The sequence below is a fragment of the Monodon monoceros genome, unplaced genomic scaffold (assembly GCF_005190385.1).
Source record: "Monodon monoceros isolate NGI ecotype Baffin Bay Population unplaced genomic scaffold, NGI_Narwhal_1 Super_Scaffold_1, whole genome shotgun sequence".
In the NCBI taxonomy this organism is placed as follows: Eukaryota; Metazoa; Chordata; class Mammalia; order Artiodactyla; family Monodontidae; genus Monodon; species Monodon monoceros.
Window position 1 is genome coordinate 51,452,311 of NW_021703765.1, and position 72,089 is coordinate 51,524,399.

The 72,089-nt window shown below is 36.6% G+C and overlaps 1 pseudogene; it reads right to left on the bottom strand.

The window, feature by feature from the left end:
• Window positions 1-36,116: 36,116 nt before the first annotated feature.
• Window positions 36,117-37,417, bottom strand: LOC114892757 (annotated as a pseudogene).
• Window positions 37,418-72,089: the final 34,672 nt, after the last annotated feature.

A 72,089-nucleotide genomic window follows, 5' to 3' on the forward strand; every position in this document is an offset into this window, starting at 1 on the left:
CTTCTGCCTGTCTTCTTAGAAACTCTCATGTTCTGTTTTTGTATCGCATGTTGTGGGTGTCTGTAAGATTTGAGGACTCCATGTCACTTGTATTCTCCATGTTTAGACAGAAAAAGTAGCACCTGGACCTACTCTCTTCAAACTCTTCTGCCTGCAATTAATGTGAATACGTTCACTTCTTGAATGAAGGAGAAAGAAGCCCAGGTCCAAACCATTTGATAAGGTAGACAAAGGAAACAAAAGGGGATTGCTTTATTGCTTAAAGTACACTGACCCACAGTTAGGTGGGATTGGGAAACTTGACTTGGTTAGTTGGGGGAAAATTGTGGTAATTTTCCTTATTCAAACACTCCAAAACTTTCCCTTTTGGTACATTTTCTATCTTTTGTTCCTCATCATATTCAGTAATCTCAACTTCTCTTCATTTGAAGAGCACCAAGGTTCTCTTCCTTTAAAACTATTAGAGTCCCTTTTGACTTACATATTGAGGGTATGTGTAAGAAAAATTTTCTTGAATGAAGTTTAAAAACAGGGAAAGAAACATTCTAGTTGGGTTAGTCTAAAATATAAGAACACACAAAAGAAAAAAGATTGACTCAAACAATTGAAATAATGCAATGATATCAGGAGGAGGGCTGTGCATGTAGCTGTATCTAAAATGGTAAAACAAGAAAATCACTGGGGGTTTAGTCCTTAATTAAGTTAAATTAAAAATTAAGTTCAGCTGTATACACAATAATGCCCATCTGGCAAAGTCCTCCAAGAAAAGTGGTAGCTACCTCAGAGTTCTACAGAGTTCAACCTAGACATCCCCTTAGGAAGAATGCAATAGAAATAGTATACTACAAATTGACAAGTTATTTAACAAATGATATACTTACGAGTACTTTTCCTAAATGATAAAAAATTACCCACTCTGTACCCTTTAAAAAACAGTTTCAGAAATTTCCATGGAATTATTGCTAATCTTACCATTTTAATCTATTTGGGATGTATGCTTTCTCTGTTCAACCATCTAGATAACCTTTGTCTGGTTTAATTCCTGGGCCTCCCCTATATTCTATGATTTCAGATATTTCTTGTAATGATTTACTATATGCAACTATTCTTTGATTAACTTTGGAACATAATTGGTCCAGTTCAGGAGAGAAAGTTGATTATGGGCTCCATGAGGTCAGCTGTGCTTTTTTGTGATTATTAGTGCAACTGCCCATTGCAGGCACTCAATCTATTTTGAATCTTTCCTCAGATACATGTCATTCTAAAATATTTGACATATGCCTTTTGAGATTTGACTAGAGATAGAAACTATTTCCATTTTAGATGATAAGCATAGGACATGAAACTGAAAATAAAAGATCTTTATTTTTAATATTTAAATTAGTTATAGAATAAAAATATTGGCCATCATATAGAAGTTCAGTTAGTGAAAATATAAGGAAGTTTTATTTCGTCTATATTCTTAGCTATTGTTGACATTTTAGAGACAGCAGAGAGTAGCCTTATTTGTACCCGGGGGCCAAAGGCAAAGCATGATAATTAGAGATAATGAGGATGATGGTGTAGTGTATAATTTTTCCCAGCTTTCCAGAAGCTAAAATCTTTTATTTGACATTGTCTTAAAAATAATAGAGCTTTAAAAAGTATACTCAAATGGCACAATATAAATCACTGTTTTATTTGTTCAGCTATAGTTTAAAAATTATAAATTTTCTTTGAAAATTATTAAGGAATTTCGACTTGAAATTCAATGTTCAAAATATCAAATCAACAAACATCAAAAAAAGTAAGTGATGGCGTTTGGTATGTATAATCAATCATGTTATTTTAATAGTGTCATTTCTACCTGACTTATATTCTAACAAATGTTGATACATATGGTTCTGCACATATGATTAATAAAAAAATATCAGTTTAATAAAAATAGGTGGCAGGATATATAATGTATGTGAAATTTATCATTGACTATATACATATTCACAGTGTAGAGTGCATGATAAATTTATTCTGTGATTATGCATTTATGAGTTTTCTCATGTTGTTAGAAATCACAGATTAAGCTAAAATTAAAGGGCACACTTCAATTTCTGAGTTTATAATCGATTCCTATAAATGATTGAAAATTCAGAAGTCAATCATTGGAATAATGAGGAACTGAATGTTGCAGAATCTGGTGATTGTTACCAGTGTTTCCTCATGAAATTCATATAAGATGCCTTCAGAATATACACAAGTCTGTTTTAATAAAAAGGATTTTAAAATTTCATTGCTATTAATGAGATGATCAGGGCCAATTTGCAAAGAGTTGAAATAAATTCAGTGTCAAAAATTGAATTTGATTCTAATAAAAGTCTGCATTAAAATAGCACTGCAAAAAAATATATAAAACATATATGGCAAAGTTTAAGGCGACTTAGCCAGAGCTTTTAATATACATTGTCAGCGTATCTTTTGGACATAGTGATGATGAAGATTAATGATGAAAAATTAGAACCCTGAAACACTTAAAACACTTTCAATACTGTCAGTTCTTCATGAGCTACTAAACGTGCAGATTTTAAATACTGGAAAATGTTCCAGGTATTTTTAAATAAAAGGGAGGTTTAATAATAGGAATGCTATGTGTTTTATTAAAAAGCACATAGAACTATGCTGTGCACTATCATTTGTTTTAAGGAATTTCTGGAGATGTCTCATATATTGAAAGTTGTATCAAATGATTCTTTAAATATGTATATGGTAGTGAGTGGAACTTTTTTTTAACGTTTTTATTGGAGTATAATTGCTTTACAGTGGTGTGTTACTTTCTGCTTTACAATGAAGTGAATCAGTTATACATATACATATATCCCCATATCTCTTCCCTCTTGTGTCTCCCTCCCTCCCACCCTCCCTATCCATCCCTTCTAGCGGGTCACAAAGCACCGAGCTCATCTCCCTGTGCTATGCGAATGGTTCCCACTAGCTATCTTTTTACCTTTGGTAGTGTATATATGTTCATGCCACTCTCTCACTTTGTCCCAGCTCACCCTTCCCCCTCCCCATATCCTCAAGTCCATTCTCTAGTAGGTCTGCATCTTTATTCCCATCTTGCCCTTAGGTTCTTCTGACAATTTTATTTTTTCTTTTTTTTTAGATTCCATATATATGTGTTAGCATACAGTATTTGTTTTTCTCTTTCTGACTTACCTCACTCTGTATGACAGTCTCTAAGTCCATACACCTCACTACAAATAACTCAGTTTCATTCCTTTTTATGACTGAGTAATATTCCATTGTATGTATGTGCCACATCTTCTTTATCCATTCATCTGTTGATGGACACTTAGGGTGCTTCCATGTCCTGGTTATTGTAAGTAGAGCTGCAGTGAACATTTTGGTACATGACTCTTTTTGAATTATGGTTTTCTCAGGGTATATGCCCAGTAGTGGGATTCCTGGGTCGTATGTTAGTTCTATTTTTAGTTTTTTAAGGAGCCTCCATACTGTTCTCCATAGTGGCTGTATCAATTTACATTCCCACCAACAGAGCAAGAGGGTTCCCATTTCTCCAAACCCTCTCCAGCATTTATTGTTTGTAGATTTTTTTGTGATGGCCATTCTGACCGGTGTGAGATGATATCTCATTGTAGTTTTGATTTGCATTTCTCTAATGATTAATGATGTTGAGCATTCTTTCATGTGTTTGTTGGCAGTCTGTATATCTTCTTTGGAGACATGTCTAGGTCTTTGGCCCATGTTTGGATTGGGTTGTTTGTTGTTTTGTTATTGAGCTGCATGAGCTGCTTATATATTTTGGAGATTAATCCTTTGTCAGTTGCTTCATTTGCAAATATTTTCTCCCATTCTGAGGGTTGTCTTTTGGTCTTGTTTATGGTTTTCTTTGCTGTGCAAAAGCTTTGAAGTTTCATTAGGTCCCATTTGTTTATTTTTGTTTTTATTTCCATTTCTCTCGGAGGTGGGTCAAAAAGGATCTTGCTGTGATTTATGTCATAGAGTGTTCTGCCTATGTTTTCCTCTAAGGGTTTGATAGTGTCTGGCCTTACATTTAGGTCTTTAATCCATTTTGAGTTTATTTTTGTGTATGGTGTTAGGGAGTGTTCTAATTTCATTCTTTCACATGTAGCTGTCCAGTTTTCCCAGCACCAGTTATTGAAGAGTCAGTCTTTTCTCCACTGTATATTCTTGCCTCGTTTATCAAAGATAAGCTGACCATATGTGCGTGGGTTTATCTCTGACCATGTGTGCGTGGGTTTATCTCTGGGCTTTCTATCCTGTTCCATTGATCTATCTTTCTGTTTTTGTGCCAGTACCATACTGTCTTGATTACTGTAGCTTTGGAGTATAGTCTAAAGTCAGGGAGCTTGATTCCTCTAGATCCATTTTTCTTTCTCAAGATTGCTTTGGCTATTCGGGGTCTTTTGTATTTCCATACAAATTGTGAAATTTTTTGTTCTAGTTCTGTGAAAAATGCCAGTGGTAGTTTGATAGGAATTGCATTGAATCTGTAGATTGCTTTGGGTAGTAGAGTCATTTTCACAGTGTTGATTCTTCCAATCCAAGAACATGATATATCTCTACATCTATTTGTATCATCTTTAATTTATTTCCTCAGTGTCTTCTAATTTTCTGCATACAGGTCTTTTGTCTCCTTAGGTAGGTTTATTCCTAGGTATTTTATTCTTTTTGTTGCAGTGGTAAATGGGAGTGTGTTCTTAATTTCACTTTCAGTTTTTTCATCATTAGTGTATAGGAATGCAAGAGATTTTTGTGCATTAATTTTGTATCCTGCTACTTTACCAAATTCATTGATTAGCTCTTGTAGTCTTCTGGTAGCATCTTTAGGATTCTCTAAGTATAGTATCATGTCATCTGCAAACAGTGACAGCTTTAGTTCTTCTTTTCTGATTTGGATTCCTTTTATTTCTTTTTCTTCTCTGATTGCTGTGGCTAAAACTTCCAAGACTGTGTTGAATAATAGTGGTGAGAGTGGGCAACCTTGTCTTTTTCCTGATCTTAGTGGAAATGGTTTCAGTTTTTCACCATTGAGGATGATGTTGGCTGTGTGTTTGTCATATATGGCCTTTATTATGTTGAGGAAAGTTCCCTCTTTGCCTACTTTCTGGTGGGTTTTTATCATAAATGTGTGTTGAAATTTGTCAAAATGATCTTAATGTTTTTCTCCTTCAATTTGTTAATATGGTGTATCACATTGATTGATTTGCATGTATTGAAGAATCCTTGCATTCCTGGGATAAACCCCACTTGATAATGGTGTATGATCCTTTTAATGTGCTGTTGGATTCTGTTTGCTAGTATTTTGTTGAGGATTTTTGCATCTATGTTCATCAGTGATACTGGTCTGTAGTTTTCTTTTTTTGTGACATCTTTGTCTGGTTTTGGTATCAGGGTGGTGGTGGCCTCGTGGAATGCGTTTGGGAGTGTTCCTCCCTCTGCTATATTTTGGAAGAGTTTAAGAAGGATAGGTGTTAGTTCTTTAAATGTTTGATAGAATTCGCCTGTGAAGCCATCTGGTCCTGGTATTTTGTTTGTTCGAAGATTTTTAATCACCGTTTCAATTTCAGTGCTTGTGATTGGTCTGTTCATATTTTCTATTTCTTCCTGGTTCCGTCTCAGAAGGTTGTGCATTTCTACGAATTTGTCCCTTTTTTCCAGGTTGTCCATTTTATTGGCATATAGTTGCTTGTAGTAATCTCTCATGATCCTTTGTATTTCTGCAGTGTCAGTTGTTACTTCTCCTTTTTCATTTCTAATTCTATTGACTTGAGTCTTCTCCCTTTTTTCCTTGATGAGTCTGGGTAATGGTTTATCAATTTTGTTTATCTTCTCAAAGAACCAGGTTTTAGTTTTATTGATCTTTGCTATCATTTCCTTCATTTCTTTTTCATTTATTTCTGATCTGATCTTTATGATTTCTTCCCTTCTGCTAACTTCAGGGTTTTTTGTTGTTGTTCTTTCTCTTATTGCTTTAGGTGTAAGCTTAGGTTGTTTATTTGAGATGTTTCTTAAGGTAGGATTGTATTGCTATAAACTTCCCTCTTAGAACTGCTTTTGCTGCGTCCCATATGTTTTGGGTCATCATGTTTTCCTTGTCATTTGTTTCTAGGTATTGTTTGATTTCCTCTTTGATTTCTTCAGTTATCTCTTGGTTATTAAGTAGTGTATTGTTTAGCCTCTGTGTGTTTGTATTTTTTACAGATATTTTTCCTGTAATATCTACTCTCATAGCATTGTGGTCAGAAAAGATAGTTGATATGATTTCAGTTTTCTTAAATTTACCAAGGCTTGACTTGTGACCCAAGATATGGTCTATCTTGGAGAATGGTGAGTGGAACATTTATTGATATGATTTTCTAAGTTGAAGGTTTGCTTGAAATTTCTTTACTGTTTTCCATTTGTTAGGTGAATTCTTTCTAAAGACCTTAAATGTCATAACTATAGAGCTGTGGTTTTCACCTTTTATGAATCATAATCTTTATGAGCATCAGTTAAAAGTCATAGACTTCACCTTAAGAAGTCCACTTAACCATATATATAAAAAATTTAGCATACAGTATATTTTATTCTACTGAAAACTTATTTCACCAGGACAATATGTAGTGAAACTTTGTTCTTTGTAAAAAATTGTTTCTTTTATTTTTTTCTAAGAAAAAATTCATGGCAAAAAATAAAAACATAAATTTAAATTCTGCAGATAGAATAATGCAAAATTTAACTTTGCTTCTAGGTAATGTTCAATAAGAAAATTGTTGAGTTTTGGCTTGAATAGGTGGTGAAAATTGAAAAGTCATCTTTGATATGGCAAAGTGCATGTTATTTTTGACACCCAGATGATTTGGGATAGTTAATTTGCATGATACTAAGCACAGTACCTGAAACATGAAAGTGGCACAAAAATATATGCAGAATGAATTAATCTATGAGTGTCAAAGACCGTAACACTGTTGCACAATTGAATTTGTTATCAGGTGCCATTACAGACATAGAGGGTGATATATATAGGGCAGCATCAATCAGGACTCTTTCCACTTTACAACATTTCTGAGAAGTGCTGAAACATGGAAACCAAACTTTAAGGAACAACAACAAAAATATGGTTAAACTGTGATGTTTTAGGTAATCACACTCTCTGACATTCTAAGCTGCATAGTTGGTAATAGAATCAGATTTTCATAGTTTTCTTGGGCAAAGAAGTCAGCCCAGATGAGTTAAAGGGCACCATTGGAGGCAAATAAATTGTTGCTCTTTCAAAGCAGTATTACTTAAATATTTATTCAATATCTGACTTTTCTCACAAGCAGTGATTGACTTTCTTTTAGTAAAATTCCTAGTCTTCAAACTAGAACATAACTTATATGTAGTTTTCCTAACTAGACAAGTTCTTGAGAAGCATTAAACCCTTTAAAATTTGGATAATTTTAAATTAAATTTTTAAATAATTTAAAATTAATCTAATTTTCCCAGCAGTCACTGTTGTGCCATGCATTATGACAACGCAGAATCTCTGCTGACTCTGACGAGCCATCTCTTGGGACCGGGCTCAGTACTGGAGGCAAGGCAGATATGCCATGTACCTTGAATCTATGTGTTACAGAAATATCAACAGAGGTATTTTAAAGGAGTGCTTTTGTTTTTAAAATTAGTGTCAGTAAAAATGGGATCATTTTCTATTTTTCCAATCACTTCAGGAATTACACGGGAAAACTGAATAATTGGTAGCAGCTTCTTGCTTTAGTTCAGTATTATTTTTGTCCCCCTGAGAAATTGAGATCGAGATGTCCGTGGCAGCTGTCACTTTTGGTCTGCCTCTTAATCTGCAAACACAGGTAGGTTGGGTCAGGTAGAAAACAGAATTTTGCAAGACATACTGTGCTGAATTCATGTGCAATCTTTTCCTTTACTCAAGTCAACAAGACCATCTTCTTCAGGGTCTGCATATTCAATTTTAAGCTCTGACCTTAAACTGCCAGAGTTCAGTGTTTTGAAGTATCTGCAGATCATGCTGTGGAGAAATTGAGAAGGCTGTGTTAAATTTGACTCCACCTTGCAGAGACAATAACATTAGAAAGTTCAGAGATTTTCTCCTGCAGTTTCCTTCTGCAGAGGGAAAAGCTTGGTTTAAAAAAAAAAAAAAACGTAATTTTTTTTTAGAACAACCATAATCAAAATCTACAGAGTTCAGTGCAAAGATTTACTTCATGAATAATGTCAAAAATATATAGTGAAGGAGTTAAGCTGTGAAAGATCTCCTTCTTGTCAGTGTTTCTGTGATTGAAATTTACCTTTTTTTTTTCAAAACAAAAGAAACATCTTTCATGGAGGCTAATCATGAACGTGAGGGAAACACTCCAGTGATCCAGTGGGTGTCAGGAGTAGAGAAGGACTTTATATTCTGTTCCAATTTCTAGTCCAAAGCTCTTGAAAGGCCCAGATTTCAGGGTTGATGCCATTCATGTCATGAACGAGAGGAATTTATTGATTGTTGAAAGAGAGCTGGAATGTTCTGGTTAAGTGAGCAGAGGTGAACAGCTGTGGAGTTTGTTCAAATGAGTATCAAGGCAAGCTAAGTTGCCAAGTACGGAAAATGCTTCACCTGTATGTAACAAGAATAACATTTTCTTTGTGGCCACAGTTTTGCTTAGCATTTTGGTGTCTTCCCATAGTGGCTACTTTGGTATCAAGGTGCATTTAAAAAATGTAGCCCAGGGGCTGCTAGTACCAGGGTCAGAAGTAGTTGCAACAAAGTATTAAAAAAAAAAGTTTTTGAGACCCAGGCATTTTTTGATGAGGCATTTCTTCAATTTTTTCTTTCCCAAGTAATCCTTTCAAGAATATGTTGTTTCTCCAAGTTATTTCCCTTCAAATCATTCATACACATTTTCTTTAGTTAATTACAAGGTTATGAAAACATCAGGACTTAAAGACAAGACTTTTATATGGGAGAAAAGTTTAAGTTTTAGTGAATTCTTAGCCTTTTCAATTCAAACACACTTTCTTATGAAAACAGTTCATACTTTCCATTGTATTTTTATAACTGACAGATGTAAAGAGTTCCTTCAGATTTGTTTTGTTCTCACTTCCTTGGAAGGGCTTTGCAACATAAGAAGCACCTTGCCTTTCATTTCTTCCCATTTCCAGCGATGAAAGTAGAACCCAAGAATGCATGTGCTCTGTGGTACTCAATATTCGAGATTTTTCCCATTAAGCTAGGACTCATAGAAACAAAGATAGAGACCCATAATCATAATGTGAATGTTTATTTTCTTCATTTCCTATCCTCTCATTTATTATTAATTCAGCCAGTATTTTAAAGCACTTACTACATATTAAGAGATGTGCTAATCCCAGGCTACCTCTGCAGTCAGACAGACGTAGAGACTTCCTGTCCCTGAAGTAGGAGATAAAAAGGAGTGAATAAACCATATTGCTACAGTTCTGTACAAGGTGTAATGTGGCTGCACTTGACCTAGCCTGCCACACAGCCCAGTCTTAGAGGACCCAGGGGAGACTTCTTGGAGAAGTGACATCTAATTTGTGTTCTAAATTATCTCAAGGGGTTAGCCAGGTAAAGAAGAGAGGGGACAGTTTACATGGTAGAGGGAATAACATATGTGAGGCAAGGACAGGCAGTGGGTGTTTTGGTGAAACAGAGCAGTGAAGCACTCTGAGGTGGGGAATGAAAGTGGGATAGTGCAGAGGGGTGTGTGGGAACATATCCTGCAGGCTTCGTGAGCCATGTTGAGTTGTTTAGATTTTGTCTGTAAACAATGCTAAGCCATTTAATGTTGAAAACATAGGTACCACATGTTGGACTTGCATCTGAAGATGTGTATCATAGCGGTTCAGGGTACAGATTCTAGAGATCAGGAGCCTAGGTTCCCATCCTGGCTCTACCACTTAATAATTTCAGGGTCAACTAGCAGCGGGCCTGGAGGTAGGGAAAGAGGAGAGGAAAGAGGAGGAAACGATAGCTCTGTGTTGTAGATAAGCTAGACTTTCTACTGTGTGTCTGGATTTCGGGCAGACCACAGCTGGCTGTAAACTCCATGGAGAGGTATAGATTATCCTCTCAACTGGAAAGAAACAGAACAGACTTCCTGCTATCCAAACTTCTTACTAGAGAACACGAGTGATTATATCTGTCTAATTTCATTGGTACTAGTGATCTGGGCCCTTTTACTAGTGTTGTTTTCACTGTGCTTTTTATTCACGTCTTCTGGTTGTCCATATGCAATGGTTTTTCTAGAGTGTATAAGCAAGAGTAGAATTTCAGTATTGTGGGTGCGCATAAGTTACTCTGATTATTAATTGCTAAACTGTTACCCAAATATTATATGTAGCAGTTTATATCCCCATCAGCTCTGTGATCTTGTTCACATGGCTTCACATTCCTACCAACATTTGCTGGTTTTAGACTTTAAATATTTTATTCTCTGATAGGTGTATGTTAATAACAGCTTTTCACATGTTTATGGGCCATTCATGTTTCCATTAATTTGAAAGACCTATTTGTGTCCTTTGCCATTTTTTTCTATTATGTCATTTATATTTGCCTTATTTATTCTTAGGAAGTCTTTGTATAGTCTGGGTACTTTATTATAAGTCATATGTGTTGCATAGATATATTCTATAGAAGTTTTGGGATCAGATTCTCATGTTTATGACTCCAATTGATATTTTGATTAGAACTATATTAAGTAAGTAGACAAATTTGAAAGTAATTGATATCTAAATGAATTTGAATTTTTCTATCCACAGACATGACATGTCTCTGTATTCTTTAAGTTCTCTCTAAGGATTTTCAATCAAGTTTTATCTATATTTCCATAAAAATCTTGTGCATAGTTTGAAGATAATTCTCTTCGGTGACATAATTTTTTGCTTATTATAAATGGTGTCTTTTAATAAAATAAGTATTTCCTTTCCTGGTATGTAGAAATGTGATTAGTTTTGGATATAGATTTTCAAACTAAAATACTAAACTCTAAAAAAATTAAAAATAAAAATAATAAAATACTAAACTCTTTAAATCTATCAATATAGATGAAAGTTCTTTTGGGATCTGCACATAGACAATTATAACATCTATAAAAAAGAGAATTTTGTTTCTTCCTTTTTGATCCTTATACTTTTAATTCTTTTTCTTCTCTTATTATAGTGATCAGTACTTCCAGTAGAATGTTCAATAGTAATGTTGGTATCCTTGATTTGTTAGAGATTTTAAAGGAATTTAAAAAATATTTCTCATTTTATAAATGGGTGATCCACTTTATGGATATTGCATATTCTGTTTACTGTTTGCTTAATGTTGATGGACATTGGCTTATTTTTAGTATTCCTTTTTTACAAATAAACCTGTTATTAAAATTCACATACAGCTCTTTAGTGGACATGTTTTCATTTCTCTTGGATAAATACTTAGGAATGGAATGTCTGAGTTGCCACTTTTACATTCCCATTAGCAGCATGTAAGTGTTTGGTCTGGTTCACAACACTTGATGTTCTCTTATTTTAGTTTTAGAGTGTATAAGCAAGAGTAGAATTTCAGTATTGTGGGTGCGCATAAGTTACACTGATTATTCATTGCTAAACTGTTCCCCATACATTACTATTTCTGGGAAGAAGTCATTGTAGTGAATATGTAGTAGTATCTCATTGAGGTATTAAGTGGTGTTTCCCTGATATCTAAAATTAGTTTTGAGCACTTCACTTTACTAATTTTCTCTTCATCTGTGTTTAATCTGCTATGAAAGTCATCTTTTGAATCAGTTCATTTTTGGTGTAAGTCCTGATCTGAATCTGAAAGTCTGAGAACCAAGAGCTTTGATGTCCCAGGGCAGGAGAAACTTCACATCGAAGCTCAAGCAGAGAGAGTAAATTTGTCCCTCCTTCACCTTTTTGTTCTATTCTGACCCTGAACAAACTGGATGATGCCAATTCATATTAAGGAAGGCATTTTGATTTACTCAGTTTGATTTCGTATGCTAATCTCTTCCAGAAACACCTTCACAGACACACCCAGAAATAATGGTTTACCAGCTAACTGGGCATCCCTTCATCCAGTAAGCTGACACATAAAATTAACCATTACATCATCTGACCTGCCTCCCAATCTGCTTGGACCCAGGCTTGTTATTTGCAAAAAATCAAAGCTCCACATCAGTAGGAATTGGCAGATATCTTCAAGGAAAATGGTGTCATTTACTCTGGAGTTTAGTTACCCCTTTTGAAGGGTCTTTCATTTTGACTGTAGCCTTTTATAGTTTTCCTCAACAGCCAGCTAGGCTTTAAAATATATTATGAATATATTTTCTCTGTGTGTTCTATATCAAAAGGTAGTTCTCTGCACATTTTTTGCCATATTGCCAGAAAATGAAATTCCTACTAATTTACTTAAAGATTTATTTTCGCAAAGATGAAAATGTACACATGAGGAAGACTTTATACACATTAAAATGCTATGAAAATATTTAGTATTATAACTTTATATCTTTGCAGAACATAATAGAAGAGATTGGTATGGTAGATATATGTATTGCAGTGGCCAAGTTAGAGATCTGTTTTTTTGCTATAGTTACACATTCCTCTATTCAATTAAAATACATTTACTGAATTCCTAGTATGTACCATATACATTAGGATTTTGAGTTGTATATTTACCATGACATACTGAGAATGCATCCATTTTTGGAAACCCTGAATAGCAGATTTATACTGAGTTAGTTGTTTCTGGTTGTTTCCCAGGGAGCCACCTGATTTTTTCAGTGACTAAAGAAATTGCTTTTTAAATCTTGCACATTCTTGCCTAGAGTTTATAATTCTTTAATGTTAAAACTCTACATTCTCTGTTCTATTCAGATTTATCAAAAGTTATTTTAAAGAGACTGTATTGAAACCTAAACATGACCAGAAGTTCTGTAGAGTTTTTTTTTTACTACTTTGTTAACCTCAATTTGTTTCATTTTTAAAAACGTTTTTCAAAGGCAGTATAAATAATTTTTGTCAAATAAAATGTGACTTTATTTTTCCTTATAAAATGTATACCAAATTTTATGTAACTTTGAAACTCAAACCATAGTGATTTTTTTTTGTAGTGAAAAAGCTAATAAATAAGCAGTGTTTTGGTATGAAGCTATGTCAAGCTATCTGTGGTAATGTAGTGATAATGACGAAAAGATTTACAGAATCTGAGTCAGTGAGTCACATTAGTTCTTTCCTGAATGATTGTTAGGATGGTGGAAATTTACTATTGACCTCCACATTCAAGTCATTCAACCACCGGCAATGACTTTACCTAAGTACAATGAAAGGGAATAAAAGCTGCATCACAAAGGATAATTCTTTGAATTAAAGATAGATGTGACAGCCACTACACTACAAATGAAAAGTAAATATTTCATTGAGAAGATATGAGTCTATGGAGCCTGAAGGATGGAGGATATCAGATCTCAGGTCACACTGATGCACACAGCTCTTAGAGGAGTGAAGCCACTAAACATCACATCCTACTTAATGACAACAATTGGACTGCAAAGACCACTATAATTGACCTCCATGGCTATCTTCTTTCTATTTTTCCTGGCTCCAGGCCTGGTCACTATTTGCCCTGTCCATATTTTCATTAAGCCACCCTGCCCAAAAGGCAGGGGCAGAGTCAATTCTATTTTAATGACTGTCAAAAATAAACTTTGTTGTAGTTCAGTATCCTTCTTATTTTGGTGTTTTTGTTTGTTTGTTTGTTTTGTTTTTGTTTTTTTGCCACCAGTTTGACTCACTTTAAGGAATTCTTCCTCATATCCAAGATTCAGTAATCTCTTTAGGACACTCTAATCACATCAGTCAAAAGCCTCTTATGGTGCTCAGACAACATATTTCAAGTGCCCCAGCTGGATATTAAAGGTCCTCTGTAGTCTTGTTCCTCAGACTCTTCTGACCTCCAGCACACCCCTCCATGTACCCAGTGTTCCAGCTGAATATGTTGTCTGTTCTCTTGGCATATGCTTTGCACTTTTCTGATAAATAAGGCTGTTGCGTGCAGTGTAAGGAACTCCTGTCCATTTAAAACTGTCTACTTATGTCAAACTATTTAACAGAGAAACCAAGCTCTCTTAAATGATAATCCAACGAAGAGAAATTCATCCTTCTCTGTATAGCTCATCACAGAGATTGCTTTCTTTGCTCTAGAATAACATGTTCTTGTTTTGTTTTTTTTTAAATCACAAACACATTGGATAAGCTTACTGTTATGTATTGTTGTGAATTATGTTAATGCAATTGTCAGGCCAGAGAAAATAGGCACATAAACAAATGAATAAAAGTGAATAAGTAAAACTTCTGCATATTTTGATGGTTTTACTTACATACGCATTTATTGGTCTTTATGGAGGACAATGAAAGACACAGTGGTCCTGTTTATAATATTTTACAATCTTTTCTCTCTAGTCTATTCCTGATCACATTTCTATAAACAACAAAAATTAAAGTATTTAAATCAAAAGAATAAAGGGACAGGCAAAGGAAAACCTTGAGATTTTATTGCATAGTCTGTGGGGCCTATTAAAAGTTTAAAGCAGGACTTTTTTGTGTGTGGCTTAAACAATAGGATAGTTTTTATATGTGTTTTTAAATATCATTTATTAAGAAGGCTGGAGGAAAAAAAAAAGATGCCTGGAGATAGGCAGCTTCCAAGATTGGCTTAGCATTTAAGGATATCTGAAAGAACCCTGGCTTCTCTCCATCTTTCCGTTCTGGTATCCTAGGGGTATGGCCAACAGTAACCCCCGCCCCATCATGGCCACAGGATGGCTCGTGGAGCTCCAGGCAGGATGTCCTCACACAGCACTGACCCTGCAGATTGCTTTATTTATTTATTTGTTTATTTATTTCTTATTGGAGTATAGTTGCTTTACAATGTTGTGTTAGATTCTGCTGTACAACAAAGTGAATCAGCTCTATGTATACATATATCCCCTTTTTTTTTGGATTTCCTTCCCGTTTAGGTCACCACAGAGCACTGAATAGATTTCCCTGTGCTACACAGTAGGTTCTCATTAATTATCTATTTTATATACAGTATCCATAGTGTATATATGTCAATCCCAATCTCCCAATTCATCCCACCCCCCCTTTCCCCCCTTGGTATCCATACGTTTGTTTTCTACGTCTGTGCCTCTATTTCTGCTTTGTAAATAAGATCATCTATACCAATTTTTTTTTTTTTTTTTTTTTTTGCGTTACGCGTGCCTCTCTCTGTTTTGCCCTTTTCCCTTTCGGCGCTCCGGGGCCCGGGGCCCCGGCCCCCGCGCCCCTGCCTCATGGGCCCAGCTGCTCCGTGGCATGTGGGATCTTCCCAGACCGGGGCACGAACCTGTGTCCCCTGCATCGGCAGGCGGACTCTCAACCACTGCGCCACCAGGGAAGCCCTATACCAATTTTTAAAATAATTGTTTCTGCTTAGATGAAGAACTGGTTCAACAGTGAAGAAGATGGACTAGAGATAAACAAGACTTGGGAGTATAGACACCAACTCATCCATAAGTAAATGATTTGATGTGAACAAAGAAAATGCAAGAGCAAACATAGAATGGGGGAGAGGGTTTAGTGCTAATTAGAAAGTATAATTGATGGGATCAGTTTATTGATTGAATGTGAAGGGATATGGGAAATTTAGTTACTTGAAACTTATAGGTTGGGTGGCTGGGTGGTTCAAGTTGACAACAAATTAGACAAATGTGTTGATCACATATTATGTGTAGGTACTATCTAACACATGAGGGGTGGTTAAAATAAACAAAGCACGCTTCTTGTCCTGAAGCGGCTTACAGTCTAGTGGGAGTGTTGCCTGGCTGTAGCATAAGACAAGATGTGAAAAGCCTGAGGCCAGGGTGTGTGTGCCTTGTTCAGTTATGATTTGACACTTCATAGATGCTTAGTAAATATTTGTTGGGCGACCTAAGCCTGGGAGGGAGAGAGGGAGGATTAAGCCCTCTTCATTTGTCTTACTCAATATGTGATTTTCTCTGTTATAGTCCTCTTGACATGAGACACACCTTTGAGACAGTGCCTCACTTTTCACAGAGAATCTGTCAGATGTTGGGCTTTATATATAATTTTCAGCAGTTCTTTTCAACTGCTTTCTGCTTATTTCATGATTGACTTGAAGGCTTCTTTAGACACTTTTTCTTTAGACAGTGAACTCAGTAACACAAAAGCTGCCCTCAAGCCTAAAGCAAACTCTTGATTTAACAATAAACCCTGAATTACTAGTTTTTCCAACCACTGAATGCCAGTGGATCTTTTGAAGTTTCTTATAAGAATCACAAAAAGATGAAAGCCATGTATATCTGTGTGCACACACACACACACACACACACACACACCTGTGAGGGAACAGATGCTCAATTGGTGATGTTGAAAGATTTTAGAAAATATGTTATTTCTTTCTTTGAATAAACTTCCAGTCAAAGAAAGTAAAACTCACAGGCAATAGAAATTAGGAAATGTGTTTAAAAGTTGGGAAATTTACTCCAGTAAAATATCCTTTCAAAAATAGAAGTTTTATAAAGGCTGCATTTAATAAAGTATTTTAGCCTCTTTCCATAAATTGGTTTATCATTTATTTTCTTGTAAATTTTAATGCCTCTAGCATTCTAAACTAAAATCAGTCATTTACTAATCCAGGTTAGAGTCTTATATATAGATATGTATGTTTCTGGGTCTGCCATTACTATTGATAAAATATTCTCATAAACCCCTTGTGAAGCAATGGAAAAACACCGAAAACAGTTGTATCCACTGCCTGGAGAAATGAGATTCAACCACAAGCATATGAACAAAATGGACATATAAGTAGGACAATAATAGTGTCTTAATTGCTTTGCTAATGAACTTTTCCATTTCCTTAAAACAAGAGGATTGCTGCTTCACTTTAATGTGGCATTTCTGATGCTTATTAAGTATTATGTGCTTTTAGAAGAAAAAAATTCTTAAGATATAGATATGTGCGATGCCCCACTTTTTCTTATGTTTTCTATTTCTAAATCTCAAAGAGAGAGTAGACAGGTTGAAAATTGCCTGAAAAACATATACAACATATGGATTAGACATACAGCAAATGTGTAACACTCACAATTAATAAATGGTCTACATAGATTAAAGTACTAGCTTTATTTTAGTTAGTACTGAGTCTTGCTAAGTTTCCTTCTAAATGGTTTCAGCTGTACAAGACTATTATAAGCTTCTGATTAGAAATCTCCATATTATAATGAACTAATTAATAAATGTAAAGAATAATTGCATTTTGAAATAGCTGGAATTAATGGAATAATAATGGGAAATGGCATTAGTTATTTCTTTTACTATAAAACCTGCTTGTGGAATGTGGAGCGTAGATAAACTTACAGTGAGGTGAATTCTACCAGTTAGAACTCTGAAATCTATAGCTGTAATTGAACCTACCGATTGAGCACCCAACCAGGATATAATGTAGTTGTTCTTGATTGGAACTTGACAAAAATCTGTGTGTGTGTGTCTGTGTGTACTTTAACAATCTCTTAGGGAATGAATGAGGACAGCCAGTTACAGAACAACTGTATTAGGCCATCTGTCAGTTTCTTAAGTTGTATTCTGTTTATCACAGAGTCTATGAAAGAAGTATTTATTTAGTGTGGCATTTTCCAAAAGCATTTGACTATACAATCGTCTGTGCCTGTGAAACTCCCAGCAACTCAGATTTAGTTTTCAGCACTAACAACTCATTGTTAAATGCTGATGTAGCCATGGTTCCAGACTGCTGGAAATGGTCCATAAATGAAAGAAAAAAGTGTTTCCACTTAGTATATAGCCTGGTGATTCAGAGCACAGTCTCTGGAAACAGACTGCCTGGCTTCAACTACTGGCTCTACCATTTGTTAGCTGTGTGATCTCTGACAAATTACCAAACTTCTTCCTGTCTTAGTTTTCTCTTCTTGAGGTTAGAATAGCAAATATAATGACATCATAGGATGGTTGTAAGGGTCAGATGAGTTAATACATAAAAAGCACTTAGAGCAGTGCCTGGCAAATTGTATACACATAGAAGAACTTGCTAATATTATCAGTAGTAGCAGTGGTAGTATGGTATCACCTCGTCATTTAAGGATGACAGTACAGAATTCTAATATTGTTCTGTTGATGGCAATATATTGTTGGAATCTCAACTTCTTTCTGAAATTTTGTTTTAAAAATGAATAAAATACTTCATAATGTTATTTTCTACCAAGTGTTCATTGTATAGCCATCAAGTGCATGACAATATTCTGGCTTTTTTACAGAAAAATTATCAAAGATATTTATTAATAAGTCTTAAAGAACTTGTAACCTGAACTAAGGTCAATTTTCCATGCAATCAGATTAAAATCTGCCACAGAAATTCATATACTTTCATAGGCTTGTCAACAATATCAACAAAACAGTCTCAAATCTTTCATGTAGTCATGAAAAAACATGGCAGGAATTTCAATCCATTGTTTGGAGAAACCAAGATACCATATGCTCAGAAAAAATTATGATACAATGTCCTCTGATTAATACTATAAAAGTAAAAGAACCAAAACTATAAGAGCTGAAGGATTTCAGAGGGATGAGAGCTCACATTTAGGTAGAATGAGTGAGGAAATCTTCATGGAGGGAGTGGTATTAGAGCTAGATCTTGAAGAATATTTTTAATTTCAGTAGCTCTAGAGGTGGAAAGTAGATGGGGTAAGGAAAAGTGGTGGAGACACTGTGCATGTTAGAAGAAGGAATGATGCAGACACGTGTAGTGTGTGGGGAATACCAGCAGAGCTATGGAGAGTAGTGAAAGCTATTACGTTCTATGCGAGTCAAATCCGAATGACCCAGATCTCAGCATTACTAAATAAAATTGTGTCAATCTTTTTTATCCAGTCTTTCAAAAATACATTTAACCTTTAAAAATTTCACAAAAATTGAACAAAAAGATTTTTACAGCCCATTAAAATCAGATAGATAAAAACAGTCAATGGTGAAAAAGGAATTATTAATATTTATATTAAAGTATTTAAAATGACATGTTCTAATATTCAGTTAATGTAAGGTGAACATATCCATAAGTGCCTGGTTCATATGAATAAATACTGGAGAACTAAAATTACAGTTAATAGCACTGCGTAGTTTTGAGACTAAGTTGAACTGTGCCATACAGTAGAAAAAAGTCTAGAGGGGAAAACGATTTCATCAGGAATGGCCCCCTTCTTTGACTGAGCTTTATAGGAATTCCTGCAGAACGGGAGTAATGAACCCTCTTGAAGACATCTTTCCAGAAATAGTAAACCCTAAAATGTGGTGTGAATAAATATTACTTATAAATTTACATTGTCTGCTTAGATGGTATCAGGAAAAAGCCAAGCTAAAATACAATGTAATCAATGAAAAAACGCTCTACTTTGGGGAATTGAGATATTTTAGGACAGTATCGTGAAATGAGGAAGACAGTAATTGAATGACAAGAATAAAGAGAAGAGGGCTGGGCATCCCAAGGGTGAGAAAAGAGAGTTGCTGAATAAGAATGTGTCAGACTGTCACCCAGTACTACTGAGGGAGGAAGCTCCAGGGCTTCAGTAAACCCTGGTAGCACTGCTTTCTCTGGGCACTGCCAAGACAGAGCTTGGCAGGTAGAGCACTGGCTAGATTCCAGCCCCTCAGCTGGGCATTTGTGCAGGGCACAACCTGCACAAATGTACCTAGTTGCCCTGACAGGCTCACAGTGGTTTGTAGTAGCCTTCATAGGAATAACCTTATAATATACAAAGGTATTTCATCAGACTACTATAGCTCACTGATAATATCCCTGAAGACTCTCCAACTCTTACGTGTAGCAAGATCATACATTTTTCTCAGCAAACCTCTGATTTTTAGTATCTCCTAAGAAACAGGATAGCTCTGAGCTTCTCAGGCAAATGCCACAGTGAAAGTTAGAAAATGAACAATCTAGCCAGCAAAATAATAAAGTATGGGCAATGTGGTAGGCAGAATGATGCCCCCCCAACCCACCAATGTCGATGCCCTAATTGCCAATGTAATTAAGGTTAAGGACCTCAAAATAGAGAAATCCTGGATTATCTGGTTGGGCCCAATATAATCACATGAGATTTTATAGCACAGAATTTTTTCTGAATGGAGTCAGAGAGATGCAGTGGAAGAGGAAGCAGAAGAGAGATGTGGGGAAAAGGGAAGTCGGAGAGGTGCCAAGCGTGAGAAGGATTCCACACTCTGTTTCTGGTTCTGCAATGGAGGGCCAGCCTTGTGTGAGGACTAGAGAGAGGCCCCAAAACGAAAAGTAGGCGCCAGCAGACAGCCAGAAAGGAAGCAGAAACCTTAGTCCTACAACAAACAGCAGGGCACTGGGTTCTACCAACAAGCCGAATGAGCTAGGATTCTTCCCAGAACCTAATACCTTGGTTTTAGCCTTATGAAACCCAGAGCAGAGGGACCTGTCAAGCCCACTCAGACATTTGATGTACAAAACTATGAGATAACAAACTTGTGCTGTTTTAAGTGTAAAATTTGTGATAAATTGTTATAGGAGCAATAGGAAACTAATACAGGCATCATATGTTAGCAATAAATATGACTGTAAATACGACTGCCTCATGGAAACCAGGTTGCAGTTGTAGACAAAGTGTATTTAAGCCTTCATAATCTCTGAGAGAAAGCCATGTGTTATCTACTCAACTTTACAAAGGACCCTTCCGATGCCCCTTTCAGTTTTAACCTTCCTTTAAAGTTCCCTTACCCAAATGAATCTGGTTTCATGCTTGGCACTTACATTTTACTTACTCTTGACTTTAACTTTTCTGTTGGTAATTTGTCTACCTTGACTCTGTCTTCCTTGTTGCCTACCATTCAACACTGCTATTGTTTATTAACCCAAGATGACTTGATTTGACCCTTTGTCCCAGTCAGCCTAGCACTCACGCCTTGAGGCATCAATTTGGCATCTTATCCAGTGTCTGGCTCATGGCTAATTCTCTGTAGGTTGGGGACACATTCACTAAAATTTGACCATTCCTGGGTGAACTGATGCCGCTGAGTTTCTGAACAGGCAAAACTGAGATTTCAGTGGCAAAGCTGAGTTTCCAGCTTGGCAAGGCTGACAGGCTATTCACCTTGTCAGCCACTTGGCCTCTTCTTTTGCTAGGACTTGTCCTTGCACATTTTACATAATTTAATAGTTTCCCAACCTGCTTATGACTCTTCTCATATCTGCTTTTCCTTTTATATTTCACTGTGTATTAGTTACTTGCTTGAAGAAAGACTGTAGGTAAGATTGAGAAATGGATGGAAGCAGAACACTAAAAGCTTAAGAAAAGCATCACACAGCTGTCTGCTGGAGCTTCAGTCAAAAAAGTAGCTTCAACCATGGAGGAAATAACTCTAACCCACAACATTTAGAAAAATGCAAAAGCAGTGGTGCTTTCATTTTGTCTATCATTGTGTTGCAGAAGTGATGCTCCCTCCCCTTTTATTTTCTTTAAAATGTGGTATAGGTCGGAGGATAGTTATGTCTCCTTCTTTATTGTTCTTTATAGAATTATCCAGTGGGAGAAACAATCTGGATTTGGACTTTATAAGATCATTTTCTAGACTATTTAGAGCTTTATAAAGTTTACCAAGCAAGTCTTTTCAGAGTACATATTATGCTAAAGCAATATATATAGTGTTTACAAGAGTAAATTAAAGTCATTTTTATAACTTCCTAGAATTGGAGTGGCTTCATAAAAAACTGGACTATCGTTAGTAGACATTACCTGAATTTCTTCTGTGAAAATGTGAAAAGCCCTTATAGAGGTCAAATAAGGTAGCTATTGCCCTCAAAGGATTTGAATTTATATTCTAAAAGATATAGTAAGATTATAATAGGATATATCTCTCTCTAGCTATTCTGTCTATTCTATCTATCTATCTATCTATCTATCTCTCTATCTCTCTCTCTATCTATCTACATATCTACCGAGAGAGGGAGGGAGAGGGAGGTTGATGGATTAAAATAATGGGCTCACATAATGATTGTGGGGCTGGCAAGTCTGAAACCTGTAGGGCAGGCTGGCAGCCTGGAAATACAAGTAAGAGCTGATGTTGCAATCTTGAGTTCAAGTTTTGCAGGACAGGCCAGCAGCCTGGAAACTTAGGCAGAATTTCTATGTTTCATTCTTGAGGCAGAATTCCTTTTCTTTGGGGAATCTCAGTTTTTGCTCTAAAAGCTTTCAACCGATTAGACGAGGCCCATCCATATTATGGAGGATAATCTGCTTTACTTATAGTGAACTGCTTATAAATTTTAGTCACATCTAAAGAATACCTTCACAGCAATATCTAGACTAGTGTTTGACTGCAGAACTGGGCACTATTGCCTAGCTAACTTGACATAAAATTAATCATCACAGACAACTGGTTGTCAACTTGGCCTCCATACACATCTCCATAACCATATTTAATCTCCAAATAAAATCAAATAACAAAGTAATTCTTCTACCAAACATGATACAACGATTCTGTATACAACTGAAAAGGTACTTAGCTTTTCCCTAAAAAAGGATGCAAAGTTGTTGGGATGTTCTCCTTGACATTGTGTTTAAATACTATAACATAAAGTTAACAATACTTAAATATCATAATGTAAAGTTAATACATCTTATATTGTATGAAGAAGGGAGAAGAGATGGAAGAAAAATATATTTGCTATATATGTGTGTGTTTCTGTGTTGTGTGTATATACACAAACATATTAATAACATATAAGGGATAATTATAGTCCTCATTTCTGCAACTGATCTTGTAGTTATAGCTGGTATTTATAACTGCCTTCTTCTACTACCCATTCTGTATTCCCTTTGTTCTTATTAAGCACCTCAGCTGGTCGTGGTTCTTTATCTGGTGGGATGATCCCACCTTCATTTCTGATGGATCTGGGACATTACTAGCTCTGCTGGAATTGGGTCATCGTAGTTTGCCGTTGACTTTCACCATAGGGCATGCCAGTCGGCTTAGTCCATGTGGGCTACTATAACAAAATACCTTAGACTGGATGGCTTATAAACAAGAAACATTTATTCCTCACAGTTCTGGAGCCTAGGAAGACCAAGATTATGATGCCAGCAGATTTGGTGTCTGGTGAGGAACTGCTTCCTCATAGCTGGCACCTTCTAGCTGTAAACGTGGGGGAAGAGGAGCTAGGAGCTCTGTGGGGTCTCTTTTATAAAGGCACTAATCCCATATAAGGGATGTAATCACCTCACAAAGGCCCCACGTCCGAATACCATCATGTTGGGTGTTAGGTGGGGTGCTGGACGGCACAAACATTCAGATAATAGCACAGTACTAGGAGACTGGGTGGCTGCTTCATGACTGTGAACCTCCTTAAGGATGAGGCAGTGCACGAAATGCTCAGGCAATGGCAGTGAAGGCAGGAGCTTGCTCTTAAATTTTCAAAACATTGTAGAAAACTTTTGATTTCAATAATAGTTAGATGCCACTTAGAAGGCAAATCATATTTGTTTCCTAATTTATGTTTCAATTATGATGGAGTGAAACAATTCAGATGTATTATAAAGAATATATGTTACTCCTACAACTCTTCTATTTTTTCAAAAGGTATTTATGATCAAGTTGCAAAAAATAAAAGGATATATTGCCTTCTCTGATTAAAATATTTAGTTATTATACAAATCCAAAATAAGGATTGCAACTCTGCTATAAAAATGCCGTGAAATATAATGCTACTGTAGCTGAAGTCCTGTTTTGCATATAGTAGAACCTTTTGATTATTTTTCAATAATCAAAAGATCTTTTAAGCAAGCTCTCATTTATTTAATATGTCCTATGAGGAAATGGCATTCCTATGAAGGGTAGAATCTGGGGGAATGGGGTTTATGAAGTCTAGATTACCTTAGGAATATGAATTGTTTCCTTGAAACAGAGGGAGAAGAAACCTATGGCTTGCTTCGATTCCCCATTTTGGGATAAGGAGTTCTCTTGGAGAACTAGGCCTCTCCTTAAGGTAAGATCAGAAAGTGCACTGAGAGTTACTAAGTGCCAAGCTCAGGAACAAAAACAAAGGGATGAAATCCATCAGAATGCCCATCTGCCAGCCTAGAAGAAAATGAGGACTGTAGACTGTTTTTAAGATTTGGAGTTACTGTTAAAAATATGTAAAATTCTGTAATCTTTTTAGTGTTCCCATATTTGTTAGTTTTGTATGCCAGTTTCTTACTTTCTAACAGAAGCAAAATCTTAGAGTCAGTAGGTCGGTGAATTTTATTTTATTTCATTATTTTATTTTTGAAAGAGTGAAAGACAGGTAAGCTGAAAAAACATTTCTATAGCTAGGCTTGAGGAACATAGAATCCCAAGGGAGAGTGTTGGTAGTAACAGTTCTCAAGAAGAGAAAAACATTTTGTATGCTATGGAGACTGCTACAAAGGAGAAAAAGAATTTCCAGATTATTTTCAAAGCATAGAGATAACAGGCTAACAATTTTCCAAGATCTAGAGTATCTCTTTTTGTTTTTTTTTTTTTCGGTACGCGGGCCTCCCACTGCTGTGGCTTCCCCCGTCGCGGAGCACAAGCTCCGGATGCGCAGGCTCAGTGGCCACGGCCCACGGGCCCAGCCGCTCCGCGGCACGTGGGATCCTCCCAGACAAGGGCACGAACCCGTGCCCCCCGCATTGGCAGGCGGACTCTCAACCACTGCGCCACCAGGGAAGCCCTAGAGTATCTCTTTTTATCAGATAAATACATAAACTAAACATTAGCAAATTTAGGTCATGTGGTACTGATATTCCAACCATGAATGAAGCAATGTCATTAGCTCACTTGTGGTTGGCCACTTAGAAAAACCTACGGTTTATTAGTTAGATCTTTGAATTAGACAACAAGGGTTTCTGATGTCAAACTTTCCTTATGCGTTCAGTATACTTAAATTTATGCCAAGTGTAATTACATGATTACATGTTTTATATCTCCAAATATTATCAACTTTATTTTTGTTGGTAGTGTTACATACAGTCATGGATAATCATCCCACATACAGGTGATGAAAAATACCTAAAATATATTCAAAGTACTTAATTTGCCATTAAGGATTAATTTGATTGTGATCATTACCTGGTTGAAACACTATTGCAAATCTAAATCAATTTCTGATAGTTTATGGGTCATTTAAAATAATTGTCCACAGCAAAAAGTATATAAATTAGTTAATAAAAGTAGTTCTATCTCTTTAAGGGAAATCAAACATTTATTATCCATCCAAATTAAATTTAAGTTTAATCTGGACTGTGGGAAACCTGCAAATGACTCTGTTAATTATCAGATAAGCCTAACCTAATCCATACCTAGTCAATAAAAAACTCTCTAAGAGAAGCCCTGGTAAATGTGAGTGGAGACTGCCAATTTTATAGGGCAAATATTATTTTTGAAAAAGTTTTGAGAAGTCATAAAAAGTGCCCAATAACCACTTTATTTGTTGTGCAGCTGTCTTGTCCATCATGAAGCTGCATTAGTGTTTGGGGTCAACGTCACATACTCCTGGAGATGAAAGGAGAATATTTCCTGTCTGTTTTTCAGTACATATAGTTGGGGAGTAGTGGCTGCAGAGGGACAGAATTGGGTATCTTAAATTCTAGATTCACTCTGCATTCATTCATTCATTCACTCATAAATTCTCTTGCACCCTGTGCCTCCTTATCAGCCCTTTTTATTACTGCTTACACTATGCTTGACAGGTCAAGAGATTCCTGCAAAATGTATCTGTGAACTTTGATTGCTGTGGGCATGGAAATTAACAAATGGTCTTAAAAGGCTGCAGTGCTAAAAACAAAACAAAATGAAACTCACAGGCCATACTGTGAAAATGAATTGCATCATTGCTTCTGAGTTCTGTTATCTTTTCTATTGACTTCACTTCTATTGCATTTTCTATTTCTTCCATCAGGTTATGCTGTCTAGCAACTTCCATGGCCCATTTTAACACAACACATCTAATTACATATAGGTATTATTAGGACTTTTGAATGGCACAGAAATAAATGGAAATGTTTGTATTGTATATCAGAGTATAAGCTAGTTATTTACAGAAATTGGATATTACCTTTTTATTTTTCTTCTAAAGCTTTAATACGCATTATTTTTAAAAATTAAGAACTACACCAGTCTTCTGGAGTCCCTAAAAATGTTTGCCTGAACTTTCACCCTATTTAACCACTTTGCACCTTCAAGCAGATTTTAACCCAACTAGGCTCTTTTTATTCTTCAAACTCACCGGTACTCTTGCTCTTTCCTGATTAACATGGAATCATCACTACTCTATGTGACACACCCAAAGCTTTCCTACCTTCTTTAAATTTCTGTATGTGTTTATCTCAGCTTAGAACATTTACTATTAATGACCCTCTAGGGGGAAGGGAGGAGGCCTTTCAGGTAGCACAGTGAGTAAGAGCTTAGATATAGGAGGCAGGCAGCCTGGGCTTAAACGTGGCGCTTCCTAATGCTGTGATGTCCGTAATTCCATAACCTTCCTACAACTTCTCTTTACAGATCCTTAAACTTGGAAAAAGAAAAGTAAATGAATTGTCACTGTAGACAATATTTCTTTTCACTCTCAAAATGTTCTGGTTTGGGCAATACATTATATAGCCACACAACTGGTATTGCAAGTTGTACATGTTAGTGGTACTTGCTAGTAACCTTGGCCAGAGCAACCATAAGATATAAAATGGCCTAGTTTGAGTGTCATATCTTGTATTAAGCAGTAACTGCGAGAAGGTTATAGTAACAACCAGGAGGGTAAAGGAGAGCAAAGAAGAGATAAAACACGCAAATTCAGAGTAATCTTCTGAATACTTCAGACATGATTGTGTTATTTTGCTGTCATGCAAACAGGTATGTCATAAATCTGATTATTCATTCCATAATTCCTGTGCCTGGTTGTTATTATAATGATTTTTTTCTCTTTCCTGTCATTGTGTTCATATTTACAGTCACTTGCTTCTTTATAATTTGATTGGTATATTACATTATTCTTATAGAAATAGTCATACCAAAGATTCCATTTGCTCCTCTACATTTTTTCAGTCACTTTACATACAAGTAGGTAGGGTCATGGACACCAGTTCTGGTCAGAAAATTATGGGAGGGGTGCTCTGTGTCCTTTCTAGGCTGAGGCTGTGTAAAGGCTTGCTGCTTTTCCAACTAGTGGAAATCCCAGAGAGTGGGTCTCCATTGGGCTGTCTAGACCACACCTCCTGTCCATCTGCAGGAGACATGTGCTGTGATGTGGAAACACCCTTTGGTATATGAAGCCACAGAGAGTTGGAGGCTATTGGTTATGTCAGCATCACCTAACCTGTCCTGACTAATACAGAAACTGCTACCAGGAGAGATGTGCTGCTGTAACAAACGAGCCAGAATCCTCAAGTGCGTGGCCCTGGGTTTGGTGGCTACTGAGTAAATGACTATCAAGCTAGAAAGGTAGCAATCATTTTTTTTCAATAAACTTTTTAAAAGTTTAGAACTGTTTTAGATTTACAGTAGCAATCTGTTTTTGCAGGGGCGAAATATTTTATAAAACTGGAACCTGTGATAATTTGGGAAGCAGATCTTGTAGTCTACCTGATGTAGCTCTCTGAGAAGAGGTTGGAAGATAGAACAGGAATAGTGTGTGCTGGTTGCTTTGGGGTTGTATTTCACAGGGTATTAGCAGAAAGAGGTGATTTCAGAATAGAAATTGTCAATTTGCAGCTTAATGAAAGGGAATGAGGACATTTAGACGTTTTACTGTTAAAAGAGTCAACTGCTTTGACATCTAGTAGTAAGAGGCTTGAGAAAGACTTTTTGAGAAGCCTACTCAGTACCATCTTTCAGCTAATTAAAATGCTTAAGGGAACAATTAAACTAAGTATCAGAGCCCAGAAAAAAACATTTTTTCTCCACTGAAGCCCAAGGGATTCTAGATGCCACCGTTAAGTTTAGAGAAAGTGAGAGTTACCAGGATGAGAAAGCAAACAACTATTTTCTCTATGAGAACTATGTCTCAAAGAGAACGTTAGATACATTTACTGGCACATCGGGCTAACTGGAGTGGACTGGATAAGAAACTCTTGAAATTTTTGATATTATTATATTGCCAAAGAAACCACTGAACTAAAAGAGATGGAGCCTTAAAATGACCCTAGTCAGTTTTAGGATAAGTTTAAGTTATGCCGTGGCAACAAACAACTGAAAATACTAGTGGCTTACAACAGGCAAAGCTTATTTCTCCTTTGCACAGATGACCATCATAGTTGGCTGTGCTCTGTATGTTCTCTTTATGCTGGGTCCCATCTGAAACAACCACTGTCTGGTACGTTGCAAATCAGAGTGGCAGAGGGTAAAGAGAGCATGGAAGCAGGTCCTACCGTAGAGGTAACACATGCCACTTCCCATAGGATCTTGGCTGAAACAATGAGAAAGCCAGAGATTAACTGAGGGGACATGTGATCTCCTTGCCTGGAGAGGCAGTGAATATTCATGAGCAGCGATGGAGACAACCATGTGATACTGACGTCTTGTGGGCAGGAAGTGGGCTCAGAAAACTGCATAGCCACAATGAAGGTGAAATTCCCCAAGGGTCAACTCAGATGTGAACAAGAGTCAAGATAAAGGACTCAAGGATTATTTTCCACCCCAGTCGAGGGTGCTCGCCACAATGTGTACTCAGTGGGATTTGGGGATTGGTACAAAAAGTCATTATTGTGCCTTTCCTATTTTTCTCTCCAGATGAAGTTTTCTGTTGTTGTTTTTTGTTAGGGCGGTAAGAGGTCTTTTTTATCCATAAGTCTCTGGACCTAGAAGAGCCATATATGAGCTAATGTAGAGATGACTGTGCATCACCCAGAGACCCTGGGCTTTCGCCTGAGTCTTTGGCTGGAAGTTTTATGTGATCTCCCTTGGGAGGTGGTTAAATGTGGCCCATCTGTTGGAAGAAGAGAGCAGAAGGATATGCGGTGACTAGATGGGTAAACTGGAGCATAGATGGTAATGCTCACCAAATACTCCATTTTCCCCTCCATTTCCACTCATGTGACCATGATGGCCAATGACCTATGAGTGGAAGCAAAGTGTCCTTTCAAGGCTGAGATGATGAGAAGCTCACACATGATCTGCAGCCTCTCCTTCCTGGTGTGGAGCCTGAGCAAGCCTTGCAGGGAGCACACTCACAAGAGGAGAAGCCTCTGTGGGATCCACCTCTGAGGGGCAGTGTGGGGCAGAGCCTCCTGCTATCCCGCATGAGGCATGAGCCTGAGTGGTCAACCGACAAAGACCTACTGTATAGCACAGGGAACTCTGCTCAATATTATACAACAACCTAAATGGGAAAAAAAATCTGAAAAAGAATAGATACAGGTATATGTATAACTGAATCACTTTGCTGTACACCTGAAACTAACACAACCTTGTTAATCAACTATACTCCAATATAAAATAAAAAGTTAAAAAAAAATCAACCATTCTTATGTCAAGTGCCTGCACTTTGGGAGTGGTTTGTTCCTCAAGCCTAATCTAGTCTATCGAGTTATGCTGGGTAAAGCTGAAAACTCTGTATAAAGCAGACTTTTTAAAAAAGGTCATTTTAGTTTCCCTTCACATTTATGAGGACACTTTGTGTGGCTTATCCCCCTTATTCACCCATCTCCCTGCTCCTGGGGGAAAAATAAGTATCACAAGAATAACTGTGAAGAGGCAGAGAGCCTGATCTAACCATAAAGGCTCTGTTTCAAATGCAGCAAAATGTGGTTAGAGAGTTTGTTTTTCCCTCTCCACCTAATGGTGCATCAGAGGTTAGACACACTCAGGAAAAGGTTACTGAGAATATCCTTTGGGAATTCCATAATGGGCGTTGGCTCTTTGTACATCGCTTCTAATCAATGCAAAATAGCAGATTGTGGGTTCCATAAGGAAAAACGCAGACATTTAGTCACATGAACGCACACAAATCCAAAAGAAGAATGAATTATTAATGATTCTGTGGTTAGGCTCAACTTCAATTAATAAATAATTTAGAATGCTGTAGACAAGGAAACCACATTATAATAAAAAATAAGGTAGAGTCTTAACCAGAAACCTCCAAATCAACATTTAAGAGGTCATTTCTCAACATTGATAATTCCTAACAGTGTAGCACTGTGCTCAGTCCACTCCTGCTTATTCATAGCAACACCCATAGACCAGCATGAGGTTTTTATTAGTATTTACATACTTCTTTTCATAAGTATATGATGGTATATTGTAAAAAGGACATAATTCAAGATGTAATCTGGCCTGATACAATGAAAATAGATACACCCAAAGCAGCTTTCACTAACACATATCAAGGCAACAAACAAACTTATTTCTGCTTGCAGTAATGCCTAGACAGTGCCAGAGTCTTTCAAATCCCAGAACTACTTTAACACAAATTAACAACCATCTTAAAAAGTCGTGCTATAGCAGGTACTCTTCTCATTTAATGGTCCATCTGCTGCTTGTGGCTAATGTATGGGCCAGTCACTTATTCTAGAATCTACCAGCATTTAGGCTTCAAGATGAAATGAGAACAACACCATGAGATGCTGTTTTCTTTTGATATGCACTTGGTAAGCACTCCTTGTGTTCTCTGAGCTTCAGAGTTAAAACTACTTCAATAGGATGTAGACATAGGAAGAAATTAATCTGGGAAGTCCAATTTGAGAATTATTTTCAAGAACCTCTCATCCCCCCTCACTCCTCTCCCTCCCTCCCAGGACAGTAATAGAAAAAGGGAAAAATGAGTTCAAAGTTCCTTTTCAAGCTGCTTTTGGCAACGATTGCATATCTAAAAACCAAGATATTTTGGGTGGCTTCACGTTCAGTAAACTCTGTGTGATGTTTCCTGTCACTCCCTGTGCAGCTAATTTTTGGAGAGTGTGACATTAGAGACAGATAAAACTGTCTCTAAGCATAATTTAGTTTTCATAATTTATGGTCTTTCAAAACCTAGAATTTATTCTAGGCCAGACGAAGTATTAATCGTGTGGACTGTCTGGAGCTTTTGTCTGAGATGATAGAATTAGAAAATAAAGATGTTGATATAATGCTCCATTTTGTGCTACTGGCTTATTTTCATTCTTATTTCATGTTAAAAGTAATAGCCTTTAAAAAATTGCTTATACAAAGTTAACAAATGTAATAAAAGGAAATAAGAGCCCTGTGAAAGCCTCTGGTTCTACATTTTATTACCCAGTGTTTAGCTTTTTTTGTTTTCTTCTCAGTCCATTAAATAGATACAATAGTAGAAATGCCTCAGAATTAAAAGAATATTTGCAAATTTGATCATATACATTGAGTTCTTATGAAATAGGTATTCTATAATATAAAGTGGGTTAAATTTTTAGAGATGTACATCATTTATATATAACTGTACGATAGGCAATTAAAATTAAACTGTATTGGTGTATTTGCTAAAATAAAGATGAATGAGAAGAATTTTTAGAAGAATTTGTTTTCTAAGGAAAAAAAGAGGAGTCCTCATGCTGACATTTATTCAATGGCTGTCTAGTGTTTTAGTGCCTGAGTCTCATGGCAAGGGACTCTTTCAAGTGATAGATTCCAGAGTGTCCTTATTCTAGTGATTGGCAATAGACAGCTTTGGGCTTAGGAATCAGCATTTATAACCAGCAGCTCAGGTGATGCTAATGTGCATGGTCCCTGTCCACACCTTTTTTAATATATATATAGGTAAAGATAAAAGCTGACAGAAGAGAGATTAGCTGGATGGGAAGAGAGGAGCCTCCTGTGAGGGACCAGGTATAGTAAATAAAAATTTAAAAATTCCCTTGGTAAAGAAAACCAAGGGGGAAAAAAAATGAAGAAATAGATGGACTATCCAAAAGTAGTTAACAAATAGGAAAAGCCAGTCTATCAAACCTACCTAGACCAGAAGCAAAGTTAACAAGTGTAAGAGAATGATGAGAAAGGAAGTAATTGGATAACCTTCATATTATTGTATTTTAGTTTTTCTTTAAAGTTTTGTATTGGCAGTTATCTTTTTCTATCATTGTGTTTTTAATGTTTTCCTGTCCCCTCTACCCCCACTGCCCTGACTCTTCCCTGCTTGGAGAAATAACTTGTTCCCTCAACAGATGTTCTTTGACACCAATTTCTTGTGTGAGGAAAGCTTAAGAAGTAAGAAATAATAAAAACATAAATGAGGAGAAATTATCCTCCTTGACTCATGGATCCTAGTCTTGGGGGCACAAATAAATTTGGAAACAATTTTGAGGGATTCACAGACCCCTTAAGCCAATCCTCTGGATTTATTATTTTTTCCCTAGAGTTTTAACACAGTCCTGCTTAAGCACCCTGGGAGAAGAGCTTGGACACCTTTTTCAGAAATAAAGTTTTTTTTTTTGAAAAAATGTTTCTTATAACACAAATACAGAAAGATACCATTAAACAGATTTATAATTTAACAAATTCTTATAAACCAAAAAACCTTAAGAATTCAAGAACCCACTTCAAGAACCCCACTCACAAACCCTCAATGCAACTCTTCCTAATCACCAGTTCCACTCTCTACCCGAAATGAGGATACTATCCGCACTTTATTGGAATCACTTTCTTGCTTCTGTAAAAATGGTTTTATCATCCAAGTGTGCATCCTAAAACATTGTTTCACTTTTCAACACATACTTGGGTTGTCTCATTTTTCTTTCATCTTTCTTATCTTTTCCTCTTAAAATTAGTTATTTTGGAAAATCAGGTGGTTTTAACTGTAGTTTCCTGGAGTATGAATGTTGCTGATTTGATAGTCATGGTATGTTTCACATGTCCTCTGTATTTCCTATAACTTCGTAGTTAAATCTAAAGACTTGATTAGATTCCTTTTCTTCCTTCCTTCCTTTCTTTTTTTAAAATAAGTTAATAGGTGGTGGTATTTTCCTTTATTAGGACATTACCTCTCTTTTGGGATGTTAGTAACCATTGGTATTTGATGGCTGGGTCCATTAATTCACTGGGGATTAGAAACTATGACATTTTAATTCCATCACTTTGACTTCATTTATTTGTTGGAATATTTTCATAAAAATGTTTCCCTTCATCAACTATTTTCTTATAAAGTGGTACAGTTACTATAAAAAAGCTTAGATATATATACATATCATCTTTTCAAGATAATTAATTGGATCCCTATCACTCTCAAAACTTAGTTTTTTTCTTTAAATTTGATACAAATTCATAAGCTTAAATATATCTACTGTTTCAATCTGTTCCAATTAATATCCTCATTGGAGCTTAAATTATCTCAATTAATTTGTCAGAACTTCTTTAAGTTGGCTCCTAAGTCATTTCAACATGACTTTCGTAAACTTCAGTAGCTTTCTTTCTGACATGAAAGACGGTTTTAGCTCATTTTTTTTTAACATCTTTATTGGAGTATAATTGCTTTACAATGGTGTGTTAGTTTCTGCTTTATAACAAACTGAATCGGCTATACATATACATATATCCCCATATCTCCTCCCTTTTGCATCCCCCTCCCATCCTCCCTATCCCACCCCTTAGGTGGTCACAAAGCACTGAGCTGATCTCCCTGTGCTATGCAGCTGCTTCCCACTAGCTATCTGTTTTACATTTGGTAGTGTATATATGTCCATGCCACTCTCTCACTTCGTCACAGCGTACCCTTCCCCCTCACCATGTCCTCAAATCCATTCTCTACGTCTGTGTTTTTATTCCTGTCCTGCCCCTAGGTTCTTCAGAAACATTTTTATTTTTTTTTTAAGATTCCATATGTATGTGTTAGCATACAGTACTTGTTTTTCTCTTTCTGACTTACTTCACTCTGTATGATAGACTCTAGGTCCATCCACCTCACTACAGTAACTCAATTTCGTTTCTTTTTATGGCTGAGTAATATTCCATTGTATATATGGACCACATCTTCTTTATCCATTCATCTGTCGATGGACACTTAGGTTACTTCCATGTCCTGGCTATTGTAAATAGAGCTGCAATGAACACTGTAGTACATGACTCTTTTTGAATTCTGGTTTTCTCAGGGTACATGCCCAGTAGTGGGATTGCTGGGTCATATGGTAGTTCTATTTTTAGATTTTTAAGGAACCTCCATACTGTTCTCGATAGTGGCTGTATCAATTTACATTCCCACCAACAGTGCAAGAGGGTTCCCTTTTCTCCACACCCTCTCCAGCATTTATTGTTTCTAGATTTTTTTGATGATGGTCATTCTGACTGGTGTGTGGTGATATCTCATTGTAGTTTTGATTTGCATTTCTCTAATGATTAGTGATGTTGAGCATCCTTTCATGTGTTTGTTGGCAATCTGTATATCTTCTTTGGACAAATGTCTATTTAGGTCTTCTGCCCATTTTTCGATTGGGTTGTTTGTTTTTTTAATATTGAGCTGCATGAGCTGCTTGTAAATTTTGGAGATGAACCTTTTGTCAGTTGCTTCATTTGCAAATATTTTCTCCCATTCTGAGGGTTGTCTTTTCATTTTGTTTATGGTTTCCTTTGCTGTGCGAAAGCTTTTAAGTTTCATTAGGTCCCATTTGTTTATTTTTGTTTTTATTTCCATTAATCTAGGAGGTGGGTCAAAAAGGATCCAGCTGTGATTTATGTCATAGAGTGTTCTGCCTATGTTTTGCTCTAAGAGTTTTATAGTGTCTGGCCTTACATTTAGGTCTTTAATCCATTTTGAGTTTTTTTTTGTGTATGATGTTAGGGAGTGTTCTAATTTCAATCTTTTACATGTAGCTGTCCAGTTTTCCCAGCACCACTTACTGAAGAGGCTGTCTTTTCTCCATTGGATATTCTTGCCTCCTGTATCAAAAATAAGGTGACCATATGTGTGTGGGTTTATCTCTGGGGTTTCTATCCTGTTCCACTGATCTATATTTCTGTTTTTGTGCCAGTGTCATACTGTCTTGATTATTGTAGCTTTGTAGTATAGTCTAAAGTCAGGGAGCCTGATTCCTCCAGCTCCATTTTTCATTCTCAAGATTGCTTTGGCTATTTGGGATCTTTTGTGTTTCCATACAAATTGTGAAATTTTTGTTCTAGTTCTGTGATAAATTCCATTGGTAACTTGATAAGGATTGCATTGAATCTGTAGATTGCTTTGGGTAGTAGAGTCATTTTCCCAATGTTGATTCTTCCAATCTGAGAACATGGTATATCTCTCCATCTGTTTGTATCATCTTTAATTTCTTTCATCAGCGTCTTACAGTTTTCTGCATACAGGTCTTTTGTCTCCTTAGGTCGGTTTTTTTTCCCCCATATGGAAATATGAAGCATTTATTTTAGATATCAGAGAAAAACAGAGCTAAGTAATCCAGTTTTACTGCAGCAGTATAAAAATCATCCCTTCACCACAGTGTAAGATTTAAGTGCATCTGCACAAGGGTACAATTATATAAAATGTAGTAAGATTACTGCTGCCCTGACAAGTACTTCCAGTCCCTACCCAGGTCCTACTGCAATACTGATGGCCCCAATAGTTTCATGGAAGCAAGTCATTAAAAAAAAAATAATAAAGCAATTAAACAGACACATCAACGTGCCTCAGTGACCATATATTGAACTCAAACTTTATATATTTAAATGTTACATTTTCCTCCCACTAATAAATCTTTATTTCACTCAAACTTGAACAATAAATCTTCCATACTGAAGTATCTTCCTTGCCTAATTAATTCAAAGGAAAAAACCAAAATGATTAGTAAAGAAAGATGTAGGGATTAACACACCCTTTTAATTTGTTTTAAATATTTTTAAGTTTTAAAAATTGTTTAAAATTTTTAATTTCTAGTAAGAAAACATTATCTGAATGAATACCCTAATGGCAAACTACTGTAAAATGTTTCAGCTGCATTTGGGGCAGAGGGGTAGGGATTATCTTCAAAGCACCCCAGCTTTCTTCATGAGAAGACCAGAGGTACACTGGTTTGTATTATTGCAACATCCATTAGGTGATCTAAGTTGCTTTTCCTTCAGCAGGGGCTTTATTTGTCAGAAGAGCATTATGCTTTACCTCCAAATTTGCCCGACAATTTACTGATAAGATTCATAGCCTTTGGGTTGTTCTGATATATTGACATATTTCCCGGGTTCTGAGCCACATCCTGGAAGGCCATTATAACTTCTGGATCCTGTATAGCCATACAAGTACCTCTGGATCGCTAAGAATTTCATTGAGCCCAGGCATTCCTGCCATTCCAGGCATGCTCCCTCCCATTCCAGGCATTCCTCCAAGAAAATTACCAGGCATTCTGCCAGGAAAGCCACCTGGAAAAGAGCCATACCGATCCCCTGATTGTCGTCTGGCTTCTTCCTCCCTCGGAGCTCTCTCATATTCTTCCCTAGCCTTCTTGACCCTTTCTATTCTTTCTTTGATCTCTCGCTCTTCATGTATTCGCTCATACTTTCTCCTGTGTTCAGCAATTTTCTGGGCCCTTGGTTGAATTTCTTTCAGCATTGCACTAGTATCTTCATCATAATCCAGCTTACAGCCATGGGCAAGATCATGGGCAGCTTCTTCCCAATGGCCCAAAAGTCTGTGTGCTTTCCCCCGCCATTTGTATGGCTAAGCAGAATCAGGATTTATTTCAATAGCTGTGTCACAGTCTCGGAAGGCAGCATTTGGCTTCTGTAATTTGATGAAGACACTTGATCTCTTGGCATACAGAATGGCCAAACGAGGATTTCGCTTGATTGCATCTGTGAACAAGTCAATGGCTTTCTGTAGTTCACCATCATTTAGGGCATCAATGGCAGACACTTTTTTATCATTTGCCTGATCCATCATCTCCTCAGTTATGTCTACATTTTCATCTCCCATTTCTTAAGGGGCATCAGGTTCTGGTTCAATCACACCTTCGTTGTTAATTTCTAGATCACTTTCCTCACTTGATGGTTCGTCTGTCTTTGTTTTCCTCCTCCTTTTTACTGTTTTTTCTTCCTTGGTATTTTCTTCCAATTTAGTTTTATGAGTAACAGGTGGTATTTTACCCCCCATGCTCTCCACCCACTCCCTCAGGGAGCACATTTCCTCGGTGTGCAGAACACTTGGATCCTGCTTGCACATTTTCACGAAGGCTCGAAGCTCACTCACTTTGAGGGTGTCTATGATCTGGAGGCAGCGGGAGGCAGCAGGAGGTGGCAGGCGCGGCGGAGGCTGAAACCCAATCCCAGGCCCAGGTGCTAGCTCAGCGTGACAGCATAGAGGGGGCGGCTGCTGTGAGGCAGAACAGACTAGAACCTCCCTGGCCGCTGGCTCTGCCCACCCAACGGTCTCGTGACCCTGGGTCCTTCTCCCATTCATTCCTACTCTCTGCCGCTTTCCTGCACACTGGCTAGAATCTTCTAGAAGTGTGGCTGTTCATGCTGTTGCTTGCCTCTCCATGCACACCTCTCTATGCACGCATTCTTATATTCACTCAGAACCAGTGCTCTCCTTAGATAGGTTTATTCCTAGGTATTTTATTCTTTTTGTTGCAGTGGTAAATGGGAGTGTTTCCTTAATTTCTCTTTCAGATTTTTTGTCATTAGTGCATAGGAATGCAAGAGATTTCTGTGCATTAATTTTGTATCCTGCTACTTTACAAAAATCATTGATTAGCTCTAGTAGTTTTCTGGTAGCATATTTAGGATTCTCTGTGTATAGTATGTCATCTGCAAAACAGTGACAGCTTTACTTCTTCTTTTCTGATTTGGATTCCTTTTATTTCTTTTTCTTCTCTGATTGCTGTGGCTAAAACTTCCAAAACTATGTTGAATAATAGTGGTGAGAGTGGGCAACCTTGTCTTGTTCCTGATCTTAGTTTTCACCATTGAGAACGATGTTGGCTGTGGATTTGTCATATATGGCCTTTATTATATTGAGGTAAGTTCCCTCTATGCCTACTTTCTGGAGGGTTTTTATCATAAATGGGTGTTGAATTGTGTCAAAAGTTTTTTCTGCATCTATTGAGATGATCATATGGTTTTTCTCCTTCAGTTTGTTAATATGGTTTATCACGCTGCTTGATTTGTGTATATTGAAGAATCCTTGCATTCCTGGTATAAAACCCACTTGATCATGGTGTATTATCCTTTTAATGTACTGTTTGCTAGTATTTTGTTGAGGATTTTTACATCTATGTTCATCAGTGAAATTGGCCTGTAGTTTTCTTTTTTTGAGACATCTTTTTCTGGTTTTGGTATCAGGGTGATGGTGGCCTCTTAGAATGAGTTTGGGAAAGTTCCTCCCTCTCCTATATTCTGGAAGAGTTTGAGAAGGATAGGTGTTAACTTTTCTCTAAATGTTTGATAGAATTTGCCTGTGAAGCCATCTGGTCCTGGGCTTTTGTTTGTTGGAAGATTTTTAATCACAGTCTCAATTTCAGTGCTTGTGATTGGTCTGTTTATATTTTCTATTTATTCCTGGTTCAGTTTCAGAAGGTTGTACTTTTCTAAGAATTTGTCCATTTCTTCCAGGTTGTCCATTTTATTGGCATATAGTTGCTTGTAGTAATCTCTCATGATCCTTTGTATTTCTGCAGTGTCAGTTGTTACTTCTTTTTCATTTCTAATTCTATTGATTTGAGTCTTCTCCCTTTTTTTCTTGATGAGTCTGGCGAATGATTTATCAATTCTGTTTTATCTTCTCAAAGAACCAGCTTTTAGTTTTATTGATCTTTGCTATTGTTTCCTTCATTTGTTTTTCATTTATTTCTGATCTGATCTTTATGATTCCTTTCCTTCTCCTAACTTTGGGGGTTTTTTGTTCTTCTTTCTCTAATTGCTTTAGGTGTAAGGTTAGATTGTTTATTTGAGATGTTCCTTGTTTCTAGAGGTAGAATTGTATTGCTATAAACTTCCCTCTTAGAACTGCTTTTGCTGCATCCCAGAGGTTTTGGGTCATTGTGTTTTCTTTGTCATTTGTTTCTAGGTATTTTTTGATTTCCTCTTTGATTTCTTCAGTGATCTCTTGGTTATTTAGTAGTGTATTGTTTAGCCTCCATGTGTTTGTATTTTTTACAGATTTTTCCCTGTAATTGATATCTAGTCTCATAGCGTTGTGGTCAGAAAAGATACTTGATACAATTTCAATTTTCTTAAATTTACCAAGGCTTGATTTGTGACCCAAGATATGATTTATCCTGGAAAATTTTGGGTGGAATGTCCTATAAATATCAATTAAGTCCACCTTGTTTAATTTACCATTTAAAGCTTATGTTTATTTATTTTCTATTTATTTATTTTCATTTTGGATGATCTGTCCATTGGTGAAAGTGGGGTGTTAAAGTCCCCTACTATGATTGTGTTACTGTCTATTTCCCCTTTTATGTCTGTTAGCATTTGCCTTATGTATTGAGTTGCTCCTATGTTGGGTGCATAAATATTTAAAATAGCTAATCTTCTCTTGGATTGATCCCTTGATCATTATGTACTGTTCTCTTTTTCTCTTGTAATAGTCTTTATTTTAAAGTCGGTTTTGTCTGATATGAGAATTGCTACTCCAGCTTTCTTTTATTTCTATTTGCATGGAATATCTTTTTCCATCCCCTCACTTTCAGTCTGTATGTGTCCCTAGGTCTGAAGTGGGTATCTTGTAGACAGCACATATACGGGTCTTGTTTTTGTATCCATTCAGCCAGTCTATGTCTTTTGGATGGAGCATTTAATCCATTTGTGTTTAAGGTAATTATTGATATGTATGTTCCTATTACCATTTTCTCAAGTGTTTTGGGTTTGTTATTGTAGGTCTTTTCCTTCTCTTGTGTTTCCTGCCTAGAGAAGTTCCTTTAGCATTTGTTGTAAAGTTGGTTTGGTGGTGCTGAATTCTCTTAGCTTTTGCTTGTATCTAAAGGTTTTAATTTCTCCATTGAATCTGAACAATATCCTTGCTGGGAAGAGTAATCTTGGTTGTAGGTTTTTGCCTTTCCTGTCAAAGGACACTTTAAATATGTCCTTCCACTCCCTTCTGGCTTGCAGAGTTTCTGCTGAGAGATCAGCAGTTAACCTTATGGGGATTTCCTTGTTATTTGCTGTTTTATGCTTGATGCTTTTAATATTTTTTCTTTGTATTTAATTATTGATAGTTTGATTAATATGTTTCTTGGCATGTTTCTCCTTGTACATATGCTGTATGGGACTCCCTGTGCTTCCTGGACTGATTGACTATTTCCTTTCTCGTATTAGGTAAGTTTTCAACTATAATTTCTTCAAATATTTTCTCAGCCCCTTTCTTTTTCTCCTCTTCTTCTGGGACCCCTATAATTCTTATGTTGGTGCATTTAATATTGTCCCAGAGGTATCTGAGACTATCCTCAATTCTTTTCATCCTTTTTTTCTTTATTCTGCTCTGCAGTAGTTATTTCCCTATTTTATCTTCCAGGTCGCTTATTCGTTTTTCTGCCTCAGTTATTCTGCTATTGATTGCTTCTAGAGAAGTTTTAATTTCATTTATTGTGTTGTTCATCATTGTTTGTTTGCTCGTTAGTTCTTCTAGGTCCTTCTTAAACATTTTTGTATTTTCTCCATTCTATTTCCAAGATTTTGGATCATCTTTACTATCATTACTCTGAATTCTTTTTCAGGTAGACTGCCTATTTCCTCTTCATTTGTTTGGTCTGGTGGGGGTTTACCTTGCTCTTTCATCTGCTGTGTGTTTCTCTGTCTTCTCATTTTGCTTAACTTACTGTTTTTGGGGTCTCCTTTTGCAGGCTGCAAGTTCATAGTTCCTGTTGTTTTTGGTGTCTGCCCCCAGTGGGTTGTGTAGGCTTCCTGGTGGAGGGGACTGGTGCCTGTGTTCTGGTGGGTGAAGTGGATCTTGTCTTTCTGGTGGGCAGAACTGCGTCCAGTGGTGCTTTTTCGGGTGTCTGTGACCTTATTATGATTTTAGCCAGGCTCTTTGCTAATGTGTGGGGTTGTGTTCCTGTCTTGCTAGTTGTTTGGCATAGTTTGTCCAGCACTGTAGCTTGCTGGTCATTGAGTGGAGCTGGGTCTTAGTGTTGAGATGGAGATATCTGGGAGAGCTTTCACTGTTTGATATTACATGGAGCCGGGAGGTCTCTCCTGGACCAATGTCCTGAATCAGCTCTCCCACCTCAAAGGCACAGGCCTGACAGCTGGCTGGAGCCCCAAGACCCTGTCAGCCACATGCCTCAGAAGAAAAGGGAGGAAAGAAAGAAAGAAAGAAAATAAATAAATAAAATAATTAAAATAAAAAATTTAAAAATTATTAAAAAGAAAAAAATTTAAAAAAGAAAGAAAGAAGAGCACAACCAAACCAAACCATAAACCCAGCAATAACAAGTGCTAAAAACTATACTAAAACAAACAAACAAAAAAGAAAATGGACAGACAGAACGCTAGGAAAAATGGTAAAAGCAAAACTGCACAGACAAAATCAGACAAAGAAGCATACACATACACACTCGCAAAAAGAGAAAAAATATATATATCTATATACAAAAAATAAAAAAGGAAGAGAGCAACCAAATCAATAAAAAAATCTACCAATGATAACGAACTCTAATTACTAAATTAAGATAAACATAGAACCAGAAACAAATTAGATGCAGAAAGGAAACCCCAAGTCTACAGTTGCTCCCAAAGTCCACTGCCTCAATTTTGGAATGATTCATTGTCTATTCAGGTATTCCAGAGACTCAGGGCACATTAGGTTGCTTCTGGAGATTTTAGCCTTGCTCCTGAGGCTGCTGGGAGAAATTTCCCTTTCTCTTCTTTGTTCGCACAGCTCCTGGGGTTCAGCTTTGGATTTGGCCCTGCCTCTGGGTGTAGGTCACCTGAGGGTGTGTATTCTTCCCTCAGACTGGATGGGGTTAAAGGAGCAGCTTATTCGGGGGCTCTGGCTCACTCAGGCTGAGGGGGAGGGAGGGGTACGAAATGTGGGGTGAGCTTGTGGCGACAGAGGCCGGTGTGATGTTGCAACAACCTGTGGTGTGCCATTTTTTCTCCTAGGGAAGTTGTCCCTGGTTCACGGGACCCTGTCTGTGGCGGGCTGCACAGGCTCTCAGGAGGGGAGGTGTGGATAGTGACCTGTGCTTGATCACAGGCTTCTTGGTGGCTGCAGCAGCAGCCTTAGCGTCTCATGTCCGTCTCTGGTGTCCGCGCTGATAGCCATGGCTCGCGCCTGTCTCTGGAGCTCATTTAGGCGGCGCTCTGAATCCCCTCTCCTCGCACACCCCGAAACAATGGTCTCTTGCCTCTTAGGCAGTTCCAGACTTTTTCCCGGACTCTCTCCCGTCTAGCTGTGGTCCACTAGCCCCCTTCAGGCTGTTTTCACTCAGCCAACCCCAGTCCTCTCCCTGGAGTCTGACCTCCGAAGCCTGAGCCTCAGCTCCCAGCCCCCACCCATCCAGTGGGTGAGCAGACAAGCCTCTCGGGCTGGTGAGTGCTGGTTGGCACCTCTGTGCGGGAATCTCTCTGCTTTACCCTCTGCACCCCTATTGCCGTGCTGTCCCCTGTGGCTCCGAAGATTTCCCCCTGCGACCCCCACTTCTCTGCCAGTGAAGGGGCTCCCTAGTGTGTGGAAACTTTCCCTCCTTCATTGCTCTCTCCTAGAGGTGCAGGCCCTGTCTGTATTTTTTTCTTTTTTTCGTTTTTCTTTTGCCGTACCCAGGTACGTGGGGAGTTTCTTACCTTTTGGGAAGTCTGAGGTCTTCTGCCAGCATTCAGTAGGTGTTCTGTAGGAGTTGTTCCACATGTAGATGTGTTTCTGATGTATTTGTGAGGAAGAAGTTGATCTCCATGCCTTACTCCTCCACCATCTTGAAGGTCTATATCTTAGCTCATTTTCTTTATCACCTCTCTGTTTCTATTTCATTGATTTTTATGCTTACTTTTGTTCTTGCCTTCCTTTAGATTAAATTTGCTTATCTTTTTCTTATTTCTTAAATTGAAGCATAGATCGTTGATTAGAGAAAATTCTTTTTTTAAAATATAAGCATTAATCCCATAAATTTCCCTCTAAGCAGTTTAGCTAAAACTAACAAAATTTGATATAATGTGTCCTTATTTTCACTCAATTTACACGTATTAAGATTTCCTGTTTTCGGTGATTAGCTGTGTGACATTTGACAAATGTAGACAGTTGCATAATCACCACCACAATAGAGATTTAAAATAGTTACTTCACCCCCATAAAGGTCGCATGCTCTTTATTATACAAATCCTCCTAACATCTCCATCCCCTCTCAAGAATTGGTCTTATGATTGTACGCTTGCAAGAATGTCAAATAAATGGAATTATACAACATGTGCCCTTTTGAATCCAGCTTCTTTCACTTACCAGGATGCGTTTTAGATTCACCCATGTTGTGTTGACCAGTTGTTTTTCCTTTTTATTGCTGGGCAGTGTAACATTATATGGATGTGCCAGTTTGTTAATCCATTCTCTTGTTGAGGGACGTTTGGGGTTTTCTCCTGTTTTGGCTATTGTAAGTGTTCATAAATAGAGTTTTATATTTTTATTATACTTGGGAGTAGAGTTTCTGGGTCACATGATAAGTACAGATTTGCTTTTTAGGAGGTTGCTCTGCATCCTCAACAACACTTGATATTGTAGGGGTTTTTTTAAAACCGTTTTAATAGATATTTAATGGTATCTAATTATGGTTTCATTCACATTTCTTTAGTGACTAGTGATGTTGAGTATATTATCACAGGCTTATTTGCTGAAACACTTGTTCAAATTTTGTCCATTTTTTTGTGGTTTTCTTATTAAAATTTGAGAATTTTTTGTTAATATATTTGAGATATATCTTTTATCAGATATGTGATTTAAAATATTTTCTACCAGTATGTGACTTTCCTTTTCATTTTATTAACAGTGCCTTTTGAAGAACAGATATTAATTTTGATGAAGTCTATCAGTTTTTCTTTAATGAACCATTCTTTTGATGTCATGTCTATGAAATATTTGCCTTAACTAAAGTAATAGAGATTTTCTCCCATGTTTTATTCTAGAAATGTTACAGTTTGGGGTTTTGCATTTGTTTTGCACACATTTTCTTAGCAAGAGTAGTAGGAGAAGGGGGAATTTAAATTGAAGATATTATAAAATAACACATGCTTTGTGAAAAGACTGAATTCTATAGTATCTGTTAAAGACAGTGCATCCTCAAATCATGCCATGTAGAAATATTATATGTTATAATATAAATAAGCTTTTAATTTTGTCAGTATTTGTTAAGATTATTTAAAAGAAAAATAGTGTCAAAACATAATACTGTCCTAGGGCTTGCCTTTCCTCCTGCTTGGCAATATATTTATCTTGGACAGCTGATCATTTTAGTACAAATAAATTTGTTTTGATTTTCAGTGACTATATAATAATACCTAGATTAAATAACTCATTTTGATGAACTTTGAGGTTCTTCCTTTTTTTTTTGCTATTGCAAATGGTTTTATGTAGTTTTGTCTGTTTCTGTGACTGTATCCCTAGGATAAATTTCTCCAAGTGAAATTGCTGGATCAAAGACTATGTAGAGTCCATACACAAATTTCCCAGTTTTTTCCTGTATTATCTTTTAAAGCTCTTTCTTTTTGATCCAAGACTCAAAGTTCACAATTGAATTTAATTTTCCGTCTCTTTTGCCTCTTTCTAAAGTGAACTTGAATATTTAAAGAGCCCAAGCCATTCAGCTCATAGAATGTCACACATTCTGGAATTGTTTGCTGGTTTCCTCATGATCTAATACTGGATAAACATTTCTTACAATAATGCTACATAAGTGATGTATTCTTCTTGATGTCTTATATCAGGAGGTACATAAATGTTAGGTTATCCCACTGTTGGTGACCTTACTTTTGTTACACTTGGGTTACAGTGATGACTGTCAGACCTTTTAATTGCCAATTCCCCATCAGTAATCAACAATCAATCTATGTTATATGATACTTTGCTACTATGATAATCTATTTCCCAGTATTCTCTTACCCAGAGGTTTAGTGTCCATTGATGATCCTGGCCTAAACCAAATATTACAATGAAGAATGGTCATTTTCTAGTTCTGTCCTACATTTACTAGCTAGCTTCCCTCTTCCTCTTTATCTTCTTTCCTTTAAGAAAAAAGTATCACTGTAAACAAATTATTTATAGTATTATATTTGTTAGTCATTTGTTAGTCATTTTTGGCTGCCTTTACATTTGTTAGTCATTTTTGGCTGCTGACAGCTCTTGCAAGCTGGCTCCTGGGTCGTTTTGGTGTGACCCCATTAATCACTGAGCAGTCCCTTGCTTTCTGGAACTACAAGCTGTTCCAGGTTCTCCTACTTTTTCTGCACCACACCTGGAACCAGCCATTTTCCCAAGGAGCTCTAGACCATTTCGAGAAGAATGATATTTAGAAAACAGTTTCTGGGTGTAATGTGTTCATTGTTACTGATGTGGCATTTCTTATAGATCCTTTCAGTAGGTAGACATGTTACTGAGTGCAAGCTCCTACTCCTTGCTGCATGACAGGTCAATAAATCCAGAGACACGTGTTGGGGCAAGAAATAGTGATTTTATTTGGAAAGCCAGCAGACTCAGAAGATAGTGGATTAGTGTCCCAGAGAACCATCCTACCTGCGTTATAATTCAGGCGTCTTTTATACTAAAAGGCGAGAGGAGTGTGGCTGGTTGCAGACTTCTTGGTGCTTGCCAGTCACCAGAGGGGGTGTGATAATCCTATGTTGTTGCAGCTCTCCACTGAGGTCTGGTCACAATGGTCCTGTAAACCTCCAACAAGACAATGGTTATTTCTGTTCTGCAACTTTTTATCTTTATACAAATGGAAGAATGTTATACCTTTAAAGATCAAGCCTGGGAGACAGAACATTGAGACAGGGCTATTATGTATATTTCAGGCTATAGGTAACATTCTTTCAGGAAACGTGCAGAGCCACCATGACTCAGCACAGGCAACAGAACACAAAGGTTAGAGCTAGAGGAATAGATCCAATATAGAGTCAGGTTTGTTCTTCTCTGTTACAGATAGAGCTTTAGGTAATGTATATCTCGCAAATAACATGAGTTCATATAGATGTTTCCAGTCAAATGTAATAGTACAGTGTTTCCTTGCTTATATTTTTAAAGTTTTGTATTTGAATATCCTCTTGCTTACAGTGAAAATCCTAGACTCTAATGACATTATTATATTTACATATTAGCTTTAGTCTATATGTACACACACAGATAATAGTTTTAGAATTACACTACTAATATTTCCACTAATAGCAAACTTACTAAGTCAACTTTAAGACCTCTTTGGATTTATTTCTTTCCTTGAAATAGTACATTAAGTTCTGTATCTGGAAGTTCTCTTTTTAATTTATTTTTTCATAATTAATGTTATCAATTTGCTATGGAGTTAGGTCCATTTATTTCTCTCTCTATATGATTTAGGGTTTATTTTTTCATGCTTTTGATTTAATTTTATTTTCGAATATGTGAAACATGATAAAATATTGTTATGGTTCAAAACTTAGACTATAAAAAGGTGGTACACTTCTTACCATTTCTGTCCTTCCTTGTTCCCATCTATCCTGTCATTTTCATTATTTTATGGCTTTTCCTTCCATCCCTTTCTTCCTTCCTCCCTCCCTTCATTTTTCTGTTTTGTGTTTTTTTTTTTTGGCACCAAAGTCATATACTGTACACACTTGTTTTTACCTTTTCACAATGACTTATACTGGTAATTGCTCATACCAGTTTATAGAGATTTTTCTTGTTCTCCTTTGTGGTGGCAGAGAATTGGAAATTTGAATTAGTTTACATTTCCATCAAAAGTGAGTGGGGTACTGGAAGCACAGATGAGTCCTGGCCTTCAGAGATCTGTTAAATTGACAGTATGACAGACAGCAAGATATAACCCTAAGACTCACAAATGCAGGGACCTTTACCCTAAATTTACCAATTGGATAAGCATGGAACAAGCGAAAAGAGTGGCCCTCCTTTGCTCCCTGCTGAGAGTGAAACAGGAGCTCCAGTCCCACTGAGGCAATGTAAGGAACAGGCTACTCTGCAACGGCAACGTTCGGGCCATTATACATGTTTATTGGCAAATTAGGGTTGTACAATTTCAGGGTTGTGGGAAGCACTTCCTTTACTCCTAACAGACTCTTCTCAAAAGTCCAATTTGTTCTGGAGTTATTCTAAAGCAGTATTTGGATTATGTAAGCTTCCTGGGGCATAAAATTATGCCATCACAAAGGGACTTAGCTGCTGTTGCCTACCCTGCTGATAAGGACAGGGAGAAAGACTTCCTGAGAGTAACAGGACAAATGATGCCTGTCACTATCACAACTGTTGCCAGTGAAGATGGGTGGTTTCTCTTTCTTTAGTAAGAGGCAAATGTTTACTCTCCTAGTTATTGTAAAAATATTTCACTTTATGCTGTCCCAGTACAGTTTTATTTGATTGCAGAGCCTGATGTGCTCCACCATGAGGAAGGAAATAATGAACAAATCCTTCCTTTCTTAAATATATATGCACCTAACCCTGTTAGAAATGACTTACACATATGTCAGTTTGTTTGCTGTAATGAGGCACCAATATCTACTTTGCCAAGTACTCAGACCTGAAGTACCACTGGGGGTTTGTAACACTGTTCTGAAATGTGGGCTGTAAAATAAAAATGAAAAATCTATTTAATATATTTATCTAGACCAGCAATCTAATATGTGTATTACTTTAGAAGATCTTAAAATATGAGCACCAAAAACTGATATCAAATAGTTTAAAACTTTTTAATGGCTTTACTTTCCCCGATGGAGATTAAAAATTTGCTGTAGTATGTATTGTGGAAAGATAGAACATTTACAAAGAAAGTAAGTGCAACCAAGGACATCACATTTGCCAATTTTTACTATTCTTTCCAGTTTGCCTTTAGTCTCCTAAACAGTTAATGCTGCATGTTAACATAATTTCCCGCCACTTAGAAACAACATATACTCGGAAATCCCACATTTTAATTAAGAGACTCTTACCCAATGAAGAGGTCTTGTCAGAACAACCTTTTTTACTTTATGTCAACTTCCTGTTCTGACTACAGATTAATTACAGATAAAATGATTTGGAAGATTAGCCAGAGGACTATTTCTCATCTTTGTTAACATTACTCTTTCTTTTCTATTTATAAACAGTGAGTACACTGGCTATAAAAGAATAATATTGGTACTATCCATTAAGTGCTCTCTATTATTGAGTATTCCTACAAATTCTTACCACTTGTGAGGGTAAGGTGACATTTGGCTATAAGGTGAGCACTCTGTATGCAAAGGAACTCTATAAAGAAAATGAAAACAAGATGAAAGCAATAAGAGAAAGGCTCTTCTTTATGGATTATTCACTCCCAAACATATGCAAACAAAACCCAGTCTGAAAACCAATTAAAGCATTAAGCACACCAATTGTTTTACCCAAAGTACATTAGGAGCCACATAGAAGAGGTGTTATAGCAAAGTACAAATGAGTCTGAGGAAGGCCGGTGAATTTTCAATAGCAAGTTAGTGTTGACCCTTGATCCCTGGAACTTTTGACAAAGTAAATTGTAGGCCAAGGTATGATTGGATTCTACTCCTTGGTTTCTGAAATTCCTACCTCATGTCATCATGTTTATGAGCACTTTTTGGCACCTGGGTCAGAACAAACAAATCTAGAAAGGGACTCAGTGAAAAAGCCAAATAGGAATTGCATACTTTGAGACTTCTAACTATATTTTGTACTCTCCTGAATCCTGAAACATGGCTAAATATGTTTTCACACACACACACACACACACACACACACGCACACACGCACACACTATATATATATATATATATATATATATATATATATCATTGCTAGGTATATAGAGGCTATATACATGTCTTGGAGTTGGAATTGGAGAAGTTCAGTTTCAGGGAATCAGTTATCACAGCACCAATTTTGTTGTGACAGGAAAAAAAAAAATAACAATCTAGCATCACTTTTCGGTAAGATGTAACTTTAAATTAATGGGTTATGCCTCCTTACTGTTTTTTAGCTATCTCAGAAAGAAAGAAAAAAACTGTTGTGGTTTCATCTCTTGACCCTTGAGAGATTCTAAGAACAACCATTATTCTTAAGACTGGATGACTAAGGGCAAATCTTAGATGAAACAGCCTGGTCTTCATAAGCCTCTGAGATTTTTATATTCCTTACAGTTACTCTAATCATTTTGCAAGTGGCTTTAGTTTGTCTAATTTTGAGAAGTGACTTGAGAATTATAACTCAGATTTTTGCATTCTGTTGTGTTCTCTTTTAATTGTACTTATCTTTCTTACTCAGAGTCAGCTTTACAAAAGGCAAGCACTGACAGAAACCTGCAGAAAGTTCCATGATAATGAGAAGTAATGTGAAAATGTCTCCATTTCACACTATATTTAATAATTAATTTGTTTTTTCAAAAGTATCCATTACCCATATGACTTTGCTTGCATATGAGTTCATATAATACAGAAATATAAATATGCTATGAATCTCACCCATGTGTTGTTATATCTGCTACCTGATCTCAAATTTTGAAGAAAGATTATATGTTTGTTCAGGAATTAAGCAGGCCTTTTGCGTTACTATGCAAAGATTTTCCTGCCTGAAGTTTAATTGTTTTTCAGATAAAGTCATAATGTGGTTTTAAGGTTTTCTTAGTTGGAAAGCAACAGAGAATGTCTCTGTTCAATTTTAACCAAAGGACATTTTTGAAAGGATACCCAGGCATCACAGAATTAGTAGGAGACCACAGAGCAAGGCTGAGAAAGCATCAAGAAGCAAACTATCAAAGAAAGCAGTGATCATTTTGAATACACTAAAATTATAAAATTCTGATAAAAATGTTGCTTTTAACAGAATAGTAGGAAGCATCTCAGACAGAAACAAATATATACAATGATCATAACCAATGATAAATTATATTAAGAATTTTAAAAGTCAGTATGAAAAGCAGAAAACTCTTAGTAGAAAAGTATATAAAGGAAATGAGCAGGCAGTGCACAGAAGAAATTTAAATGTCTAATAAAAGTGAGATGCTCAACCCCACTGGAAATGAAAATAAAATTGAAAGTGAGATTTTGGTTCATATCTATCAACCTGATCAAGATTACAAAGGCTGAGGGAAAAAAAAGATTACAGAGGCTGAAAATGCTAAGTGCTGGTGAGGGTCTGGAATAAGGGTACAGCTTGTACACTACTGGTGGTATTATAAATTTGTTCAACAACTTTATAGAGTGACTTGCCAATATCTGGTAAAGCTGAAGAAGCTTTCCGCCTCTAGATATGTACTTTACAGTAACTCTTATACATGTTTATATAGAGAGATGTATAATAATGCTTATGGTAGCTTTTTATGTAGAAGCAATAATATTGAAAAACATAAATGTCCATAGACAGGAGAATAGATAAATTACTTTTAGTTTGTTCATATAATGGAAGATTATCAAAGGGAGAAAACAAAACTAGAGTTACCTATGTTAATATGGATAAATTTCCAAAATATTTTGTCGAGTAAAATAAGTTGCAGAATAATGTGTGGCATTTGAGCCATAGACAAAAGCCAAAGTGCAATGTCTCTTTTCTCTCAGCCTTGCTTTTAAAGCCTTCTGACTGATTAATTCAGGCCCACCCAGTTACTCTGGATAATCTCCCTTGCTTACACTCAACTGATTAGGGACTCCAGTGACATCTGCAAAATCCATTCACAGCACACCCAGACAAGTGTTCCACTGAATCACTGGGAACTATATCCTAGCCAACTTGACATCTCAATAAAGTCATCACATTGAGGTTAATAAAATATTTTACACTTATGTGAGACAAGTTGGGAAGCTAGAGTTTTCTACATTATTTCTGGGTGAGTTAGGGACACAAACACATGGTGGATTGGGAGTGGGAACTGATACTGGTAGCATCTAGTGACCATTCAGAAAATAATTATTGAATGAATGGATTAATATATTCAGGTGACTCTTGGGGCTTAGCTGTATTGTGTATAGGTATCTTTATGAAGTTGTTGCTGGGGAGAACATCATAGAAAGAATGGTCAGTTTTAAGTATTGTTTTCCTCAGGCCTTAATCTTGCTGTGACATGAAGAAGGCTTTTTACACTGACTCCAAAACATTTCTATTTTTATCTTTTAATAATATTGCATGAGGGGCGAGTTTCTCCAGCCATTTTCTGTGTCATATCAGTATCTTATTAGGTGTTAACAGGTATTTTGTGAAAAACAGGTTCCAAGGTGAAACAAATTTGGTAAAAAATCAGGATGAGCCAGGTAACAACCAGTATAAATCTTAGTAATTTAAAACAACCATGTTTTGTATCTCACTCACAAATGTCCATTTGCGTCAGCAGCAGCCTCTGGTCTATCACGGTTACTGTCTTTACTCAGAGCCAATAGGACAGAGAAGCACTGTGTGGAATTGTGTGTGTTGCTTGGACAGAGGTAGAGAAGAGCAGGGACAACACCCTTTGGCTCTTAATGCCTCTGTCTAGAATTGACACATGTCACTTCTGCTCACATTTCATTAGTCAAAGCAAGTCCATGTCTCTGCCTTGAAGAGGGTAGGAAGATGAATGCTCCTGCAGCGAGGCAGACATTATACCATCTACCACGAAAAGTAAACCACAGGGCTTCATAGAACCTAGGAAGTGCTAGAATTTGTGATAAATAACAATGAACACATTTAACCTTCTGCCAGGGCTATTGACACAGTATTAACCAATTTATTAGAATACAGATAGAATCTTTCCTTCTATTAATGAAAGAGGGCAATGTAGTATAGGTAGGTAAATGCATGGACTCTGATGTCATGCTGCCTGGGTGCAAATTTCACCCCTGATTAGCTAGTGACCTTGGGCAGATTTCTTAGCCTTCTCAACCTTCGGTTGCCTCAATAATGTCTCTTACCTGATGGGTTTCTTGTGAGGATTAAATGCACATAAATCACTTATTCACTTTCTGGCAAGTTATAAGCTCTTAATAACACTCAATGGGGTTCTGAGGAATGCTGAAAAACAGTGTTATAGGGTTTTGTGTTATTAGTTTACAAAACAGAAGATTTTACTCCATATCCTTAAACATCAAGAGTCTGGTGTGTGGTAGTAGATAAGGATCATGAGAGGAATTAATCAAGGCTGTTGAAAAAGTCAGAATGAGCAGGACAAGGGGTGTGGCACAGGACAGGAAACAAGGAAAGTAGGGCAGCCAGAAAGAGTGACCCTGGGGAACATTATATTTCTATTACAGCTTGGAGAGCCAGCAAATTGAGTCTTTTGAAACTTCCCATAAAACATTTAGTAAAGCCCATGTGGTGCAGATAGAGTTGTAATGAAATAAGAGGTGATTATTCTTCATCACCAGAATGCTGGCACTTTAAAGGGGCAACACGATACCCGTGCTTGTGTTGAGAGCATGTTACAGTTGGCCAATATGTGTCAGGTACCACTAGCTACATCATTGCAGAAGTTTTTTTTTTCCTGTGGATTTTAATGATCTTTTCTTATTATGAAATATTGGCCAAGAGTTTAGATATAGAGCAGATAGATAGCAAAACTTACTAAGTTTTTAAAATATTCTTGGAAGTATTGTTATCTTATTTACTTGATAGCTTCAAGATTTGTAATTATTTCCAAAGATTCAAATGTACATTGATTATGAGTTGTCTTAAGGAATGTTGCTATGGGAAATTACTGATTCTTATAATTATTTTTGGGTGAAGCCATTTTCTTGTACTGGAATAAACAAATAATGTCTACTTATTTAGGGTTTAAGATTTTCTTATTTTTATGTGAAGGTTGATTAAAATTTCATACTACCGTTACATAATTTCCAAATAAACAAAACATGTTTCTTCCATCTCCTCAAAATAGGAGGCCTAGAAAACAAAAATAATTTCTTATAAAAAAGAAGATATACTTTTATTAAATGTCAATCAGTAGATTTCTCATAGAATTTATATTTCTCAATCAGGAGATTAGATTTGAAGGAATTGAATAAAAGTGAGTAATTTGCATAATAATAGATTTTCCAGTGTTCCTGAAAAACGTATTCACACCTATTATACTCTCAGCTTGAAAGTATAATGTTCCTTTGAGATCTGGGGACTTAAATAATTCTCAGAAAAAGAATTGAAACAAGTGGCCTATTCTCTATCCGTAAATCAATGTATAACACAGTCATGCTAAAGAAGGGATAACTCAGGTGATATGGCTCTCTGACAGTCTTCAGCATTGACTGAAAACAAAATATTGCTTAATTGTTTTCAGAAATATGCAGTATTTTGTTATGGTTTCCACTCTTAAAATGTTACTAGACTATATTATTTCACATAAACACATGGAAGAAATTCAGATGCCTGAACATATATTAAGCAAAATAATTCTGGTACCATTCATCTCAGGTGAAATAAGCTTACAAAGCATAGTCCTTTTGGAGCCTCAAGGTAAACTGTGAATATTAAATGGTCAACTTCCAATCAAGCATGTTACTGTGTTTTACTTTTTTGGAGATATTGATATCTATATATCTATATATATACACACACACTATACATATTTTTTAATTTAAAAAATTTTAATTGAAGTATAGTTAATTTACAAGATTGTGTTAGTTTCAGGTGTACAGCAAAGTGATTCAGTTTTATATATGAATATATGTCTTTTTCAGATTATTTTCCATTATAGGTTATAAGACATTGAATATAGTCCCTGTGCTATACAGTAAATTCTTGTTGCTTTTCTATTTTATGTATAGTAGTTTGTATCTGTTAATCCCATACTCCTAATTTATCTCACCCCCCCCTTTCCCCTTTGGTAACCATAAGTTAGTTTTCTATGTCTGTCAGTCTGTTTCTGTTTTGTATATAGATTTATTTGTATTATTTTTTTAGATTCCACATATAAGTGATATCATATAGTATTTCTCTTTCTGACTTATTTCACCAAGCATAATATTTTCTGGTCCAACCATGCTGCTGCAAATGGCAATATTTCATTTTTTTTATGGCTAATATTCTTATATATATATATATATATATATATATATACCACATCTTCTTAAACCAATTACCTGTTGATGGGCACTTGGGTTGTTTCCATGTCTTGGCTATTGTAAATAGTGCTGCTATGAACATTGGGGTGCATGTATCTTTTCGAATTAGAGTTTTCATCTTTTCTGGATATATGCCCAGGAGTGGGATTGCTGGATCATTGATAGCTCTATTTTTAGTTTTTTAAGGAACCTCCATGCTGTTTTCCATAGTGGCTGCACTAATGTACATTCCCACCAACAGTTATACATATTTTATATATACTATGTATATATGATTTTCTAATATTCAAAATTCATGGGGCTAATAAAGGAAAAAGCTATTTACTCAGTTATCTCGGGCTCAAAGTTCACATTTTAAAGGAGACTCAAAGGACTTTGCAATTCCTATATCACAGCAGGTATTGGTTACAAACTCTAAGCTATAATTATTTGCCTTTGTGTTAAGTTTGAAACTCATTTTGAAACTTTCTCTTTTTTTTGTGGAACTGCTTCTTTTTCTGGGTGGACATTGAACCATTTGAACTTGATCTACATCAGATACTTGGCTTCTTTCCCTCCTTCATTTCCCAGATCAGCAGAGGGCTGGTGAATGTTTCAACACTATGAGTAGATTAATTGACTAAATCTTTACTGAAAAGTTTTAGCATCTAATTGCCATGCTATTTATAATGTCTTATGAAAGTGTATTATCAGATTTATCCAAAATTTATAAATGATTCTGATCAACACTGAGTAATAAAATTGGCTGATGAGAAGCTATGTTTATAATCAGGTAACAGTTCTCTTTCATGTAAACAGTCGGTGGGGCATTCCATGAATGCATCTCAACACAAAGAGCCCTCTTTCAGTGAACTCCCATATGACCTACTGTCTATAACATATATCACACCCTTTACTGCTTTACTTTGTAACTATGGGTATATTTGTCTCATTCATCTTTTAAAATTGCAAGCCTCTGGTGAGCAAGACTGAGATTATACACATCTTTGCAATTTTTAATGTCCCTTAATAACTCACACCATGTCTTGAACAATAGATGAGCTCAAAAAACATTTGTCCATGAATGAAATAGGAGAGAGAAATGATAATTTATTATTGGATTTATTCTGAATGTTTCAATATGATGAAAAATTGTGTTTGGTTTCAAATTTAAAAAAATGAAGTTAAATGCAAATTCCTGCTCAAATGAAAACATTTCACTCCTAATGTGAACCCCAGATTACTTTAAAATCTAATGTGCTAGTAGGAAACAAAGAGAAAGTAAAATATTCAGATTAGATTTACTTTAGAAGTTGAAGAAGGAATTTATATACTTAAGTTTTGATTTTGAAAAAGGATGTCTCATATTTTCTCATTACCAAATAATTTTTAAAAGACAAGTCTAGGATTGATGTGGTTTGAGGATTTGGTGATAGATTCTGGGCTTGAAACCAAAGCACTGCTCAGTATGGGTTGTCCAGAGACACTGGAATTCTCTGCTTGTTCAATCCGTAGGACTGAATCTCAGAAAGAAGGTAAAATGCAAGCATGTTATCTTGAACTGGTGTTGGAAGTTAACAATGAGCAGAATTAAAGATGTCTTATAAGGATATTATCATGGTTTTGCAAGGCAAATAGGAACAAAGAATATATTTTTTTATACAAAGAAGATTTTCTGTGAGGACATTAATTATAATGAAACCTTGAGTCCTGAGGGAAGTGGCTTTGAATCTTTTTTGATTTTCAGAATGTTTTGAGAATTTGAAGAAAGCTATTGTACTCTGTTTCCATAAAAACAAGGAATATCAAAAATACATTTTGCAAATTAACGTTAGGGAGTTCTTGGCCACCCCCACCCCTGCAAAACTCTTTCACTGGTCTGAGCTAAAACTCCTAATCCTGTAGGGCACATGTCATACTGAGAACAGGATTGGACCAGGCACACGCTTCTGGTCTAAGAACTGAAATGGTTCTTAGCTCCTTTCAGGTAGGCCATGCACCTCATCTTATCATCATGTCCCACCAGTACAGCAGTGAGATGAGGCAAAGAGAGTCAGAGCTGAGGAAAAGAGGAGGTTTCTTTCCCAGGTCCGAGCAGGACTGGCCTGAGGATCCCGTGTAGGTTTTCCTGAGGTGGTGGTGGGGTGGGAAGGGTTGGAGGAGCACGGATTACTGTGTTAGGGACATAAGAGAAAATAGCTCCAAACCAGCAGGATAGAAAACAAAAGAGTACAAAAAGGATAATACAAAAAATTATTTCAGAAGGGCCATGTGATGAGGCTGTGACATTTTTTACTTCTGTCATGAAGTAAGAATGCTTAGATGTTAGCACCTAGACCCTGATGCACACCAGTGCTTTTCATCTTCTGGAGCAGAATACAGGAGGTGGGAGCAAATTTCCCTGGTGGGTGTTTCAATTATTGGCACTTTAGGCGGTTCTTGTTTTACAGATTTTCACAAGAAAGACTTGGCTGAGATGGAGGAAAGCCAAAGGGGAAGTGAGAGAAGCCTAGCTACCGTTCTCAAACTCCAGTGTGCAAATAGGATTGACCCCCAGAAATTCTAATTTAGCATTTCTGGAGGGGGAGTGAGGAATTTATTCTTTTAATCAACAATCCTTCATAATTTGATCCTGACAAAATTTTGATACCTGGACAATATTTTGAGAAACACTGAGCTATGGTGTAATGAATGCCCAGGAGCAGTGGATCTGCCAGAAGTAATCAACTGTGTGCATGTGTGTGCATGTGCATGTGTGTGTGTATATGTGCTTGGGGAGGAGGTGGTCAGGCTTTTGTTCTAAAGGTGAGATGGCAGTCAGAACAGTATTCACACTACCAAATGCAAAACAGACAGCTAGTGGGAAGCAGCCGCATAGCACAGGGAGATCAGCTTGGTGCTTTGTGACCACCTAGAGGGGTGGGATAGGGGGGGTGGGATAGGGAGGGTGGGAGGGAGGTGCAAGAGGGAGGAGATATGGGGATACAAGTATATGTATAGCTGATTCACTTTGTTATACAGCAGAAACTAACACAACAATGTAAAGCAATTATACTCCATAAAAGTTGTTAAAAAAACGCATTTAGTCATTAAAAGTAATGCATTTCTCTTAATAAAGTAAAGAATATAGAAAAAAAAGAAAAGAAGACAGTATTCATTTAAACAACACATGTTTCCATGCTGGGCACCTGTCTAGGCCCTTTGGATCTATTAGGGAAAAATTCCTTACCCTTATGGAACCTAAATTCTAATGTGCATGACTGAGAGTGTAACTAATACACTTAATAAATAAATTGTGTGTTAGAAGGAGAAAAACACTATGGAAAGAAAGATAATTAGATCAGGGTAGGGGGATCGAACTGCCTGGGGGATAAATTCTAATTTTATATTGGGAGATCAGGGATAAACCTCATTGAGAAGGTGATGTTTTAGCAAAGACATGAAAAAGGTGAGGAAATCAACCATGAGAATATTGAGGAAAGAGCATTCAAGGAGAACCTCGCATGGGTTCTCAGGGAGGGGTTGAGTTGGTGTGAGGCTGGAGGGATGAAAACTAAAGAGAGAGAGAGAGAAGAATTGAATGGGGTCAGATAATATAAAGCCTTGTAGACTATTGTTTACTCAGGAAGAAATAGTCATTAGAGGGTTTTGAGAGAAAAGTCACGTGATATCTCTTATATTTTTAAAGAGTCACTCTGCTGTGTTGAGAATTGACTATGGCTGGTGGTGCAAGGTGGCATCAGTAGAAATTTGGGAGGAATTCAGAAGAAAGATCACCAGGGGTGGTGGTGAGAATTAGTAGAAATCTGGATATATTTTGAAGATAAATTTTAAAAAAATTCTTGATTAAACATGAGATACAATATAGGTGGTACAACAGAGGGGAATAAAGAGTGACTTCATGATGTATGGTCTCAGGTACATGGAAGGGTAAAGTTGCCATCAACTGAAATGAGGAAGATATTGAGAGAGAAGACCATAAAACCCCCAGCTGTCTACTACTCCCAATAACATGATTTAGAGCATTCAGTGATGCAAGACATGAATTTACCTCCTTGATCTACTAGATAGAGGTGATTTGAACCACCCATTGAACCCCTGTTTCCTTCCCCTTAAAGCGAAACAACATCTGTTCTGTTTACCTTGTAGTGTTTTTTTTTCTTTCTTTCTTTCTTTTTTTTTGGGAGGAACAGCAGAGATTATAAGTGTGAAAAAGTTTTAGTGTGTTATACTAGAAAGTTGTAAGATGTAATTTTGCCTAGACTATACTTAATAGGTCCAAATTATGAGTCTTTAACTTAACTGTAGAAATGCAATAAAATACAAATGGTGCTATTTGTTTTATACCTAATAGATGCCAGGCATTGCATAAAGTGATTTGAATATACTATTTCTAATTCTTATAGCAACGTCACAGGTGTGGAAATGAAGTTCAGAGAATGTAAGAAAATACACAAGTTTGTGAGAATAATAAATAGCATAAACATTATTTCAATTTGGCCTCCATCCCCTACAACATACAACCTCCCTAAAGTAGATAGAAAATCCTCAACTAGAACTGACAAATTGTGGTCCTATTTTCTTTTAAAAAATGCTACAAATAATATTACTGTGGCAAGAGAACAGTAGCATCTAGGCTGAAGGTAAATGGCCCTTTTGATACTTTTTGTAGTATTTGTCTGGTTTTGATATCAGGGTGATGGTGGCCTCATAGAATGAGTTTGGGAGTGTTCCTTCCTCTGCAGTTTTTGGGAAGAGTTTGAGAAGGATAGGTGTTAGCTCTTCCCTAAATGTTTGATAGAATTCACCGGTGAAACCATCTGGTCCTGGACTTTGGTTTGTTGGAAGATTTTTAATTACAGTTTCAATTTCATTACTTTTGATTGGTCTGTTCATATTTTCTATTTTCTGTTCATATTTCTTCATGGTTCAGTCTTGGAAGATTATACCTTTCTAAGAATTTGTCCATTTCTTCCAGGTTGTCCATTTTATTGGCATAGAGTTGCTTGTAGTAGTCTCTTATGATGTTTTGTATTTCTGTGGTGTCCATTGTAACTTCTCCTTTTTCATTTCTAACTTTATTGATTTGAGTCCTCTCGCTCTTTTTCTTGATGAGCCTGGCTAAAGGTTTATCAATTGTGTTTATCTTCTCAAAGAACCAGCTTTTAGTTTTATTGATCTTTGCTATTTTCTTTGTTTCTATTTCACTTATTTCTGCTCTGATCTTTATGATTTCTTTCCTTCTACTAACTTTGGGTTCTGTTTGTTCTTCATTCTCTAGTTCCTTTAGGTGTAAGTTTAGATTGTTTATTTGAGATTTTTCTTGTTTCTTGAGGTAGGATTGTATTGCTATAAACTTCCCTCTTAAAACTGCTTTTGCTGCATCCCATAGGTTTTGGATCATTGTGTTTTTGCTGTCATTTGTCTCTAGGTATTTTTTGATTTCCTCTTTGATTTCTTCAGTGATCTCTTGCTTATTTAGTAACATATTGTTTACCTTCCATGTGTTTGTGTTCTTTACGTTTTTTCCCTGTAATTAGTTTCTAATCTCATAGTGGTGTGGTCAGAAAAGATGCTTGATATGATTTCAATTTTCTTAAATTTACTGAGGCTTGATTTGTGACCCAAGATGTGATCTATCCTGGAGAATGTTCCATGTGCACTTGAGAAGAAAGTGTAAGCTCTGGTTTTCAGATGGAATGTCCTCTAAATATCAATTAAATTTATCGGGTCTATTGTGTCATTTAAAGCTTGTGTTTCCTTACTAATTTTCTGTCTGGATGATCTGTCCACTGGTGTAAGTGAGGTGTTAAAGCCCCCCACTATTATTGTCTTACTGTTGATTTCCTCTTTTATAGCTGTTAGCATTAGCCTTATGTATTGAGGTGCTCCTATGTTGGGTGCATATATAATTGTTATATCTTCTTCTTGGATTGATCCCTTGATCATTATGTAGTGTCCTTCCTTGTCTCTTGTAGCATTCTTTATTTTAAAGTCTATTTTATTTGGTATGAGTATTGGTACTCCAGCTTTCTTTTGATTTCCATTTGCATGGAATATCTTTCTCCGTCCCCTCACATTCAGTCCGTATGTATCCCTAGGTCTGAAGTGGGTGTCTTGTAGACAACATATATATGGGTCTTGTTTTTGTAACCATTCAGTGAGCCTGTGTCTTTTGGTTGGAGCATTTAATCCATTCATGTTTAAGGTTATTATCAATACGTATGTTCCTATTACCATTTTCTTAATTGTTTTGGGTTTGTTTATTTCTTCTCTTGTGTTTCCCACTTAGAGAAGTTCCTTTAGCATTTGTTGTAGAGCTGGTTTGGTGGTGCTGAATTCTCTTAGCTTTTGCTTGTCTGTAAAGCTTTTGATTTCTCCATCGAATCTCAATGAGATCCTTGTTGGGTAGAGTAATCTTCCCTTTCATCACTTTAAATATGTCCAGCCGCTCCCTTCTGGCTTGTAGAGTTTCTGCTGAGAAATCAGCTGTTATGGGAGTTCCCTTGTATGTTATTTGTCATTTTCCCCTTGTTGCTTTTAATAATTTTTCTTTGTCTTTAATTTTTGTCAGTTTGATTACTGTGTGTCTTGGCGTGTTACTCCTTAGGTTTATCCTGCCTGGGACCATCTGTGCTTCCTGGACTTGGGTGGCTTTCCCATGTTAGGGAAGTTTTCGACTATAATCTTTCCAAATATTTTCTCGGGTCCTTTCTCTCCCTCTTCTCCTTCTGGGAGCCCTATAATATGAATGTTGGTGTGTTTAATATTGTCCCAGGGATCTCTTAGTCTGTCCTCAATTCTTTTCTTTCTTTTTTCTTTATTCTGTTCCACAGCAGTTAATTCCACCATTCTGTCTTCCAGATCACTTATCCGTTCTTCTGCCTCAGTTATTGTGCTATTGATTCCTTTTAGTGTATTTTTCATTTCAGTTATTGTATTGTTCATCTCTGTTTGTTTGTTCTTTAATTCTTCTAGGTCTTTATTAAACATTTTTTGCATCTTTTCATTCTTTGCCTCCATTGTTTTCCTGAGGTCCTGGATCATCTTCACTATCATTTTTCTGAATTCTTTTTCTGGAAGGTTGCCTATCTCCACTTCATTTAGTTGTTTTTATGGGGTTTTATCTTGTTCCTTCATCTGGTACATAGTCTTCTGCCTTTTCATTTTGCCTGTCTTTCTGTCAATGTGGTTTTCATTCCACAGACTGCAGGATGGTAGTTCTTCTTGCTTCTGCTGTCTTCCTTCTGGTGGATGAGGCTATCTAAGAGGCTTGTGCAAGCTTCCTGATGGGAGGGACTGGTGGTGAGTAGAACTGGGTGTTGCTCTGGTGGGCAGAGCTCAGTAAAACTTTAATCCACTTCTCTGCTGATGGGTGGGGCTGAGTTCCCTCCCTGTTGTTGTTCGGCCTGAGGCAACCCAACACTGGAGGCTACAGGCTCTTTGGTGGGGCTAATGGTGGACTCCAAGAAGGCTCACACCAAGGAGTACTTCTCAGGACTTCTGCTGCCTGTGTCCTTGTCCCCTGGGTTAGCCACAGCTGCCTCCTGCCTCTGCAGGAGACCCTCCAGCAGGCAGGCCTGGCTCAGTATCCTATGGGGTCACTGCTCATTCCCCATGGGTCCTGATGTGCACACTACCCTGTGTGTGCCCTTCAAGAGTGGAGTCTCTGTTTCCCCCAGTCCTGTCAAAGTCCTGCAGTCAAATCCCTCTAGCCTTCAAAATCTGATTCTCTGGGAATTCTTCCTCCCATTGCTGGACCCCCAGGTTGGGAAGCCTGACATGGGGCTTAGAACCTTCACTCCAGTGGGTGGCCTTCTGGGGTATAAGTGTTCTCCAGTTTGTGAGTCACCCACCTAGCAGTTATGGGATTTGATTTTATTGTGATTGTGCCTCTCCTGCTGTCTCATTGCAGCTTCTCCTTTGTCTTTGGATGTGGGGTGTCTTTTTTGGTGAGTTCCAGTGTCTTCCTGTCGATGATTGTTCAGCAGTTAGTTGTGATTCTGGTGCTTTCGCAAGAGGGAGTGAGTGCACGCCCTTCTACTCTGCCATCTTGAACCAACCTCCAGATCTTGTTTTTAATACTGCTTATCTTAAATAACTTTATTTCTCCTTTTATCCTCTCACAGACTTATTTAAAAGTCAAATATTTTCTACTTTTTATTAGAGGAAAACAAAATTCTTTAACATGTTTCTTTCAAGTGCTATAGGTTATATATGAAGGAAACTCACCATACTCCTACTTCTAAATACCATTGCTTGTTGGGAAACACAACAGGAGGCCACAGACAGTTATTCCTAGAATAATATTAAAGGTAGGGACACAAACATGAATATTCAATACATGATGAATTAGTCATGGTATTATACAGAATCACCTCCTCAGGTCTCTAGTTTAATTACTCTTCTTTATTAAGTAGTCATATTTATTATTACTATTATTTTAAAAATTTTTATTAGAGTATAGTTGATTTACAATGTTGTGTTAGTTTCAGGTGTACAGCAAAGTGAATCTGTTATACATATACATATATCCATTCGTTTTTAGATTCTTTTCCCACATAGGCCATTACAGAGTATTGAGTAGAGTTCCTGGTGCTATAGAGTAGGTCCTTACTCGTTATCTATTCATATATAGTAGTGTGTATATGTCATTCACAATCTTCCAACTTATCCCTCTCCCTCCTTATCCCCTGGTAACCATAAGTTTATTTTCTACGTCTGTAACTCTGTTTTGTAGATAAGTTCGTTTGTAGCCATTTTTTAGATTCCACGTATAAGGCAAAAATGATATTTGTCTTTCTCTGTCTGACTTACTTCACTCAGTATGACAATCTCTAGGTCCATCCATGTTGCTGCAGATGGCATTATTTCCTTCTTTTTTATGGCTGAGTAATATTTCACTGTATATATGTACCACATCTTCTTTATTCATTCCTCTGTTGATGGACATTTAGGCTGCTTCCATGTCTTGGCTATTGTAAATTGTGCTGCAAAGAATACTGGGGTGCATGTATCTTTTTGAGCTATGGTTTTCTCCAGATATGTGCCTAGAAGTGGGATTATGCAGCTCAATATCAAAAAACAAACAAACAACCCAATCAAAAAATGAGCAGAAGATCTAAATAGACATTTCTCCAAAGAAGACATACAGATAGTCAAAAAGCACATGAGAATATGCTCAACATCATGAATTATTAGAGAAATGCAAATCAAAACTACAATGAGGTATCACCTCACACTGGTCAGAATGGCCATCATCAAAAAATCTAGAAAACAGTAAGTGCTGGAGAGGGTGTGGAGAAAAGGGGAAAATCCTACACTGTTGGTGGGAATGTAAACTGTTACTAGTATTATTAATTTATTAAAAATGAATATAAAAATTTCCAAATTCTTTGGCTTATTCCATCTTTGTGACAATACTTTGGTATTGTCACAGAAGATATAATTATTCCACCTTATTGATGCATAAGCTAAAGCTAAAAAACTCATCTACCTAATTTCAAATGGTTATTATTTAGCCTTTGGTTTTTGCATCAAGGTTTTCTGGATCATCCATTGCACTGTTTGGGAAGTGATCTTCTACAGCAAAAAATCTTTCCTAACCCTATGTGCCCCATTGAGCATCATCAATACACTGTGCTCACTGAGTATCATCAATGCTTAGTGTGTCCCATTGAGCTGGTTCCATCTTATCTCTGTGATCTGGAGAGGTTCCTACAACCATATATAGAGTCTCTACACTGCCAGGAGACCCTGAGTCCAGTTTGTGGTCTTGTCTGGATTTCGATAGCTTCTTCCTGTCTATCCTAAGTGCTACTTTTGTCTTAGATATTTGTGATTAAGTTAATCCAGTGAAAATTTGATCCTACTTAAGAGTTGAAACTCAAGGATAAACTGTGGAACTAGAGTTTCTGCAAGTGCATTTTCATTACTGATATATTTAATTTTGGCAAATGAACCAGAGTGACTTTGATGGCAAAACTATATATTATGTCTATATTACATTAAATTATATTCATAAGTATATATGTCCAGAAAAAGATTGAGCATCCTAGTATGATAAACTATTTCTGGATTTATATTAACATTAATTTGCTACTTATTAATTATTATTTTTTCTGCTAGATCTTATGAGCAGATATTCACTGATTGACAGGAAAGTTTTAAAAATAAGATTTATGGGATAAAAAATTAATGGGACTAATTGAAAGATTTATATTCTTTAAATTTATTTTTCAACAAAATTAAAAGATTTTCATTATTCAACTTTAGAAGCAGAGAATGCTGGTTCACCTTGTAGAACTCTAAATAGTATAGTTTAAAGATCCTGGATAATTTAAAATTTCTTGGCTAGTTTAAAAACTAGCAATGACATTTTCTTATACGCGGTGGGTATGGGGTTAGGTGGTGGAAAAAAGACTAAAACCTCTGGCATTATTTTGGTTTGTAACCTGTTAAATATATATTTTTTTTTACTCATTTTGAAAATAAAGTTTAAATGGGAACTCAACAAATTATAGCTCTCACTTCATTAAACTCCTTAGCAGAGAATGTTTTTATCCTTCAGGTAGCCTCTCCCTTGAAGCAGCCTTCCTGACTGTGCTCACTCTGCCCTGATACCTAAGCTGCAGCCTGGTCTTTGTTCTTCACCAGCCACAGGGGCATCAGTAAAAGGTCGCCCCCTCCTTCTCCTTCCTTCTTCGCTCTGCCCCAGCCACACTGGCTCCTTGCTTCCTGTGAATATGTCAGGCACGTTCCTGCTTTAATGACTTTGCAAGGGCTGAAGCAACCTGGAAATTCTTCTCCCAGGAAGCCACCTAGCCTCCTCCTTCAGCTATGTCAGTGTTTTGATGTAGCATCACCTTGGTGAGGTCCTCCAAATCACTCTCGCCTCTAGTACTTCCTACCCCGCTTTCCTCAGTATTTTTCATCATAAACTTTACAACTTCTAATATGTAACAGTATCTATTTATATATTTTGTTTATTTAGTCTGCTTGCAGCACAGTCATCCCTTGGTATCTGTGGGGGATTGGTTCCAGGCCCCCCCACAGAGAACAAAATCCACAGATGCTCAAGTGCCTTATATAATTTGTGTAATATTTGTATATATCAAATCTTACTCACATCCTCCCGTATATTTTAAATTATGTCATTATGGAAATTTAAAAAAATACAATTTTGATCTGAGGTTGGTTGAATCCATGGATGTGGAACCATGGATATGGAGGGTCACTGTATTATCTTTTGCTTCATGAGAGCTGTGTACTTTGTCCCTTAGTCAATAAACAAAAATGGTTTGCATTAAACACAGAAAATAGAAATTACCATGTATTTGTTATTTCTAATTGTGTTAGGGCAAGAAGGTAGAAAAATAACTTCCATATATTACAGTATTTGTCAAGACGTAGTTCCATGGAGGGGAATAAACTAGTTTCCTAAATATGAATCAATGAAATTAATAACTCCTGAAAATGTCCAGGATATTGATTTAGACTCACTTGTTATTTTTATATACTATATCTTATAAAAAGGAGAGTAGAAAAATAATAGAGGTCAATAAATTGCTTACCAAAATAGCAGCATATCTTTAAAAAAAAACAGGTGAGGGAATATTTGAAAAACTGGAGTGCACTGAACAGCAGGCCCAGATGGCATGCACAATAGGGTATTAAAGAGAACCAGCTTGTGAACTTACCAAACTAAGCTTCTTCAGTCAGTAATAAATCACAGATATCTGAGCAGGAGTACTCCAGTCCACTTAATGGAGGTCTAAAAATCATACAGCCTATCTAAATTGAAAGAAAAATGGCAATGGACTTTCTCAGAGCACTATGTACATAATGAAAAATATTTTCTACAAACACACAGAAAGCAAATACATAGTAAATCAGTAAGTGGAAGCATTAGAAAAATAAAACCATGTGAATTCTACATTTGGTTTTCCCCAAATGAAATAAATGATTCTATTTGATACTACTAGTTTAGTCAGATTTATAGTCTATACAATTATAACAAAGCAGCAAAGTTAAGATAAGGATCTCAATTTACTCATTTGGGAGAATTTGATACAATAAATTTTGGCAGGCATCCTGGAAAGTAGTTAAATATTACTTGAAAAGATTTTTTCAGTAGCTGAAAAAGGGGCCAATGATCTTGACTAATATCAACAGTAGTATATTTAATATGCTTTCCTGATACGTAATTTTATATAAAAATGTAGATATTTACTCCACAAAGAGAAGATACATATGTGTTTGGAAAAATAATACAGCTAGTTTTTCTTGACCACATGGTATAGTAGATGTTGTATTTTGTTTTTTAAATATTTGTTTATTGCTCGTTGATTACAGTCTATGGCCAATAGATTGTAATCCCCTCCCTTTCCTCCTTATGACTTTTACTCCTCTATTACATGGAGTTGGAACTGTTGGTCTTGCTAAATGAGTCCTTCCACTTCTCTCTGAGTACTCATTTTTGAAAAGAGGGATGCAGGTGGGTGGTATACCAGGGTGGAGGGGCCTGTCACCCACACACAGACACACACTTGAAAAATCATTGAGTAGAAGAAATACGGAGTAGAGCTGCCGTTAGGAAGACATCTCTCTTCCATTTCCCTGATAAGATGGTGTTTAAATAAAACAAGAGAAAATGAAGACAGCTATGTTATTTAACCATGTATCATGAACGGTCACCATGTTTCATTGACCTCCGTCTTTCAGACACATTATTTGTAATCAGCTCTGTAGTCTGTCCCCATTTGATGGATGAGGATGCTGGGTCTGGAGAAACTTCAGTGTTTCAGAGCAGGCCAGTTCTCATCACAACAGAGCTTCAGGTTAAGCTACTACTGCTTTCTTTCCATCTTAAAATAGAGCAGCTAATGGAGACTTCCCAAAGGTCAGCAAATAAATGTACTTTCTTCTAGACATAAAAAATAGACAATTTTCTCAATAGTATGGCAGAAGGACTATCTTTTTCCCTCCTCTTTCCCATTTCAAGGGCTTTGGGAGGATACATTCTATGCCATTAGGGATGTGTTTTCAACTTGAAAGGAAGCAACTATGTTTTTTGTTGTTGTTTTTATTAAAGTACAGTTGATTTACAATGTGTTAATTTCTGCTGTACAACAAAGTGATTCAGTTATATATACATGTATATATGTGTGTGTGTATATATATATATATATATATATATATATATATATATACATTCTTTTTTATATTCTTTGCCATTATGGTTTATCAAAGGATACTGAATATAGTTCCCTGTGCTATACAGTGGCACATTATTGTTTATCCACTCTACATGTAATAGTTTGCGTCTTCTAACCCCAAACTCCCAATCCATCTCTCCCCAACTCCCTCTCCCCCTTGGCAACCACAGGTCTGTTCTCTATGTCTGTGAGTCTGTTTCTGTTTCATAGATAGCTATTATACATTTGTGTCATATTTTAGAGTAACATATAAGTGATGTCATGTATATTTCTCTTACTCTTTCTGACTTACTTCACTTAGTATGATAATATCTAGGTCCATCCATGTGAGAGGAAGCAACCACGTTTAGCAAGTGGAATGGGTCGCATGAAGTTATAACACCAGGAAGATTTAGGGAAGAGAACTTCTCTCCATAAAAGGAAAGTAGAAGACATGATTGGATGATGATGATGATTATTTTTAGCTGAAACCTACACAATGATGACTCCTCGTGAAACCGAACACCCTGCTCACCTCTCAGTGTACAGTGCAAGTCCTCCACATGTGTGGCTGTGTCACTGTGTAAAGGTCTGTGGGGACCAAGGAAGGTAAAACAGTGAGAGAGGTGGCAACTTAAGTCTACCACCGGGGAAAAAAAGGGAGAAAGAAAAAAATAGGGAGGGCCATTTCTACGATATTTTGTTGTTTGTAAGGGTGGAGGTTTTTATCCAAGGTCACCCCTCTTTGCTCAGGCTCTTTTGATTTCTTATCTTTCCCAAGTGCAGAGATTTCCTCACATGTTGTTCCTCCTTCTTCCCTTGCTCTGCTGTCACCCCCTCGAGCCTCTGAGATGAATATTAATATAAGCAGACAACAGCACAAACCTCTCCTGCGAAAGGGATGCCCTTACTTGTTTTTTCTCTCACTGAAGCTAAAGGTCATGCATGTATAATCCAAGACACCATGTAGTTTCTGCATTTAAAAAAATACTAAGTAGGTAAAATTTAGGTTTAAAATAATACTAAGTAGGTAAAATTTAGGTCCCAAACTTGTATACCTCTAGTACACCACAGAAGTCTGGCTGACATTGTTCTTATGCATTGCTTTGTATGAGCATCTGTATATTTTCTCATCATTCTTTTGCAGTCATCTTGTTCACCAGCTCCTGGCTGCAACCTGGCTCTTGTTTCCCTTTTTAAGTCATCTGAGTTGAAGTTAGATTAGCTCCCCTTCAGCAGTAAGTGGGATATTGAAGAATTTGGCAGAATCTAGGTAGTCAGTAATGACTCCATGTCGTTTGTGATTTGGGAAGGTGGGAGGATCCCAACAGCAATATAGAGGTTTCTACTTCTGTCTACGTCGCTTTCCTGTCATATTGAGCTAACTCACGTGACAGGTGCCAAAGGCTTCTTTATGGCCAGGGATGTATTAAGCTGCAACAGTGTTGTGCCTGTGTTCATATTTGTACAGACGTTGTCACTGATAATTCTCCCAAAGACTTTCTAGTCTGGTGCAGAGCTAAGTCCCTACTGTCACTTGAATTATCACTATGTGTTGTGATTTTTCAGTCTTAGCAAGACCACTACTGTGATAGCTGCACATCAGGGACTCAGTTGTGTTGGAACCTATAGGTTTCATGTGGGGAGAGTTTCTTTTGTTACTGTTCTTTCAGTTTGAATGTTGGGTCTTCGAAAAGAGGAAGTAGATACATAGAAAGGAGTTCACTTTGGCCAAGAACTATCAGTAAGAAATATATTCATAAGCTGAATGACTATTAGTTACTAATATTCTTGCCTGACCTCTAGAAGCTTCCAGGTTCTCCCTCGGCATGAGTCCTTCTCAAATTGGAGTTTGTATGAGTGTGTCAACTTCAGGAGCCTGAAGGAGGCTCTAAATAGACACTCAACTTTGCTTTACAAAACTTCCTTCTTAAAGCATCCTGAAGGCTGCTTTTCTTAACCTTTGGAATAGCACATCTGATGCCCTAAGAACAGAATAGTTATTAATCATCATCTCTGTTAAATAGCTTAAATTCTCTGTTCTGTCCTTTTAGAAATTGAAAGCTCATATTTCTCAGCAAGCTGACTCTGATGAATGTTTTGAGGATTAGCTAGATAATATGATTTCTTTCAGTGTTAGAAATGCCACTTTATTACAAAATATTAATATCACCAGGCAGATCCACTACACCGTGGGGCTAAGAACCATGCTGTATGAATTTCTGAGAAAAATATTACTATTCTCTGGACTGAATCAGAAGGTGATTTAGTATTAACAGATTTAATTGAATACAAATCTTAGTCTAAAATTGGATAAATCTATTGTGTACTAAACTTCTTAAGAGTTTCTCAGATAAGTCAGAATGGTGAAGAGCACAAAAAAAGTGATTTGTGATCATCATTAGAAATATTTTTAGCTCCCATGTCACTTTGGCAAACAATTCAAACACTATAAAATGTATTTTAATAAGATGTTATTATTCCTCTTTTTATTTACATTTTATACTTATCTATAAATTTTAAAACTCCAAAAATGTACCATTTCTGAGGAAGTTACCAGAGTTTTTATTCAAATAATCAGTGAGGGAGAGTTAAAAGACAATCTTTACTTCTGTGCCATGTGTAATTTGTATTCCAACACAGTTAGAATTATATGAACACTTTAACTTTAAATCTGATTCTAGTTAAGCTTAACAATTTATTGTTTTGATTCAAATATGAAGTTTAACTTTGGATTTATAATGGAATTATTGGTATGGCAATGCTGGTTATAAATGTATGCTTACAATTTGATAAACTTGTATATTTATATCAATAAGCTTCTTAATATCAAAAAAGGAAATTATCAGAGGCTAGTACTGCATTTAGAAAACACTTAATATTTTTAAAAAGGCTGACAAGTGCAATGATTTCAATATAAGTATGTAATTGATAGATTAAAATATTTGCCTGTCTCATGGAAGATTTCAAATTTTTGTTCTATTTTAACCGCTTGGTGGTGTGTTGCAGTAGCTAACTCAGCAAAACTCTGAATCAGACTCTCCTTTCAAACAGTGGCTGGCTCCTAACCAGATACGTGACTCTGGGCAAGTTCATTCTTCTCTCTAGGCTGAGATTCTTTACCTGTAAAAGGAGTATAATTCCAACTTCATAGGATTTTTTGTGAGGAATAAATTGCAGAAATACTTCCTACAAAGCAAATTTTATGGTGACTGGCACATGTATGTTACTCAGTGGATCTCAACTTTTATCATTATTATTTGTGAGGACAATCAATTTCTGTGCTCCTCACCTTGTACAGATTTTGTACTCTACCTTATCCATCCATATTTTCCTATGATAGATCAGAGCTGGCTCTAAACACTTTGCTATTCCTCCCATTGAGAGGTAGGGATCTGTTTCTACTCTGAATTGGAGATGGGTTCTGTGACTACTGGACCAATGGAATATGGCAGAAATAATGCCACACTGATTTCTGGGTCAGCCTTGAGGGACCAGAATATTTGGGAGGCTTGCTCTTGAATGCCTGAGCCATCATGTAAGAAGACTGTATGCACTGAAGCCAACATGCTGTATGGAGGCCCATGAGGAGAGGACCCAAGGCCACTGGTCAACACCCCAGCTGAGATCCCAGCTGACAGAGTACCAACTTGCCCGCGTGTGAGTAGTGACTATGGAAGTTGATTTTTCCAGCACCAGTGGACGCTTGTCTCACTGATGCTGCAGAGGTAAACTGGTCTTCTTCAGCCATGCTCAGATTGAAGAATCATGAGCAAAAGAGATGATTGATGTTATTCTGAGATGGCTTGCTATCAAGCAATAGATAACTGGAACATTTGCCAGTCTTTTGAGGTTCATTCCTAAATTGCACATTTCTGATAAAGCATTGCCCACGTATTTCAGCATACTCTGATGTGCCCTTTTACTATATTCTATAGCCTTTACAATCTGTACTCATTTTCATGTTTTAAAATCACAAATAGACATTTGATATAAATATTTATATTATTTTTATAAATATAAAATTTTATATACTATGTTATTGATGTTAATATTTAAAATAATTTAACTCTTTAAAAATATTATTTAAAATTTTCCTTTGTCTAAGTTATCTCCTTTGTGTTAGTATACATATATATTTATACACAAATATAAATATACATGTATGTATATAAGTATGTATATATATCCCTTCTTTCATAACTTTTTTCCTTTTATAACTTTTATAACTCTGATGGCATTTAGCATAGGACTCATCCATGGTACACGTTCAAATAATTCTTGAAAAATTAAATTGCGTATATAATCTGCTTTCGTCTTCCTAGTAGCTCTAATAGTTCATTTTCAACCCTTCCTGTTTTCTACATTGCAATGGCATTTATACATTACATGATATTATCAAAACACAAATATGATTAGGACCCCAATCCTTCCTTGAAACCCACGAGTGTCTTCTGATTGGCCTTAGGCCACATGGAGGCTATTTTTCATCATCCTGGTGTGGCGTCCATGGTGTGACACCTACCTACCCCTTCAGCCTTGTCGTGGACTAAGCTCTGGGTCTGCATTCTGGCCACATGGGCCTCTGTCAGCTCCTCATGCTGGCCATGCCTCCTCCCACTATGGGACCTGTGTGTGTGTCGTCTCTTCTCTCAGCTGAAGTACCCCTCTCCATGCTCTGAACACCTCTTTTCCCTCTTTGCTTGCCCTGAAAAGACACCATGAAGACTTTTCTGTTTCCTCTACTAGGAAAGACTC